A 72,089-nucleotide genomic window follows, 5' to 3' on the forward strand; every position below is an offset into this window, starting at 1 on the left:
GTCTCTATAGTTGTGTTTCTAGTTGTATTTCTAGTTGTATTTCTAGTTGTATCTATAGTTGTATTTCTAGTTGTATCTATAGTTGTGTTTCTAGTTGTATCTATAGTTGTGTTTCTAGTTGTATTTCTAGTTGTATTTCTAGTTGTATCTATAGTTGTATTTCTAGTTGTATTTCTAATTGTATCACTAGTTGTATCTCTAGTTGTATCTCTAGTTGTATCTATAGTTGTATTTCTAGTTGTATTTCTAGTTGTATTTCTAGTTGTATCACTAGTTGTATCTCTAGTTGTATTTCTAGTTGTATTTCTAGTTGTATCTATAGTTGTATTTCTAGTTGTATTTCTAGTTGTATTTCTAGTTGTATTTCTAGTTGTATTTCTAGTTGTATTTCTAGTTGTCTCTATAGTTGTGTTTCTAGTTGTATTTCTAGTTGTATTTCTAGTTGTATCTATAGTTGTATTTCTAGTTGTATCTATAGTTGTGTTTCTAGTTGTATCTATAGTTGTGTTTCTAGTTGTATTTCTAGTTGTATTTCTAGTTGTATCTATAGTTGTATTTCTAGTTGTATTTCTAATTGTATCACTAGTTGTATCTCTAGTTGTATCTCTAGTTGTATCTATAGTTGTATTTCTAGTTGTATTTCTAGTTGTATCTATAGTTGTATTTCTAGTTGTATCACTAGTTGTATCTCTAGTTGTATTTCTAGTTGTATTTCTAGTTGTATCTATAGTTATATTTCTAGTTGTATTTCTAGTTGTATCTATAGTTGTATTTCTAGTTGTATCTATAGTTGTGTTTCTAGTTGTATCTATAGTTGTATTTCTAGTTGTATTTCTAGTTGTATTTCTAGTTGTATTTCTAGTTGTCTCTATAGTTGTGTTTCTAGTTGTATTTCTAGTTGTATCTATAGTTGTATTTCTAGTTGTATCTATAGTTGTGTTTCTAGTTGTATCTATAGTTGTGTTTCTAGTTGTATTTCTAGTTGTATTTCTAGTTGTATCTATAGTTGTATTTCTAGTTGTATCTATAGGTGTATTTCTAGTTGTATTTCTAATTGTATCTCTAATTTTATTTCTAGTTGTATCTATAGTTGTATTTCTAGTTGTATTTCTAGTTGTATCTATAGTTATATTTCTAGTTGTATTTCTAGTTGTATCTATAGTTGTGTTTCTAGTTGTATTTCTAGTTGTATTTCTAGTTGTATCTATAGTTGTGTTTCTAGTTGTATTTCTAGTTGTATCAATAGTTGTATTTCTAGTTGTATTTCTAGTTGTATCTATAGTTGTATTTATAGTTGTATTTATAGTTGTATTTCTAGTTGTATCTATAGTTGTATTTCTAGTTGTATCTATAGGTGTATTTCTAGTTGTATTTCTAATTGTATCTCTAATTTTATTTCTAGTTGTATTTCTAGTTGTATCTATAGTTGTATTTATAGTTGTATTTCTAGTTGTATCTATAGTTATATTTCTAGTTGTATTTCTAGTTGTATCTATAGTTGTGTTTCTAGTTGTATTTCTAGTTGTATTTCTAGTTGTATCTATAGTTGTGTTTCTAGTTGTATTTCTAGTTGCATCTATAGTTGTATTTCTAGTTGTATCTATAGTTGTGTTTCTAGTTGTATTTCTAGTTGTATCTATAGTTGTATCTTTTGTTGTATTTCTAGTTGTGTTTCTAGTTGTATCTCTAGTTGTATTTCTAGTTGTATTTCTAATTGTATCTCTAATTTTATTTCTAGTTGTATTTCTAGTTGTATCTATAGTTGTGTTTCTAGTTGTATTTCTAGTTGTATCTATAGTTGTATTTCTAGTTGTATTTCTAGTTGTCTCTATAGTTGTGTTTCTAGTTGTATTTCTAGTTGTATTTCTAGTTGTATCTATAGTTGTATTTCTAGTTGTATCTATAGTTGTGTTTCTAGTTGTATCTATAGTTGTGTTTCTAGTTGTATTTCTAGTTGTATTTCTAGTTGTATCTATAGTTATATTTCTAGTTGTATCTATAGGTGTATTTCTAGTTGTATTTCTAATTGTATCTCTAATTTTATTTCTAGTTGTATTTCTAGTTGTATCTATAGTTGTATTTCTAGTTGTATTTCTAGTTGTATCTATAGTTATATTTCTAGTTGTATTTCTAGTTGTATCTATAGTTGTGTTTCTAGTTGTATTTCTAGTTGTATTTCTAGTTGTATCTATAGTTGTGTTTCTAGTTGTATTTCTAGTTGTATCTATAGTTGTATTTCTAGTTGTATCTATAGTTGTGTTTCTAGTTGTATTTCTAGTTGTATTTCTAGTTGTATCTCTATAGTTGTGTTTCTAGTTGTATCTATAGTTGTATTTCTAGTTGTATTTCTAGTTGTATCTATAGTTGTGTTTCTAGTTGTATTTCTAGTTGTATTTCTAGTTGTATCTATAGTTGTATTTCTAGTTGTATCTATAGTTGTGTTTCTAGTTGTATCTATAGTTGTGTTTCTAGTTGTATTTCTAGTTGTATCTATAGTTGTATTTCTAGTTGTATCTATAGTTGTGTTTCTAGTTGTATCTATAGTTGTGTTTCTAGTTGTATTTCTAGTTGTATTTCTAGTTGTATCTATAGTTGTATTTCTAGTTGTATCTATAGGTGTATTTCTAGTTGTATTTCTAATTGTATCTCTAATTTTATTTCTAGTTGTATTTCTAGTTGTATCTATAGTTGTATTTCTAGTTGTATTTCTAGTTGTATCTATAGTTATATTTCTAGTTGTATTTCTAGTTGTATCTATAGTTGTGTTTCTAGTTGTATTTCTAGTTGTATTTCTAGTTGTATCTATAGTTGTGTTTCTAGTTGTATTTCTAGTTGTATCTATAGTTGTATTTCTAGTTGTATCTATAGTTGTGTTTCTAGTTGTATTTCTAGTTGTATTTCTAGTTGTATCTCTATAGTTGTGTTTCTAGTTGTATCTATAGTTGTATTTCTAGTTGTATTTCTAGTTGTATCTATAGTTGTGTTTCTAGTTGTATTTCTAGTTGTATTTCTAGTTGTATCTATAGTTGTATTTCTAGTTGTATCTATAGTTGTGTTTCTAGTTGTATCTATAGTTGTGTTTCTAGTTGTATTTCTAGTTGTATCTATAGTTGTTTCTATAGTTGTATTTCTAGTTGTATTTCTAGTTGTATTTCTAGTTGTATCTATAGTTGTATTTCTAGTTGTATCTTTTTTATAACTTGCAAGTTTATTGTGAAACAGCAAGAGTCAAAATGTACAGACTGAGAGTGTATAAGCAGGTTGACATTGCATATGACACAGGCAACGAGTACCATCGTAAGCAAGTTACACAATGAACAAGCAGAGTAAGAGAAAATAACAGAAAAAAAAACATAGTAGAATATCAGAAAATAAATCTAGTTGTATCTTTTGTTGTATTTCTAGTTGTGTTTCTAGTTGTATCTCTAGTTGTATTTCTAGTTGTATTTCTAATTGTATCTCTAATTTTATTTCTAGTTGTATTTCTAGTTGTATCTATAGTTGTGTTTCTAGTTGTATTCCTAGTTGTATTTCTAGTTGTATCTATAGTTGTATTTCTAGTTGTATTTCTAGTTGTCTCTATAGTTGTGTTTCTAGTTGTATTTCTAGTTGTATTTCTAGTTGTATCTATAGTTGTATTTCTAGTTGTATCTATAGTTGTGTTTCTAGTTGTATCTATAGTTGTGTTTCTAGTTGTATTTCTAGTTGTATTTCTAGTTGTTTCTATAGTTGTATTTCTAGATGTATTTCTAGTTGTATCTATAGTTGTATTTCTAGTTGTATCTTTTGTTGTATTTCTAGTTGTATTTCTAGTTGTATCTCTAGTTGTATTTCTAGTTGTATTTCTAATTGTATCTCTAATTTTATTTCTAGTTGTATTTCTAGTTGTATCACTAGTTGTATTTGTAGTTGTTAGTAAAAGGGGACAGAAAATAATAAATACCACCAGTTGTTGAACTATAACTTTCTGCCGCTGTAACTTGAAACTCACCTTGATATCAATTCCGGGGCCACAGATATGGGGGCCGTGGATTACGCTCCTGGCTTCCTTCGTTATGCGCTTGTCCCAGACCTTAATGAGAGAGAGCGGAGCAGCCCAATTAATAGTGATTGTGGAATCTGACAGCAGCCCCCCTGCATTAGTCCAACATTGCCAGTCCAAACCTCCTATTGGACCAGTGGGGCCCTACTGCAGTGCACCCCCCGATACAGACTGTAAAGTAAGTGCAGTGCAACTGTCGGCTCAATGTGAGGGGCTCCCCTAGATATTGTGGCACAGTCTATACGTCCAACTGCTCCTCTCAACTGATCTGCCCCATAAGAACTGAGAGCTGAGTAACCCTGGGTACTTGGGGAGCTCATAGTTACACTTCTCACCTTCACAGAATTGTCCCACCCGCCCGTCACAAACGTGTGATGTTCCTCAGGGTGAAACCTCAGCGCGAAGATCCGACGAGTGTGAGCTCTTGTGAGAGAAACGTCATCATCATTCAGCGAGTCCAGAGCTTCCACTGTGTCTAGAACCTGCCAGAAGCAACTGTTAGTTTGGTATTGTGACCCCCCATGTGCCCATTCTGCCCCCCAAGATCCCATTCTGCCCCCCATGTGCCCATTCTGCCCCCCATGATCTCATTCTGCCCCCCATGATCCCATTCTGCCCCCCATGATCCCATTCTGCCCCCAATGTGCCCATTCTGCCCCCATGATCCCATTCTACCCCCCATGTGCCCATTCTGCCCCCCATGATCCCATTCTGCCCCCAGCAGTAAGAGTGGGCACCTGGTTGGTGTGACTGTCGTACAAGCGGATGTTTCTGTCCTTCCCGGCTGTGCCATATAAACTCCCGTCCATTGAGAAATCCATTGTATTAATTTCATTTCCTTGTTCTGTGATTGGGAACATTTAATATTAATGAATCCTGTTCCACTGTAACCAGCAACCGCCCCAACATCTCACATCAATCAACTTCACATACTTTATTCCCTCCTACACAAAGTCATGGCCAAACAAATATATCATTTCTCCCTTCCCCTTGGTGAATTCAATTGCCCCTTGTTGTACCAGTGAGTGAGAAGACGTTTAGTTGAGACTGAATATCATACACGGAAATTATTCCATCCGCTCCGGCCGCCACCAGCAGGTTCTGACTCTTGGGATGATAACTCAGAGCTGTCACTGCTTGTCCGGAGCGCTGCCCGGAATAGAGTGTCAGCTCAGCACGGCCACTTTCCACATTTATTGTCTGAAACACAGGAGTGGCACATGTCATATTAAACACTGGGACATGCTTATTATGTACCATGTCTTATTTGGGCTATAAAGGTTGCCACATCTTGCCCTACTGTCTCCAACTTGTCCTACTAATTCCATCATGCCCCACTGTCTCCATCTTGTCCTACTGTCTCCATCTTGTCGTACTGTCTCCATCTTGTCCTACTGGCTCCATCTTGTCGTACTGTCTCCATCTTGTCGTACTGTCTCCATCTTGTCCTACTGTCTCCATCTTGTCCTACTGTCTCCATCTTGTCCTACTGTCTCCAACTTGCCCTACTGTCTCCATCTTGTCCTACTGTCTCCATCTTGCCCTACTGTCTCCATCTTGTCCTACTGTCTCCCACTTGTCCTACTAATCCCATGTTACCTACTGTCTTGGTCATTTCTTGAACCACTGTCTCCATCTTGCCCTGCTATCAGCATCTTGCCCTCCCTACTGTCTCCATCGTGTCCTACTGTCTCCATCCTAGTTACTGTCTTCATCTTGCCCTATTGTCTCTATCTTATCATACTGTTTCCGTCTTGTTCTACTGTTTCCATCTTTCCCCACTGTCTCTGTCTTTTCCTACTGTCACAACCTTGCTCTTCTGTCTACTATCGTGTCCTTCTGTCTCCATCTTGCCCCACTGTCTCTATCTTATCCTACTGCCCGACCATGTCTAGCTTGCCCTACTGTTGCCATTGTCTCTATATTTTTCTTGTGTTAATGAGCTTTCTCACTTTCTTCCTACTCATCAATGTGGTTCTAAGGGACCCCACTATGTGCAGCACCGAAAGCTGTATGTACCATCTGAAGAGAACATGAAAAGCACCCCTGTAGGTAATGGGGGCATCTCACTAACTGGCACAGCAAATTAATGTTCTCCAGACCTAATTTACCAATATATATTGAAATAGTTCATAAATGAAGGCTCTGCTTATTACCTGGATGGCTCCATTCCCAAACCCTGCAGCCAGTTGCTTTCCATTGGGGGAGAATCTCAGGCTATAAATTCCATGGGTGTCCTTGGCCAGAGGAATGTGATGTCTCACGAACAGATCCGAGTAGGTTTCCACCACCTCATCTTCTGACCCCTCATCCACACTCTCCCCACAGCTTCCCAACACCTTGGACTTCAGGATGGCCTCCTCTAAACGCCGACGGGACATGCTGGGCAGATTCTGAGCTTCACAAGAGAATTGTAGCACTTTTGGGTTTATTGGTTGGTCTGTTCCACAAGCCTCGTAGGACCCTCCCTAGACCAGATGGACCGATCCGTTCTTTCCTCCATTCATACTTTGTATGTTTCTATCATGGATTGTCAATAACAAACAGCTCTAGCGCCCCCTGTGTGTGAGTATGGAAAATAGATTTCATCCTGGGTAAATGTCCCACCCCTAGTTACCAGCAAAGGGCAAGTAGTACCCCAGTAATGGGTTTATGCATCAACAACCTGGCATTTTCCTGGGCATTGCTGGGCATTTATCTCACTGGGCTAATTAAATCACTTACCTCGTTCCCTGAGCAATTCCTTAAATCCCATTCGTCGATCCCCCCGGCAGCTGTCAATCATATTTCCATTTCATAGGCAGCAATGGGACGTTTGGGCCAATAGGAACCCAGAATCAGTGCAAGGACTGATAGAGAATGATCATAATGTCCATGATAGTCAATGGCAGGAGGCGTGAGCAGGGAGTGGAGCAGGGAGTTGTGTTAGAGCCGTAGCCCAGGCAACGGAGATGCCACACTGATTAACAAGTGAAAGGGGTTGGAGCACAAAGGCAAATAGTAACTGCTCTGTGGCTACTTGTAGCCTCTCCCCATTCACTGCTAACTATTGTTATAGCAACCGCCTGGGGGTTTATGGGATGGAATCAAGTTACACTGATCCAAGTCCTCTCAGTACTGATCATAGGCAAATCTACCTGCATTAGGGCAAATCTCCCATGCAAATAAATAAGGGTAAATGATTCTAATATTTGGGAAAAGTATTACTGATTTCAGTGCAAGCCTTCAGCCAGCAAATATTAAAGGGAAAGTTCACATTTTAATTAACTGTCAGTGCAGATATTGATATTCTGATACAATTAGCAGTTGGTCTTCGTTTTTTTTTATTTATTTTTTGGTAGCTTTTTGTTCAGCAGCTCTCCAACAGCTATCTGGTTGCTAGGGTCTAATTCACCTTAGCAACCAGGCAGTGGTGCAAGCGAGACACAGGAATACGAAAGGGAGAGGGGCTGGATAGATAAGCACTGCGTATCTTGACAGCGCTATATAAATAAATGATGATGATAGATAAGATAAGTAATAAAAGGAACAATTCAAACATGATGAAAAAAATAATACTTACCAATAGCAAAGTTGCCAAGACAAAGACATTTTATAAAGAACCCTAAAAGTAAAGGTAAACTGATCCTTTAAGGGGAGAAGTAAAATGTAATTAAAGTGATTCTGCCATTTAGGGGTAAAGAGAGCCAGGCACCCAATATGAAATCATTTCTATACTGCAAGGTGGGTTCTGTGTGTTCCCCAATACTAAAATTCTAAAGCCCAAATGTGTTCTGGAGCCCCAAGAATTGAGACTAATGAACACAAGCATACGTTTCCTACCTGACTTGCTGCTGGAAACTGTTTAAAACTGTCACTCCCCTACTGCAGGGAAATATTGGTACAGTCTCATGGAAAGGGATCACCCACATTAAGAGCAAATGGAGAAGACCATGGTCTCAGTCTGTATGTTGGGGTGGTCCTGCCTTTAGTGCAAGGGGCTCTGTTAAATAGAATTATCTAGAACATTTATTATTCAGAAGGTGTTTGCAGTACCTCTCCTCACCTGTGCCCACTACTGGCAGCTTTTCCATAGAGCTAGAACAGAACAGCGCCAGATACTTGATCCAGGGTGCTCTGAAATTTCAGCAGACCCATATTAGGGCTTCTACCCCTTGGATTCATAGGACTGCAAACCTGAATGGACTTCAAAGACCAGTGAGTCTACTAATGAACATAGAGTTGACATCCAGTATAAAATTGGATGATTGTGCTGCCAAATCACATCCAAAGAAACTGGAGGCGTGTGAGGCTGTTCCATCTCCTGCAGTCTGTGTCCATGTTCCATTTCCCATTCCACTAGGTGTCACCATATACAAGGGAATGAGTGGGACAAACAACTTGGTGACCTGAGTATTCCTTTCTTGTGTCCCTGGCCATAATTAGTTATAATTGAATCAGCATGCTGGGAGTGTGGGGTCAGAGGAGGTATCAGCATGCTGGGAGTGTGGGGTCAGAGGAAGCATCAACATGCTGGGAGTGTGGGGTCAGAGGAAGCATGAACATGCTGGGAGTGTGGGGTCAGAGGAGGCATCAACATGCTGGGAGTGTGGGGTCAGAGGAGGTATCAGCATGATGGGAGTGTGGGGTCAGAGAAGGTATCAGCATGCTGGGAGTGTGGGGTCAGAGAAGGTATCAGCATGCTGGGAGTGTGGGGTCAGAGAAGGTATCAGCATGCTGGGAGTGTGGGGTCAGAGGAGGCATCAGCATGATGGGAGTGTGGGGTCAGAGGAGGTATCAGCATGTTGGGAGTGTGAGATCTGAGGAGGTATCAGCATTTTGGGAGTGTGGGATCAGAGGAGCTATCAGCATGCTGGGAGTGTGGGGTCAGAGAAGGCATCAGCATGCTGGGAGTGTGGGGTCAGAGAATGTAGGTTTAGCCTCCTAGTGAGGTTGGAGGTAAACCCCCAGTTAAGGAAGAGAGCTGCTGTGAGCAGAAGACCTAGCATGACTGGGATGGGCTGCAGGAAATGATATCTAAGACGGAATACTAGAAGTCACATCACTGATTAAGGGACTGTGGTTGGAGATGTAGATAATTGTCTCCTTTGGTACTGGAGCTTTAGGCCTAGTTTCTTAATGTCTTAATGTAATGGGGCAGTGTCTGTTTAGTAGAGAGTATTGTAGAGGCTGAGGAACCAGGACCAGGTAAGAGGAAAGGGTCAGTCAGCTATGGCAGAGCCAATGAGCTGGTGGCAGATTAACTTCAGTGGCGCATCAATATATGAGCTGTCTATAGCCCAAAATATGTGGGAATAAGGGCAGGGTTACTCTTACGCCAATACTCTCCTTCTATCCAATATGGAATAACATTACAGTGCAGGTCATATCATCATCTTTCCAGTCTCTAACCAAATAATAATACGGTCTAAACTGAGCCCAAGACCGATAAGTCTGCAGGAAAGCCAAGGAACTCCTGTCTTGTTGATAGCTCAGCATCAAACACACATACTATGGCTTCTTGTAGAGACCTACTTAGAGTTGTAGTTAGCTTGGTTTAACTACCTGGTGCTTCCAGCGAGCTATTGCAAGAGCAAAGGCCAATTCTCATTTTCTTTACATTTCTGGTAAGAAGATACCAATTTGAAAGGCAATGACTTCTTGAGGGATTGAGAAGAGTGATGGAAATCTATTCAAACTTGGTGTTGGTTGTCCTATTAGAAAGCCAGATAATTGAAGCTTTAATTGAGAAGTTCAGCGAATCTTGAGTAAGACTTGGGTGAAGCAGGATAGGAACCCCACCAATTTATTGAGGCTGTAGTAAAGTCATGTCCTTGAGGGAACCAGTATTGGGAACACATGGGATTGAAGATGTGTCTCTGGACATCTCTGCAGCTACTATCCCCACTGTCAGCACTTATTCATACGCATTAGGCTTGTTAAAGTCCTACTGCAATGACGTTTAAAGGAGAACCAAACCTACTGTTGCCTCATCCAACTCTGATTAAGATGAAGCCTGCAGGAAAGTCTTGGACCTCAAGGATCCAAAAAGTAAAGTCAGTAATGGTCGGTATGGAAGACCAACCAGCTTAGGAAAACATTGTGTCTGCTTCATAAATGAAACATATTCTACAGGGCTAATTATTTCATTGTAGAATATTCATTGAAATGAGCGTGTCATTAAATCCATCGTGTTTACCTCTTTTGTTCTCATTTTAACAAATAACCGTCCCCATTTTACCCTCTCTGGATTATTACTCGCTCAGATTTCAGACGATCTTGTGCCCCTGGGTTCTATGTGAAAAAGACCAATAAAAACACGGTTTTGGGTTTCCTTGCCCGGCACTAACTTGGCTGAGCTGTAGAAATGTAATACAGCCGAGTCCCATTTGCCCTTTCTCAGGACTAAAGGCTTAATTGCATATTCAGTGTGTCTCTTGTCTGGCGGAAATTCTACTCTTCCTCTTTGTTACTGTGAGCCCAGTGTGTTTGTGTCTCCTCTCATCTCTCACACGATGCCAAGGGCTCTAATGTATCTATTGCTCTTGATGAGCCAGCAGTCCCAGCCTTGCTGCATTGCATCATTGACCTTCATTTCGGACCAAAAGGGCTCAACGTGATTGGATGCTTGATTTTCGCCCCCACCTTGACCAACCATTGATCCAATAAATTGGAGCACACGACACCATTGATTAATTTTTCCGATCATTAACATTGGGGGGCTGAAATGAATGTACCATGTGACCAACTGGAAATTTGGGCATTGAATATGTTAGGTGACCCATTGGGCCATATGATGTCAGGACTTGCCAGGTGGCCAATCAGGCAAATATGGATATGCCCTCCCCCATGGAACTCTGTGTACACACTCTTCCTCTCAACATCTCCCCCACCTTCATCCTGGAACCTTCTCCTCTATCTACAGGAAGTTTGACCACAGCACAGCAAGGGCCCCACATTTCTATTCACAATATTACAGGTATTTATTTGTCTGGATCCTACAAAAATAAAAAAGCAGCACAATGCAGTAACAGTAGTAACGTAACACAACATTAAGAGAATCAGGTTCTGGCTTCAGGAGGTAGCAGAGGCATCAATATACTTTGTCTATTGCTTGGGAGAGTTGCCATATGGGTTGCAGTCCTGTTCTAAGGAAGTTGCGCAAAGAAGGAGCCGACAGTTTGTGCCGAAGCAAATCCCAATGGTGTCAGCTCAGGCAGCCTCACTGCAAGGAGAAGGGGTCAACATTAAGTTTCCTTTCCACATAAGGCCAGGGTATAAATGAGAGACAACAGTTGGACAGTCCATCCCATTAATTATTACTGTCATCAGTCATTTAACTGGCGTATCTGTGCCTCTAACCTGAGGAGTTTGATAGAACATTAGCCCTCCACTTCCTCTAATTGTTGCCCCTGTCTCAGGCTTACAGATAAGTATTGACCAAGACTTACACAACCTCCGTTTTGAACTTCTTGAGGGCTTCCTCAGCCACCAGCTCCCCAAACATTGGATCATCCATAGAGATGTATCCGGGCAACGTGAAGGTAATTGGGTCAGAGTCAAATACGTTGACAGTCACTTTGGTGTCCGAAGGAGACTCCCCCTCTTTGGAATAGATCTAATAAACACAGAGACACAAGGAACGAGTTGAAAGGACCAGCAGGCTGCATTTGGCCAGAAACATATTCAAGTGTAGGCTTTATAAAGGTATCTGTAGATGAAGAAGTAGGGCACAAAGAAAGCTTTAAACCCCAACTAATGCTAGGACCTCTAGTTCAGTGGACCTGAGAGAGAACTTTAAAACTGTGGCATAAAACTGCTAATGTCTCTTAAACAACTAAAGATAGAAGCTTAGAAGATAGATAGCTTAGAAGAGTTACAACCAGTCAAGGAATAGTATGATGTTCCACTCACCGTGGAAACTTGGAAGATCCCATTCTTTCCGCTCTGGGTCATGTTGGCGAACTTAGAAAGCCACCCGAACTGTTTGTTCAGCTGCTCCAATATACCCGTGGTGTTGAACATCTTCTCCCGAAATTGTTCCAGTAAGTCATCGTATTGCCTGGTGAACTTCTCAGCAAGGCGCAGGGAGTCTTGAAACACCTCCTGCAGGTGCTCCTGCACGGGATCCTTCCCAGTACAATCTAACAACATAATAAGCCCCTCATGATCAATCTTTTAATAATTTTATTTAAATAGAGAAATGTGAATGAGAAATTTTTTGGGCCCAGCTGTAGCCCTCCGAGAGATATTTATGGACCCCAGAGTGCCCATGATATAGGTGAAACAGTGGAGGACGTGGTATCTCCATGAACCATGAACTACGTGACCCTCTTACCTACTGCTAAAATCTCCTTGCACTTCTCACACTTTTCCTGCATCTTTAAGCAGCTGGCTGAATTGCGACGGAGTTCCTTACAGACCAACTTATCATCCGAATCATTGCCATTTCCTAAACAGGAAACAAAATGCTCATTATATAGTTAAAGGGGAATCGCTGCATAGATTGTAGGCTCTTTGGTACAGTGACTTTCCTCCTCCTGAATGCATATACCCTTGAACACATATATGAGATATTATTGCAAGGTTATGGGATTCCCTACCATGAGACAGGGAATGAATGATTGGTAAGAGAGGAAAGGAGATTTCACCATCAGCATAGAAAAGGTTTCTTTGATGTAAGAATGGCAGTCAGATTGTGGGATTCCCTACCAAGGCAGGGGGACTATGATATTAGGGATGGGGCCCAGATTAAAATGCTGAAGATCTCACCCCTAATGGAGCCCAGTCCATCCAACCTTGGGACAAAGTGGTGACTTCTTTCCATCATTTTTTGTGCTGCTTCTATTAGCGACTCAAAGTTCCCAGAGAAGTAGGGGTTGAATGTGGGAGATCTTGCCTGGCGAGACTCAGAAAAGGGGAACCCGACTCGCTGGAAGGGAAATGGGTTCCACTGAGACTCAAAGAATCCATTATGGAAGGAATTGCTGAAGAACGGCTTCATTTGCCCAAAGGCCTTGATGCTCTCCCTGAAGAGCTCATCGACACTGTCTTCCACCAGGCTGTATCCACCCTCAAGGTCATCCAAGGTCATGTGCTGCTGTTCCCCCTCCTGTGTCAGCGAGTTGATCTTCTCTCCGTTGATGAAAATGGAGAATGGAGAAGATCGGTTCAGGAATTCTTCAAACTGCAACGTGAAACATGAAATTGTTGGCTTTTCTGGGAGGTCCCTTATGGGCCAGAGAGGTCTTTAGCAAGATCTGTGGTCTACCATCTGATTTTAAAACTTCTAGAGTCTCCATAGTCTCATATCAGGAGACCGGGAGATATGCTGGTGGTTTAGACTTTAGTAAGCTGTCTTCTCCAAACAGCCAGCTGTACTAACTTACCTCCCAGCACCATGACTTTATAGCTTTACTGGAGGCCACTACAATAGTTTCATTTCTGGCCTCATCACAATGCAGTGTATTCAAGCCAATCATAGATCTGTATGCTGCATTCCAGTAACACTGTGGCATGCTTCTGCCAAATCCCCCCATCATAAACCCAACTAACGCCATATGGCCTCCCTATAAGATGAACATTAGACCCAATGGAACGTTCTAAATACAGTATTGCTTTTGAGGACCCTGAATACTCCTTATGGTGGCTCCATTCATGACAGTCCAGGAGAATATTAGGGAGGAAACAATACAAAATAAAGTTATAACAAAAGAAGTGTTATAGGGACTACATAGGGAACCCTGTGCCTAAGGTGCCCTGGTGCCCCACCTCCCAATACCAACCCTGTTCATTTCCCCACAGACAGAGACAGGTGGCAGGCTTACCTGGCGCCCTACAAGGCCAGAGCCGCTCCTGCAGGTTTTGGAGTAGAACCTCACACAGGTCTGTTTCAGGCAGGGCTTGCACTCCTCCCAGAGAGCCAACATGGTCTCATTGCACACTTCCTTCTTCTCCTCAAGCTCCTGCTCTGTGTCTAAGGCTCTCTTTAGGGCTTCCTAGAGGAACCAACAACAATATCTTTGGTTGGGGTCATACAGTAACAATCTCTCCCAAAATGGCAAATGTTTGTATCTTAGTTATTCTAGGGCTTGAATAGTTCTATGGACTGATAATTCTATCTATCAGATTAGTTTAGGGATTAGATGATTACATGCATTGGATAATTCTAGGGATTAGATAATTCTATGGATTGAACGATTTAATGGATTGGATGATGCAAGGGATTGGATGATTCTAGAGACTGGATGATTATATGGTCTGGATGATGCCAGGGATTGGATGATTCAATAGTTTGGATGATTCTAGAGACTGGATGATTCTAGGCATTGGATGATTATTTGGTTTGGATGATGCTAGGGATTGGATGATTCTATGAATTAGATGATTCTACTATTTGGATGATTCTATGGATTAGATCAGGGGACCCCAACATTTTTAAACCATGAGCCACATTCAAATGTAAAAAGAGTTGATGAGCAACACAAGCATGAAAGAAGTCCCTGGGAATGCCAAATAATTGCTGTGATTGGATATTTGGCAGCCCCTTTATGGACTGACAGGAGGTTCTTTTTGGCAGTACACCTGTCTTTTATGCAACCAAAAAATTGCCTCCTAGCTAGGAATACAAAAATAAGCATCTGAATCTGAGTCCACTGGAAGCAACATGGGGTTGGTGGGCAACATGTTGCTCAAGAGCAAATGGTTGGGGATCACTGAATTAGATGATTCTACAGTTTGGATAATTCTATGGATTGGAGGATTTTATGGATTAGATGATTCTACGGTTTGGAAAACTCTATGGATTAGATGTTTCTAAGATTTGGATAATTCTATGGATTGGATGATTCTATGGATTAGATGATTCTACGGATTAGATGATTCTACGGTTTGGATAATTCTATGGATTAGATGATTCTATGGATTAGATGTTTCTACGATTTGGATAATTCTATGGATTGGATGATTCTATAGATTAGATAATTCTACAGTTTGGATGATTCTATTCATTAGATAATTCTGTGGATTGGATGATTCTATGGATTGGATGATTCTATGGATTAGATGTTTCAACGATTTGGATAATTCTATGGATTTGAGGATTCTATTGATTAGATAATTCTACAGTTTGGATGATTCTATTGATTAGATGATTCTAGGGTTTGGATAATTCTATGGATTGGATGATTTTATGGATCAGATGATTCTACAGTTTGCAAAATTCTATGGATTAGATGATTCTACGGTTTGTATAATTCTATGGATTGGATGATTCTATGGATTGGACAATTCTACAATTTGGATAATTCTATGGATTGGATGATTCTATGGATTGAATGATTCTATGGATTAGATGATTCTAAGGTTTGGATAATTCTATGGATTGTATGATTCTATGGATTAGATGATTCTATGGTGTGGATGATTCTATGGATTAGATGATTCTACGGTTTGGATGATTCTATGGATTAGATGATTCTACGGTTTGGATGATTCTATGGATTAGATGATTCTACAGTTTGGATAATTCTATGGATTGGATGATTCTATGGAGTAGATGATTCTACGGTTTGGATGATTTTATGGATTAGATGATTCTACAGTTTAGATAATTCTATGGATTGTATGATTCTATTGATTCTATGATTCTACTGTTTGGATGATTCTATGGAGTAGATGATTCTACGGTTTGGATGATTCTATAGATTAGATGATTCTACAGTTTGGATAATTCTATGGATTGGATGATTCTATGGATTGGATAGTTCTATGGATTGAATGATTCTATGGATTAGATGATTCTACAGTTTGGATAATTCTATGGATTGTATGATTCTATTGATTAGATGATTCTACTGTTTGGATGATTTTTTTGATTAGATGATTCTACTGTTTGGATGATTCTATTGATTAGATGATTCTACGGTTTGGATGATTTTTGTGATTAGATGATTCTACGGTTTGGAAAATTCTATGGATTAGATGATTTCTACGGTTTGGATAATTCTATGGATTGGATGATTCTATGGATTAGATAATTCTACAATTTGGATAGTTCTATGGATTCGATGATTCTATGGATTGGATGATTCTATGGATTGGATAATTCTATGGATTGAATGATTCTATGGATTCGATGATTCTATGTTTTAGATAATTCTATGGATTGGACGATTCTATGTTTTGGATAATTCTATGGATTAGATGATTCTATGGTTTGGATAATTCTATGAATTAGATGATTCTATGGTTTGGATAATTCTATGGATTAGATGATTCTGCAGTTTGGATGATTCTACAGTTTGGATAATTCTATGGATTGGATGATTCTATGGATTAGATGATTCCACAGTTTGGAAAATTCTATGAATTAGATGATTCTATAGTTTGGATGATTCTATGGATTGGATAATTCTTTGGATTGGATAATTCTAAGGATGTTCATCACCTCTTTATTCTTTTTGGTCTCCTCCAGGTTGCGCATGATTTCCTGATGTTCTTTCCCAGTTTGGTCCATGATCGATTTCATCTTTTTTACTCCATTTACCGCATTCTCCACCTGTTCTGTGATGTAGCGACTCCCCTCTATGGAAATCTCTGGGAAGGGCAGAGGGGTGACCTTCATTCTCTGGCGCAGTGTATCAGGTAACAACCAATATACCCCAAATATAGATCATTTACTGGAACTTGTGTTTATCTATTGACTATAACAAAGTGCCCTGTTGGGAGTCAGGTTCCCTGTGCAGCTATAAAATGTACTGAGTCACTTTGCTTCTTGCTGCGCACTCCCTGTATAGAGAATATAGAAATATACTGCATTCTGCCTCCTGCCAAGGGTTTCTATTCCCTGGATAATATGAGGGAATGTTTATTGTGCACAGAGAACATATATATATGTATTTATACACATGGGTAGGAGCTGCCACACTGCATCCATTGTTCACGCTTGCCCCCAAAAACACAGATATTTCATGCTATTCAGAATCATTGCTTTTAAGACTAATGACATTATGTGGCACTTGTTTCACTGGTGCAAAGTCACACTTACGGTTCAGGTTTTCGGGTGGTAGAACTGCAGCGCTGAGACCCACAAGGAGACCCACAAGGAGGAAAGGAAACTTGTACATGTTCATGGCAGGTTAGACTTTTGTCCTACTAACAAACCAAAGAGATTCTCAGCATAGGTATTCCCTGTACTAAGCACAATTCAGCAGGAACAGTCCCTAAGTTTGCTCATAGTCTGTACAGAGAGATCCCATAAAACTATGGCAGCATAGGTATTCCCTGTACTAAGCACAATTCAGCAGGAACAGTCCCCTAAGTTTGCTCATAGTCTGTACAGAGATATCCCATAAAACTATGGCACATAGGTATTCCCTGTACTAAGCACAATTCAGCAGGAACAGCCCCCTAAGTTTGCTCATAGTCTGTACAGAGAGATCACATAAAACTATGGCAGCATAGGTATTCCCCTGTACTAAGCACAATTCAGCAGGAACAGCCCCCTAAGTTTGCTCATAGTCTGTACAGAGAGATCCCATAAAACTATGGCAGCATAGGTATTCCCCTGTACTAAGCACAATTCAGCAGGAACAGTCCCCTAAGTTTGCTCATAGTCTGTTGTCTGTTGTTATTATTATTATTATTATAATTAATACTAATGCTGTGGGGGCAGCAGGGGGCACATGATTGCCAGTGACACAATGTTTCCCGGGGGCACTTACATAACTCCCCCGCTTTATTGGCACATGGTCACTGCCCGGCACAGGGAAAACATCCGGCTGTTCCTAATATTAATGAGAAACCTGCCGAGTCAGAACATTCCATTTATTATCCCAGCCGGGGGGGGATAACAGGCCCTTTGTGTTCCCTTTCCCACAATCCACTCTGCTGGGCTCAGCCGGTGACTGAGGGACTCGGTGACCCTCCCTTGTTTATCATGAGTCGCTATTGGCCACGAATGGACCGGACAAATATTTGTTGTAGTCACATGGCAGATAATGGGTTAATAACTGTCCTGCCCCTGGGGGAATTAGGAAGGAATTGTGCTGGAGGGGCAGTTACTGACGTTTATACCCCAGAGTCAAACCCCCCGGGACTTTACTGCCTCATATGTCTATAGAATCCTGGATTAAAGGGGAACTTCACCCATCTGAGCAACTTCCCAATATCCATTGATTCCTCATTATCCCGGGGTCTATAGCAGTGTCTGTCTGTCCCTCTCTGTCCTCTGGATCCGGCTGATTCGGGCACCTCCCACAGACACATTGATACTTTGTACCACTATTTATTATCAGCACAAAGAATGTACATTGGGCCGGAAGCTCAGCAATTGTAACACTTGTATCAATGAATGGACTGATCCACTGAGTCATTACTGGACAAGTTCTGATGTAGGTGTGGGGGCGGGGCAGTATAGAAATGTAATTGTCAGCTCTAATGGCCAGGGATCCTCCTCTTATATCAAATATATCAATGGCTTCTTATTGGCCAGCTGTAATATAGAGCTTTCTAAATAATAATAATAATAATAATAATAAAACAGGGTGTCACAGTCTAATACTCCCAGTTACTTTATTTACACCTAATCCCTGCAGCAGTGGATACAAAGTAAAATTAAAGGGGAACTCCACCCAAAATGTTTTTATGCCTAATGAAAGAAATAATTATTCTCTGCAACTTCCCAATATCCATTCATTCCTCATTCTCACTGGGTTTATAGTTCTGTGTAACTGTCATTGTGTCTGTCCCTTTCTCTGCACTGCTGCTTCTGACTCCTGATACAACTTCCCAATATCCATTCATTCCTCATTCTCACTGGGTTTATAGTTCTGTGTAACTGTCATTGTGTCTGTCCCTTTCTCTGCACTGCTGCTTCTGACTCCTGATACAACTTCCCAATATCCATTCATTCCTCATTCTCACTGGGTTTATAGTTCTGTGTAACTGTCATTGTGTCTGTCCCTTTCTCTTCTCTGCACTGCTGCTTCTGACTCCTGATACAACTTCCCAATATCCATTCATTCCTCATTCTCACTGGGTTTATAGTTCTGTGTAACTGTCATTGTGTCTGTCCCTTTCTCTTCTTCTGCACTGCTGCTTCTGACTCCTGATTACAACTTCCCAATATCCATTCATTCCTCATTCTCACTGGGTTTATAGTTCTGTGTAACTGTCATTGTGTCTGTCCCTTTCGCTGCACTGCTGCCTCTGACTCCTGATACAACTTCCCAATATCCATTCATTCCTCATTCTCACTGGGTTTATAGTTCTGTGTAACTGTCATTGTGTCTGTCCCTTTCTCTTCTCTGCACTGCTGCTTCTGACTCCTGATACAACTTCCCAATATCCATTCATTCCTCATTCTCACTGGGTTTATAGTTCTGTGTAACTGTCATTGTGTCTGTCCCTTTCTCTTCTCTGCACTGCTGCTTCTGACTCCTGATACAACTTCCCAATATCCATTCATTCCTCATTCTCACTGGGTTTATAGTTCTGTGTAACTGTCATTGTGTCTGTCCCTTTCTCGTCTCTGCACTGCTGCTTCTGACTCCTGATACAACTTCCCAATATCCATTCATTCCTCATTCTCACTGGGTTTATAGTTCTGTGTAACTGTCATTGTGTCTGTCCCTTTCTCTTCTCTGCACTGTTGCTTCTGATTTGTTTTTCTGGATAAAGGGTCACTGTGAAGCCGGGGGTCCCAGCTCTTTTTGTCTGCCCTAAGCTCAAGCTGTGAGTGAAGTCAATACTAGGCTTCCCTGTCCTCTGAATCTTGGCTCCCAGGGTGTCCCTGGACTACAACTCCCAGCATGCACTCAGCCGGAGTTAAAAGTTGAATGATGCTGTGAGTAGCAATTTCTGGGATTGAAGATTAGGACACAGAGGTTACGGGAATAAAGTGACAGCTGTATATCACAAGGGGTTAATGGTATCCTATTCATTGGAGGGTCCCAGTAGCATTGGCTGGTGCAGCCCAAATAGTTCTCAGGGCGCTGGTTCTGTCTCTTGTATCATGTGACCATTAAATGCACAGAAATGGTTAATGAATATACAGTATATAATATAGTAACCCCCTCAATGCCATCCTGTGCCACTCAGTCTGGGCTTAGGTACCTCATATAAGAATATCATATTAGAGTGTAAGCTCTATGGAGCAGAAGCAGTTGCTGCTGTATAAATAAACAAGAATGTGGTCCTTACCTGGGAGAGACAGAGCTGACGGACGAGTCTGACAGACACCAGCACTGACACTAATGGGGCTGAGATGCTGCCGGGATTTATATACCCCCCCCCCAATGACTCAGCAGCTCGGAATCCACTGGCGGAGGCTTCTGGAATAGTCTGATTGGGAAGCAGAGTCCCAGGATTCCCAGCAGGGGGGGCACTTGCACTGTATCTTGTTCATTCTAATTGGAACCCCCCTGTAACTGCCCTGTCACCCCTCTATCTGCCCTGTCACCCCTCTAACTGCCCTGTCAGCACTCTAACTGCCCTGTCACCCCTCTAACTGCCCTGTCACCCCTGTAACTGCCGTGTCACCCCTCTAACTGCCCTGTCACCCCTGTAACGGCCCTGTCAGCCCTGTAACTACCCTGTCACCCCTCTAACTGCCCTGTCAACACTGTAACTGCCCTGTCACCCCTCTAACTGCCCTGTCACCCTTGTAACTGCCGTGTCACCCCTCTAACTGCCCTGTCACCCCTCTAACTGCCCTGTCACCCCTCTAACTGCCCTGTCACCACTCTAACTGCCCTGTCACCCCTCTAACTGCCCTGTCACCCCTGTAACTGCCCTGTCACCCCTGTAACTGCCCTGTCACCCCTCTAACTGCCCTGTCACCCCTCTAACTGCCCTGTCACCCCTCTAACTGCCCTGTCAGCACTCTAACTGCCCTGTCACCACTCTAACTGCCCTGTCACCCCTGTAACTAGCCTGTCACCCCTGTAACTGCCCTGTCACCCCTGTAACTGCCCTGTCACCCCTCTAACTGCCCTGTCACCCCTCTAACTGCCCTGTCACCACTCTAACTGCCCTGTCACCCCTCTAACTGCCCTGTCACCCCTGTAACTGCCCTGTCACCCCTCTAACTGCCCTGTCACCCCTCTAACTGCCCTGTCAGCACTCTAACTGCCCTGTCACCACTCTAACTGCCCTGTCACCCCTGTAACTGCCCTGTCACCCCTGTAACTGCCCTGTCACCCCTGTAACTAGCCTGTCACCCCTGTTACTGCCCTGTCACCTCTGTAACTGCCGTGTCACCCCTCTAACTGCCCTGTCACCCTTCTAACTGCCCTGTCAGCACTCTAACTGCCCTGTCACCCCTGTAACTGCCGTGTCACCCCTCTAACTGCCCTGTCACCCCTCTAACTGCCCTGTCACCCCTGTAACGGCCCTGTCACCCCTCTAACTGCCCTGTCACCCCTGTAACTGCCGTGTCACCCCTCTAACTGCCCTGTCACCCTTCTAACTGCCCTGTCAGCACTCTAACTGCCCTGTCACCCCTCTAACTGCCCTGTCAGCACTCTAACTGCCCTGTCACCCCTGTAAATGCCCTCTCACCCCTGTAACTGCCGTGTCACCCCTCTAACTGCCCTGTCACCCCTCTAACTGCCCTGTCACCACTCTAACTGCCGTGTCACCCCTCTAACTGCCCTGTCACCCCTGTAACGGCCCTGTCACCCCTGTAACTACCCTGTCACGCCTATAACTGCCCTGTCACCCCTCTAACTGCCCTGTCACCCCTGTAACTGCCCTGTCACCCCTGTAACTGCCCTGTCACCCCTGTAACTGCCGTGTCACCCCTCTATCTGCCCTGTCACCCCTGTAACTGCCCTGTCACCCCTCTAACTGCCCTGTCACCCCTCTAACTGCCCTGTCACCCCTCTAACTGCCCTGTCACCCCTGTAACTGCCGTGTCACCCCTCTAACTGCCCTGTCACCCCTGTAACGGCCCTGTCACCCCTGTAACTACCCTGTCACCCCTATAACTGCCCTGTCACCCCTTTAACTGCCCTGTCACCCCTGTAACTGCCCTGTCACCCCTCTAACTGCCCTGTCACCACTATTTTTTTAAAGCATTTGATTACAGTCATATGAAAAAGTTTGGGAACCCCTCTCAGCCTGCAGAATAATTTACTCCACTTTCAACAAAAAAGTAGTATGTCTTTCATTTCCCAGGAACATCTGAGTACTGGGGGGTTTTCTGAACAAAGAAACTGTATTCAGTTATCAAATCATATGTGAAAAACTGGTTGTGCAAAAATTTGGTACCCTTGTAATTTTGCAATTTGAATGAATGTTACTACTCAATACTGATTACTGGCAACACCAAATTGGTTGGATTAGCTGATTAAAGTTGGCCATAGACGCAATGATCTGATCGTACGAATCGAGGATTCGTACGATTTTCGAACCGTGTGTGGAGAGTCCCGACATTTTTCGTCCGGCGGAGATCGGTCGTTTGGACGATCGGACAGGTTAGAAAATTTCTGTCGGCTGCTGATAATATCTCTGCGTGTATCGCCGATCGTACGATTTTCAGTGGGAGACTGTCACCAACTTTGGTTGGACATAGATATCGTACGATTACTGTCAGGGGCAGAACATTGCTGATCTGTTCTTTAACTAATCTGACTGGTAAGACTTTGATCTGAATGGTTAGTGGCGGGTCGGGAGATGGGAAAGTCCGACCGTACGATGATTCATACAATCTGATCTTTGCATCTATGGCCAGCTTTAGCCTTGAACTTCATAGGCAGGTGGGTCCAATCATGAGAAAAGGTATTTAAGGAGACCAATTGCAAGTTGTGCTTCTGTTTGACTCTCCTCTGAAGAGTGACAGCATGGGATCCTCAAAGCAACTCTCAAAAGATCTGAAAACAAAGATTGTTCAGTATCAGGGTTTAGGGGAAGGCTACAAAAAGCATCTCAGAGGTTTATTAAACTGTCAGTTCCAACTGTAAGGAATGGAATGAGGAAATGGAAGGCCACAGGCACAGTTGCTGTAAAACCCAGGTCTGACAGGCCAAGAAAAATCCAGGAGCGACATATGCGGAGGATTGTGAGAATGTTCCAGACAAGCCAAAGATCATCTCCAAAGACCTGCAAGAAGATCTTGCTGCAGATGCAGGTGTATCTGTACATCGTTCTACAATTCAGCACAATTTGCACAAAGAACATGTGTATGGCAGGGGGATGAGAAGCCCTTTCTGCACTCACACAAACACACTCACTTGTTCTATGGAAAAGATCATTTACACAAGACTTTGGAACAAAGAGCTTTGGACTGAGGAGACAAAAATTGAGTTATTTGCTCATAACAAAAAACGCTTTACATGGCGGATATATGTCTGTTGGGGTTCCCAAATGTATGCACCTGTCTCATTTTGTTATGATGCATATTTTCTGTTAATCCAATAACTGCTGAAATACTACTGTTTTCATAAGGCAAGTTATTTATTAAAAGGAAGTTGCTACTTTGAAAGCTCAGCCAATGATAAACAAAACTCCAAAGAATAAAGAGGGGTTCCCAAACTTTTTCATTTGACTGTATTTGGGTTCTTCTTCTGCTTGTTCAAGCTTTCTTCACTGACTCCATCTAACAAAATTTTTTTTTTATGCATCTTTCTATTCAGGCCTCTCCTATTCATATCCCAGTCTCTTATTAAAATCAGTGCATGGTTGCTAGGGGAATTTGGACCCTAGCAACCAGATGGCTGAAATTACAAACTGGAGAGCTGCTGAATAAAAAGCTCAAAAAGTCAAAAACCACAAATAATAAAAAATGAAAACCAATTGCAAATTGTCTCAGAATATCCCTCTCTACGTTATACTTACAAATGACACAGTAGGACACAGATACCTGCAATGAGAATCAGAGCAACAAGTGGAGAAGGGGTTAAGGAATTGCCCAATTTCTTTCCAGAACAACAAGTGCCGGCCAGTTACTTCCCATCAGCAGGAAAACATCTGCCTGTGCCGAGTCTTGTGACATCCCATAATAATAATAATAACAACAGGCTGAGATTCCCACATCTGAAATCAGGGGATCCGGGAAACTGCACCCAAGGGATCTCCTTACAGTAATGTCGGCTCCAATGGACCCAGCTCTGAGCCAGGGGTCACGGGGGGGAAGCGGACGATTCACAGCAGGACAATAGTAAATAGTGAACCCAATAAAGGCTACGAGGGACTGGTCTGCCCCTACTTATTATTGTAAAAGTGCTGACATGTGCATTGCATGGCTACTTATAGAATAGTGCAGCCTGCAGCGGGCAGTAATGCCGATTTGTGTGTAGGTCACTGCTGAGCTTTCATTGGTGGGAAAATACCGAAACACAGGAGCTTGTTAACTAAACATCACATGGGAAATTTCATTCTGATTGGTCCAGAAGAACTGGAGTATCCTGAGTAACAAATCAGATTGGGTTGAGTTTCATCTTCATAATTAACAGATAAAAAAACTGTCAGAGAAAATGATCAGTTCCTCTTCTGCTCAGCTTGTTAATGTACCCCCTACTGTAAATGATAAGGATATTAGAAGTCACTGAGGGGTTGTTCTGTGACCATATAAAGGCACAAGGCTGCAGGCTGAGTTATACAGGGAACTCTGAGTATCACTCATGTATTATAAGGGATAATGTACCCCCTACTGTAAATGATAAGGATATTAGAAGTCACTGAGGGGTTGTTCTGTGACCATATAAAGACACAAGGCTGCAGGCTGAGTTATACAGGGAACTCTGAGTATCACTCATGTATTATATGGGATAATGTACCCCCTACTGTAAATGATAAGGATATTAGAAGTCACTGAGGGGTTGTTCTGTGACCATATAAAGGCACAAGGCTGCAGGCTGAGTTATACAGGGAACTCTGAGTATCACTCATGTATTATAAGGGATAATGTACCCCCTACTGTAAATGATAAGGATATTAGAAGTCACTGAGGGGTTGTTCTGTGACCATATAAAGGCACAAGGCTGCAGGCTGAGTTATACAGGAACTCTGAGTATCACTCATGTATTATAAGGGATAATGTACCCCCCTACTGTAAATGATAAGGATATTAGAAGTCACTGAGGGTTGTTCTGTGACCATATAAAGGCACAAGGCTGCAGGCTGAGTTATACAGGGAACTCTGAGTATCACTCATGTATTATAAGGGATAATGTACCCCCTACTGTAAATGATAAGGATATTAGAAGTCACTGAGGGGTTGTTCTGTGACCATATAAAGGCACAAGGCTGCATGCTGAGTTATACAGGGAACTCTGAGTATCACTCATGTATTATAAGGGATAATGTACCCCCTACTGTAAATGATAAGGATATTAGAAGTCACTGAGGGGTTGTTCTGTGACCATATAAAGACACAAGGCTGCAGGCTGAGTTATACAGGGAACTCTGAGTATCACTCATGTATTATAAGGGATAATGTACCCCCTACTGTAAATGATAAGGATATTAGAAGTCACTGAGGGGTTGTTCTGTGACCATATAAAGGCACAAGGCTGCAGGCTGAGTTATACAGGGAACTCTGAGTATCACTCATGTATTATAAGGGATAATGTACCCCCTACTGTAAATGATAAGGATATTAGAAGTCACTGAGGGGTTGTTCTGTTACAATATAAAGATACAGATGTTTCGGTGCAAATACAGAGATAGAAAACATCACGTCATTTCATTACATATATTTATCAAGCTGGTTGGGCCTGTGCCCAGGAGAAAGAGGGGGAGAAAGTCGGGGTGCAGATTCTCAGTTGTTCAGGAATCAGTTTGGGGGGAAAGGTTTATAAAATATATATAAAATAACAAAGGACAGTGTATGAGAGTGAGACACTAGGGGGCGCCATTGCTCTGCTGGACTCATACAGAACCAGATGTTTATTGAGCAGCTGTTTAAGTTTAAGGCAACTGGGACCATTTAGGAAGCCTCACTCTGTGCCCCATGATCCTCTTCATAATGTCACTGTTTTGTCCTTTCCCCCATAATTCCATGCTTTTAGTCTGTCTCTACTATTGGCCTCTACTAATTATTCTTTATCTGATTAGTTTAATCAGCTTCTTACAAAGCTTAATCTTATCAGCCCCTGAAATAACAACACTAGGGGTCCCCCTTCCCGATCCTCAGGGCCACATTTAGAGGAGCGGGGTCCCTGGCAATGCTGTGAGTCTAGGGGCACCTATGTGAGAATATTAGTTATTGCTGAACCACAACTCCCAGCATCCCCCTACAGCCTGGATGTATAGAATAAAATATTGACCAATTACACAAGATAATTAAGGCCACTCCCCCACATACAGGGTCAACCCCAGCTATACCCCATCCACTATATTCCCCAAACCTATACAGGTGCAGGATTTGTCACTGTCCTCAGTAATCGTGGCCCACGGGGAGTTAAACTCTGTATTGGTGGGACTCCCGGGAAAAGCTCTTCTGCCCCACCCAGCGTTGCCCCTGCCCAAATATAAATATATATAAGATAGAACTAGATTTGCATTTATTATACACTTGTGTCTGATAGAGGGGTTCATTTAAAAACAAATGTTCTACTTTTTATCTTCTTACAATGGGCCAGAGAATAATAAACAATAAATACAGGAACAAATGATTGTCTCACACAAATTTATTGCTACGTTCCATTAACTGCAGCAGCTGAATAAAGTCAATTCAATTTTCCCCCAGCAAGAAAGTGTAGAGAAGCGGAATGTATCTACTGTACAATTATAGTTGTACCCCCTCCTACTCTTTATATATTGCCCTACTGTCTCTATATTGCTCCATCCTGATCTACTTTCTATATCTTGACATATTGTCTCCATCTTCTCCTTCTGTCTCCATCTTGCCCTACTGTCTCCATCTTGCCCTACTGTCTCCATCTTGTCCTACTGTCTCCATCTTGTCCTACTGGCTTCATCTTGTCCTACTGTCTCCATCTTGTCCTACTGTCTCCATCTTGCCCTACTGTCTCCATCTTGCCCTACTGTCTCCATCTTGTCCTACTGTCTCCATCTTGTCCTACTGGCTTCATCTTGTCCTACTGTCTCCATCTTGTCCTACTGTCTCCATCTTGTCCTACTGTCTCCATCTTGTCCTACTGTCTCTATCTTGTCCTACTGTCTCCATCTTGTCCTACTGTCTCCATCTTCAGAGCTGGGCCCAGCCAGCCAGCCGCCCTAGGCAACCTGGCTGGCCGCAGAGCCAACTTGGTGCACGCATGCGCAAACAGACGTGTGGATGCGTGTGGACGCTGGCGCGCATGCGCCAATGGACGCGCAAGCCGACGCTACAGAAGAGAGGGGAACGGATTAGGGGTAGGCAGGCAGCATGCAAGGTACGTGCCTGGCGCCCCTCGAGCTTTGCGGCCTAGGCACGTGCCTACTCTGCCTACCCCTAGTTCGAGCCCTGTCCATCTTGTCCTAATCTCTCCATCTTGTCCTTCTGCCTTCATCTTGCCCTACTGTCCCTATCTTGTCCTACTGTTTCCATCTTCACCTACTGTCTCCATCTTGTCCTACTGTCTTCATCTTGCCCTACTGTCTCCATCTTGTCCTACTGTCTCCATCTTGTCCTACTGTCTCCATCTTGTCCTTCTGTCTCCATCTTGTCCTTCTGTCTCCATCTTGTCCTTCTTTCTCCATCTTGACCTACTGTCTCCATCTTGTCCTACTGTCTCCATCTTGTCCTACTGTCTCCATCTTGTCCTACTGTCTCCATCTTGTCCTTCTTTCTCCATCTTGACCTACTGTCTCCATCTTGTCCTACTGTCTCCATCTTGTCCTACTGTCTCCATCTTGCCCTACTGTCCCTATCTTGTCCTTCTGTCTCCATCTTACCTTGCTGTCTCCATCTTGTACTACTGTCTTTATCTTTCTCTGCTGTCCCCTTCTTGCCTGCAATCTCAGGATTGCCATTATGTTGATTGCTGGTAAGTAGCCTAACTGACTGGTCACTTTTCATTGACACTTTAATATAGTGCTGTGAGCATTGGAGAGCTGCTGGGAGTTACAGTGCCGTGCTGGTGTTCCCCTTTGTATTAACCTACTGGAATTATTAGAAGTTAAATCCTGAATGTGCAATAATGATTTGATATTATAATCTTTATTCAGCTTTTTTAAAGGTACCCCTGTAAGCCACTGCAGAACATTCATATATTTGTTCTGCAACAGACGATTGAGTGGTGCTCATAGAGCAGCTTTACACATGTTCTGAGATTTAGTACCCTGAACTCTCACTGGTTCCATAGGGACACAAGGATTTTTCTACACTGCATTGGAGTTTTAATACTAAGATTCAAACCTACTATTCAAGTTCCACTTGGATGATTTCTTGGACAAGCAGAATATCTAAGGTTATAGTGATACTAAAATCTACCATAGTATAAATATTGATATATATATCGTTTCAGTGGGTGTGTGTAGGTATATGCGCTGGGATTCATTTTGAGAAATTTAACTTGATGGCCTTTGGTCTTTTTCAACCCAACTTAACTATGTAACAATGTAACTCTATCACTACTACCATCAGAACCATATGGACTGCCCAACCCTATATAATTCCACTACTGCAGCTATTACAAGAACCCAAAGGACTCTCTTCAACTAAACATGGCTATATTCCATCAGCCAACCAACCATAGCCATACTTCCTCAGCCAACCAATCATTGTCATGCTTTCTCAACCAGCCAACCTTGGCCATACTCTCTCAACCAACTAACAATGGTCATACTCCATCAACAAATCAATCATGGCCATACTTTTTCAACCAATTAACCATGGCCATATTCCCTAAACCAGCCAACCATGGCCATACTTACTCAACCAGCCAACCATGGTCATACTCCCTTACCAACCAACCATAGAAGAAACCATAGACTAAACATAGTAACATACAGCAACCCCAATCACTAACCAAGCTACTCAGACCAACGATATACCTAATTCTGAACCAAAAACACCTTCTTCTGGACTAATACTTTATACTTAATGATGCTTCTTACTAGTCAGAGAGCAAATGACATAGCTAGTAGTCAGGCAGCACTTCACATCACATATGTTCCAGACATCTAATTAACTATTGTTGGAAGTGGTTTCCAAACTCTTGGGCTGTTACCCAAAAGGTTAGGGGCCAATCCTGATGGCCAGTAAGGGAAATATCTGATGAAACTTCTTTTCCTAGTTATTCCTCAGCATAAGGGCCAGTTATGGTTACATGTGGGGTAAATGCTGAACGATGCTATATTAGTTAGTCTTGGAACTATAGCAGGATGACCATTATGACAATGTTGTTTGGCTGGCTTTGTGTATGGGGGGTTTTATGGTGCTGAAGCAGGAAAGAACCTTCCCCAAACTCTTCCATGAATTAGGAAGCAGGGAATTGTCAGGAATGTCATTGTACCCTGTAGCATTAAGATTTGCTTTCAATGGAATAAGGGGCCCAAATTCATACCATGAAAACCACCAACTGACCACAGACATTCAGGCAGGTTGAGTTCTCCTGGTATCGGTCAAACTCACACTTGTGCTAAGCCCAGAGAATTCATTAGCACTGCAGCAGGGTCCAATGGCAATGCCCTTTAGCCCTCTCCATCAATGCTCATCACATGTTGATGCAAGGATAAAAACCCCATGTTCCCCACCAATGAGATTTGTCCAGTTGTCTGGATTGACCATATCGATTATTACAGTCTCTCTCAGTAGAAGTCTCAGTAACTAACAGCTAGAGGACCACTAACATAAATATGCTGAGAACTTGATACATCCTCGCACAGAAAATGTTGAGAAAATCTTCTGCCCTGTTGCTGGACCACAATTCCCAGAATGCCTTGCTCAGCCTCTAGAGTTCTAGCCTGGCAAAACAGCTATGAGTTAAGCCATTGGGTTTTAAGCCTCTACAAGATTAATTGCCATCTAATGAAGTTGGGCTTTTATTGACTCCTTCACTTCTACAATAAATATTCCTTTTTCTTCAACTCACATCCGACTCCTTTCACAAATACACCTCCCTCTCTGCAGTAAAATCCTAAACTCTCAATCGACTCTGGGCTCTGACATTTGTTTGCTATTAATGTTGACTGGATGGGAGGGGAGGGAGGTCTCACAAGCGCACACTAAACTGTGTCATATTTCTCCTCTGGCTGCAGTGGAACATGTCCAAAGCCTATTGAGCAGCCGGAGAGGCTTGAGCAGACACACTCCTCTATCATGTAGAAGTGTAGAATACACAGTCGCTGTTCTGGTGTCCAACAGAACCACCAAACTTCTTCTATTTCTAGGATCAACACCCTCCATAATTATCTTAGGGGATGCAATTGTATTACCTGAAGCCAAACACCAAACAAAGAGCCTGGAGGTGCCCATGAGGAGGAGATGTCTTCTTCTGATGGACAAGTCACTGTAGCCATCCCAACGCTGTATAACTAGCTCTCTGTCTCACTCCTCTCACCTTACCAAACTAAAGAAACAAAATCACATCCAGAGAATGTAAGGAATTCCCTTTCACCCACAACACCAAGAGTCCAGGATTTTAACATCAATATTCTAAGTGCTTTTTCTACATCAGCTTGGAACTTCAGCTGTCTCCAGCCTCAACTCAAGTCAACCATGAAAGGTAGGTCATTATCACTTACTCTCTGCATGTTATCCCTATTGAAGTTTTGGACAGAGTGTAAGCTCTTTAGACTGGGGGCTTCCTTCTTCTTTTCTCTATAGTTGTTTCCCATTGTTTATATATGTTGGTATAATAGTTTCATCTCTAGTCTATATTATAAATGTATAGTACGGAGGGTCAGCACTGGTGGCACAATACAGAAATATTCCTAGAAACATGTGCACCTAGTGGTATAAGCGTTATCCTTCCAGTGTTCCATTCATCCCACTCAACAGGCACCTTATTCTGCACTTCACAAAACATCACAGAGACTAGAAGTGCTACACCCCACCCCACTGACAGTATGTCACTTCCCAGTGTCCCCCAAACTTTATTTCTGATGTAGAGCCCAATCACAAGCTCATCATTTTCTTACCTTGCTCTTGAGTCTGTGCAATCTGAGTACCAATGGGAGTACAGAGAAAGGCAATTAAGTTAATAAAGGTGATGTAAGGCCTCAGTTATGGGGAAAGTCTGACCATGTTGGTATTGGTTACACTGGAGAAGAGACAGTCAAGGGGGATTTGATCAATATATATAAATATATAAGGGGGATTTGATCAATATATATAAATATATAAGGGGATATGATCACTATATATAAATATATAAGGGGGATATGATCACTATATATAAAAATATAAGGGGGATATGATCACTATATATAAATATATAAGGAGGATATGATCACTATATATAAATATATAAGGGGATATGATCACTATATATAAATATATAAGGGGATATGATCACTATATATAAATATATAAGGGGATATGATTACTATATATAAATATAAGTGGGATATGATCACTATATATAAATATATAAGGGGATATGATCACTATATATAAATATATAAGTGGATATGATCACTATATATAAATATATAAGGGGGATATGATCACTATATATAAATATATAAGGGGGGTATGATCACTATATATAAATATATAAGGGGATATGATCACTATATATAAATATATAATGGGGATATGATCACTATATATAAATATATAAGGGGGATATGATCACTGTATATAAATATATAAGGGGGACATGATCATATATATAAATATATAAGGGGATATGATCACTATATATAAATATATAAGGGGGATATGATCACTATAAATAAATATATAAGGGGGATATGATCACTATATATAAATATATGAGGGCATATGATCACTATATATAAATATATAAGGGGATATGCTCACTATATATAAATATATAAGGGGGATATGATCACTATATATAAATATATGAGGGGGATATGATCACTATAAATAAATATATAAGGGGATATGATCACTATATATAAATATATTAGGTGATATGATCACTATATATAAATATATAAGGGGGATATGATCACTATATATAAATATATAAGGGGGATATGATCACTATATATAAATATATAAGGGGGATATGATCACTGTATATAAATATATAAGGGGGATATGATCACTATAAATAAATATATAAGGGGATATGATCACTATATATAAATATATAAGGGGATATGATCACTATATATAAATATATAAGGGGGATATGATCACTATATATAAATATATAAGGGGATATGATCACTATATATAAATATATAAGGGGGATATGATCACTATATATAAATATATAAGAGGATATGATCACTATATATAAATATATAAGGGGATATGATCACTATATATAAATATATAAGGGGGATATGATCACTATATATAAATATATAAGGGGATATGATCACTATATATAAATATATAAGGGGGATATGATCACTATATATAAATATATAAGGGGATATGATCACTATATATAAATATATAAGGGGATATGATCACTATATATAAATATATAAGGGGATATGATCACTATATATAAATATATAAGGGGGATATGATCACTATATATAAATATATAAGGGGATATGATCACTATATATACATATATAAGGGGGATATGATCACTATATATAAATATATAAGGGGATATGATCACTATATATGAATATATAAGAGAGATATGATCACTATATATAAATATATAAGGGGGGATATGATCACCATATATAAATATATAAGGGGGATATGATCACTATATATAAATATATAAGGGGCAGTAATGAAATATATTAAACTCTCTGCTGTTTGAGGTGTTTGGGTAAAGAGATATATATTCTGTCTCTGAACAAGCTTGAATGACAGATACAGTAGACCATTTCAAGGAAGGGCTGGATGCCTTTTATAGGTAAGGTTACTGAACAAAGTTGATCAGGGACTGGCCCCATTGCCTTCAAGAATTTAGGAAGTGTCTTTTTTACTCCTTCTAAGAACAAAAACATGGAAAGGTTTGAGGGTAGGGCTGTATCTGCTAAATGTGAGTCTTTGGAGCCGAAATAACAATAAGATTGTGTTCATGGCCATGAAATGTTAAAATGTGAAAATACTAAATAATAATTAAAATTGAGTTTATTGGTGAAGGTTTCTGTCCAAATTCTAGGTGTATTTGCCCTTTAAATGAACTTGCTTCTTTCTTTGTCTGAAAGAATATAAACTGTGTGGCCTGACTTCCCCTTGATTCCATTATTTCTGTTGCTTCTATACAAGCTGCCCTGCTCAAATTACAAGCCCCCGTCATAGGGAGAATATTCATCTCCTGGACTTTCATAAATTACACTGCCCATGTGGGACTCAGCGGTTGTGTCTTGCTTTATGGCAGTGTTTTTTTTTATACGAGGCTCAATAAAAACACTTGCACCTGGCCAGTAACCCATAGCAGCCAATCAGTGATGAGCTTTATTAACTAGCTGTTAGAAAAATGAAAACAAACGTCTGATTGGTTGCCATGCCCAGATGCTAATTTGCCCTGTGTTTATAAATAACCAGTTATATTTACATTTTCAACAAACATCTCCTGCTTTTTGGGGTGGGCACCCCTGATAAAAAAAAACGAAAAGAAGTTGATTTTACCCCCCTGCAAGCCAATTGCTGCTTTTTTCTTATAAAAACCCTCTGATTTGTGGCACAATGAGAATCCAGCGAATAAAAAGAACATGTGAGATTCCGAAAATAAGTTCCACACTATTTGTCTTGGCCCAGACACCGTCCTGGTCTCACTGCGCTACTCCCAGTTCTAGGAACGTTGTTATGGAGAGACTCCCGGAGACTCCGGACAACGGGTTACAGGGAACAAGTTGGGGGTCACAATATATTTACAACAAACTATAGGTGTTTTTTTGGGGAAACAGTGAATTCTGTGGCCTGGGGGATCCCAGACTGTGGTTCTATCTGACCCAGACAATTTGCAGCCCCTTCAGGGTAACACAACGCACCTTTCTCTCTGGCACTGGTCCCAGTGTTAAATAATCCGAGGAACAATCCGCCCCTTTGGAATTATATTCGCTGCAAGTGCAGAATGTGCGACTGGAAAACTCAGCAATGTTCCTGTTTGTTGGATGTTCCTGTTTGCCCTGAGCATGAAAGGCTTGAGGTTCCGCACGTCGCTGTCCAGGGAAAACAGAGTTTCTGACCAAAGGAAAAAGTCACTTCATTAGATTCCCGAGGAGCCGAGAACAAACAGGGGGCTGTTCCTGCAGTGGAGGCCAACATGGGAGAGGCCAATCATTCCGGCCCTTGTTTATTTCTCGGCAAAATCTTTTCACTTGGAAAATATTCTCTGTTTCATTATAAAATAACATGTTTTTAAGCTCAAAATAACCTTTTCTCTGTGTAATTCATTGTGTGGAGGCCTCTTTATCAAACTTCAAAGTCCTGCAATTGTGAGGGCCTCCAAGCAAAAGCCTCTTAGAGGGTCCCCGAGTGTCAGCTTGGATGTGGCATTCTGAGTGCTCTCCTTGGACCTCTTACGTTGAGGCTGAATATCAGCAGCAACCAATCAGGGCTTCAGTAGAACTGGGCAAGACATGGTCAAATTCTCCTAAAATAATTAGTATAAAATATATAGCCTGTGACATTAACTATAAATATACTACATGCAAGCCCCTCCCCCGCTAGGGATGTAGCGAACGGCGGAAAAAATGTTCGCGAACATATTCGCGAACTTTCGTCCAAAAATGCGAACGGTTCGCAAACGTCGCGAACCCCATAGACTTCAATGGGAAGGCGAATTTTAAAAGCTAGAAAAGACATTTCTGGCCAGAAAAATGATTTTAAAGTTGTTTAAAGGGTGCAACGACCTGGACAGTGGCATGCCAGAGGGGGATCAAGGGCAAAAATGTATCTGAAAAATCCATTGTTGACACAGCGCTGCGTTTTGTGCTGTAAAGGGCAGAAATCACACTACATCACTCAGGTGATGTTTCTGGACACGGAATGTGAAAAAGCTCACACAGCTAGGTGGCACTTGGTTAAAGACTGGGCAAACAATGCCTGCAAGGTCAACGTATACAGTAGTGGATACGGAATATATTATTGCTGCTGTAAAAACATCACTCAGGTGATGTTTACGGACACGGAATTATTATTGTTATTTAGACAGAATGTGAAAAAGCTCACACAGCTAGGTGGCAGTTGCATACCTCCCAACTGTCCCTCTTTTGACCACTCAACCCCCTGTCCCTCTTTTGTACTGGAAAGTCCCTCTTTTCTCTGCACTGAACAGCCAGAAAAAAAACAGTTTCTAACTTAATTGGCTTTTGGCAGAGAGCTCAGAACAGCTAACAGGTGCAAATAAGATACTTTGTAACAATTTTGACTCTGGTTGGTGCTGGTAGTGGTGAACTACTAGGAGGAGGAGCACACCAGTCCCACTCCCCAACACAGCTAGACTAATAGCACTGGGCTCTTATAGTAGCAAAGTAAAAAAACAAAAAAGAAAATAAAAGCAGTCCTTACAAGGACTATTGGGTTATTACAGCAGTCAGCAGATGAGAGATCAGCAGCAGTGCCCACAGCAGCTACATACAGAGCACTGCAGTAGAAGGTAGATTACTAGCCAGCAAAGCTAACTAACCTAAAATGTCTCTCAAATCCCTGCAGACTTCTGTCCCTCCAATACAGAGCAGTATCAAGTAGATTACTAGCCAGCAAACTTACTATCAACTGTCCCTCAAATCACTAACAGCTCTCTCCCTACACTAGCTCTTCCAAGCACACACAGGCAGAATGAAAAAACGCTGCAGGGCTTCAGTTTATATATGGAAGGGGAGTGGTCCAGGGGGTGTGGGGGTGGTCCAGGAGGGAGAGCTTCCTGATTGGCTGCCATGTATCTGCTGGTCTGGGGTGAGAGGTCAAAAATAAGCGCCAGCTAAGGCGAACCCAAATTGGCGAACGTCGCGCGACGTTCGCGAACATTCGGCGGACGCGAACGGCCGATGTTCGCGCGAATTAGTTCGCGGGCAAACAGTCCGCGACATCCCTATCCCCCGCTTCATTTTATCCATATAGTGCCGGAGCAGCAGGTCACACCTACATATACTGTGTAATTCAGGTTCCACCTCATCCTGCCCCAGAAAATGATCTTCTACAACTAAACAACCTGCTCACAGCCAAGGTCAAGAACTTGTTATACTTTGGATCAATGATGCACCTCATTCATGGACTCCACATTGCCTTGATCTCAGAGACATCATCCTGCCCTGGTTTCTTACTACTTTTCCAACTTTAGTGTCTCCAACAATTTATCCTATTCATTTGGCCAAATTTCTGTAGTGGTATCTCAAGGTTCTCTCTTTGACCACCAATTCAACGTTCACACCTTCTATTACTGATGAGTCTCATATTGTCTCTCCTTTCCTCGGCACTAACAGCTTATCTGCTAACTTCAGCTGGAAGGAGAAGTGATTCCTGAACTGTAACCCAGATAGAGTGCTGGTCAAGAGTGAATTAGACCTAAAGCAGAAACAAAATGGCAAAATAGCATTTTCATTGATTGTTTGACACAACATGACATTATTTGTTGTGTATTGCTAACAAAGAATTCGAAATATTTTGGAGACCAGCAATGGATCACTTATTACCCCTCTCTTGATAGAGAATCTCACAACTTCACTGTCCTTAAAATAGATAAACTCTCCCTAAACCAATAGGGAAATGTCATTTTGCCTAAGTCACTAGTAGCCATCACCTTACAGTATATGCCACCTAAAAGTCTGTCTGAAAGTCCATTCTCTTAATGGAACAAAAAAAAAAACATCTTGACTGAGGTTCAGAGGTTATAAGTCAAATGGGTATTACTAGGAATAGTGCATAGGGCTAACACTACAGAGCATCTTACCATGTCAACTCTGGGTATGTTACATTGAGATTCCTGCAGTGATAAGACAACTGTTCCTTTATGAAATCACAGACAGACCAACTGGTTTGGCATCTGAATGGGTCTCTATGTATTCACCAAAGTCTATATGGGTTATCTTATCTGCTCTGTTGAACAGAGATGGTGTCACTTGGGTACTTGACCTCTCCTACTTCTACTAAAACCATTATTCTTCAAGACTACCTTTGAAAGCTACAGTCTTGTGGTGGTACATGGTCCCTCATCTTCCAACTTATGGCCTTGCTTGTCCTTCTAAAAATCAGGGTATTTAAAATTGTTTTCCATGTAGCTGTACTGTACCTCAATGAGCAAATATTTGATGATCCATAATCAATCAGAGCCAGATATATTCTTCAGGCTTGAGTCTTCTCTATTGGCTCACACACATACACACACAACTTATTCATTCTATAAAACAAGTCCTACAGCACTGTAAGACGGACCAACAACTACACATTTTACTGCCTCAAATACAGCAAAAGCTCGTGGGAGTCTCCAAGAAACCCTCCATGGCCTCCCTCCCAACACATACAGTATAGCAACCAATGAAGAAATGGAGAACATCCCTGAAAATTGAACTTGGGGTTCTCCCAAATTAATTATTGTTGCATGTAGACTCTCTGGCATCACAGTGGGTGTCTGAGTGCATCTTTAATACATTTGGAAGCACCCAAACTGCAACTAGGTGTTACCTCCAGATCTCGTGAGGATAATTTCCCTTCCATTGGGCCTTTTGCTGTCCAAGGAAGCTAAAAATATTGAGCAGGTTCCATAAACCAAAGTGAATTGTCACTTTCCCAGTCATGAGCTTCATAAAGATCTGGGCCGACTCCAGTTTTTGCCTCTACTGACCTTATTCAGTGGTTGGTTTCATGAGCCACCCAGCGAGTTCCTTTCTGGCTTATCCCAATCTGTTTTGGGAGATGTAAACTGTGGTAACTATGAGGAGAATGTGGAAATGCAGTGTTCTGTGTAACAAGCCTAGAAGTAATAGGTATTTAATGTGTTGTTTATAGGGGTTACAACAAGCCAGAAAATGCATCGGGGAGAATACATCTTCCATGAGCTGGAATTACATGCTGTTTTCTCATTGGGAAACATAAAAACCATGGAGTGTGTTGTATGAAAGGGCAATACTCCCCGAGTGCTGGCATTCAGGCATTACAATGAGGCTTTGGCCTGGAAAACACACATGATTTATGAGCCCTGTGGGCGTTTATTACTCAAGCTCCAGGGCTTGTCATAGAATTGCCAGAATGCTGGAGAGCATTTCCCTTTGATATTATGTTCATACACACGTACAGTCATTTCTTGTTCCTATACAATGAACATGGAAAATAGACAGACTGTACTCAATGAGACTACCTCCTCATACCCAATGCCCTAAACTCCAAAATGGTGGACCCCCCAGGAAGCCAATATTCAGCAAGGCCAGTTTTATTATATGGTGCACCATTAAGCAGAGGAATGTTCCACTAGTGGGCACCCCCAGCACACACCATATTTATTTTCATTAAATGCCCTATTGTTGCATCTCTTTGTGTTGTGTCCCTGTAACTCTGTAACTTTATGCCATAAAAAAAGGCAGATTTCTTTTGTCTTTCAGACGAGGAGCTTCTCCCAGAGGACGATGAGATGCCATCTTTCAGCCAGAGACAAAATGGTAAGAGCACTGGAAACATGGCATTACAAACTGGCGTTGGATGGTGCCAGCAGAACAAAATGCACCTGACTTTAATGGATCTTCCTGACATTGTCCTGTTGTGTTGGTGCCACAGTTTGGCACAAATTCTAGTGTAGAATAAGCTCCATCATGGTCCATCCTGCTAAAACAAAACAAGGTGCACACTGGGTAAAACATGGAACATCCCACTGAAATATATCATTATCAAACCCCCAACTCAAGCCTTACTTATGTTGAATATTGGTGCTTGATGGTCGTTTAACAAAAAAAATCATATGTAGTTACCCACCTGAAGGTCCTCTAGCCTTCAAAAATATTAGTTGGCATGACTGCCTAATTTACCCTTTACTTTTTGGGCTTGTCTCCTGGTTTACACCTCTTCCTCTATCATTGCTCTGCCCTAGTGAACTTGAGAAGGTTCCACATGCAAGGAAAGCTCATCTGAGCAGGGGAACAGAAAGCAGGTAACCCACCAACCCAAGAAGTACAGTACTGCTTCTTCTGTCTAGAGCTGGTGTATATGAGGATCTCAGAGTGTAAGCATTTATTAACAAAGGCTTTTGATGCCCTTTAACTTCTGGAGATGAGCATGTTAACTGCTATGTAGTCAGGATTGATTAACAGTGATTAAGTCTTTTTGATGGACCCCATTGCCGTCCCCCCTTCAACATGTGCTTCTTATCTCTCTCTCTCTCTCTCTCTCTCTCTCTCTCTCTCTCTCTCTCTCTCTCTCTCTCGGTTTAATGGCAGCACCACATGAGCAGCAATAACACCAAATAAATGCCTTTCCTTTCCCAAAATGTCAGGCCGAATGCGGACGAATTGTTCCAGATGTCAGAGGAATCTGTCCCTGCAGACTTCAGTGAAAGTTTTATATGTTTTCGTTGTAGTTCTCATCATCGCTGTTGTGATTCTTGCAACATTAGGTAAGTGGCCATAAAAGCACCACCTGTTTGTATTTCCCTGTAACCGGGAGAGGAAAACAGCATAAATTTATTACTTTATTCATGTTATTCCTGTTTAGACAGATGAATATCCCTCAAGCAATATACTGACATTGCCTAATGATACAACCATGGGATAATATATATAAAAGAACTGTCTGATACTTGTTGGTATCTGACCAAATAGCTCACAGGCCATAATGTTCAGTACAAGGGGTCACCTATATATCTCAGGCAGATGAAAAACCTTGATACATTGAATATTGCAAGTTGGCCCCACACCGCTGATATCGTTGTAGAGCTTGTTTAGCCAGACAATCAGATCTGACTCTACAGACATATTCATTATAATTATCTGTAATTACTGGAAACAACGTAACTCAGGAGCCTGAACTTGCGGTGCAGAACAGAGATATCTGAGCTGGAACATAATACTTTGTGGGCTTCTGACCCTCCTATGAACTAGTGGGTCTTCCAGACGTGTCACAGGCTAAACAATAAATGTGCTGAGTGTCCTGGCACCGGTGCCATAAAGTCTATATTCTCATGCCCACCCAGTAACAAGGTCATTTATTAACTGCTTATTGCACATACACTCACACAAACACCATACTTGGGGTTGAATGGAAATCCATGATACCTGCCCTATCCCCCTCAATTTTATACTCCCTTCCTTAGTGTTGTGGGAACTCCTGGAAGATATATTCCAAAACATTTCTTTCCGACGAGTCACTAAATATCATATTCATATCTGTAGTTCTGATGCCAATCTGTGTGTGTGCCCACAGTGTTCAGGAGAGTGGATAATTTGTACGATAACCTTGCCACGTCCCAGTCCTACTACGAGAAGAAGATGGTGTCGGTTCAGGCAAATCTTCAAGATCTTGGTAAGTGCCAATGGTACCAGCCCCTGATTAAAGGGCATGTTTTGGAGGAAAAGAGTCATTTGGGTATGGACTACTCCATTCTGTACATAGGGGAGAGAATGAAAAACATTCACACACTTTTAGAATAAGCTTCTGTAGGAGCTGGTCATCACATTCTTGATAGTGATTTTCTACTACCGTGACCTCCTACTCCAAGATCTTCAGCACCATCCATCCTATCAAGGAAGTGTCGTCCCCTTCCTTTTATGGGCTAGGGAACGCACCTTAAAAATGGTAAAATGCTCCTCCCTCCAGTTAGTGAAGGCGTAACCATACATTGCCACCTATGACAATGTGTGAGGTGTCTCTGACTTGATAGGGTGAAGGAACACTGAACCAACACAGAGATGACTTTTTTGGACTTTTTGTTATTAGCAAAGCAATGGAAGGTTTACAATTTCCTCTTTCCTTGTCAAGGTGCGACCAACTTTAAAATCAGTAGGACTAAAACCAACCTGCAGCCACTCACTAAATTATAATGTACATGGGACTACACCACTGTCAATAGAACATCTACATTTCAACTGACTAAGTCTGACTAATACATGAATCCCTTTTCTCTTTTCAGACATTAAATCAGTGGGCAATTGTTCCTTCTGCCATGATGCCAGCCAGCTGGGGGAAGAAATCAGTAAGCTCCGCATGGAACTGGAGGGGATCCAGAAGATGTTGTTGCAGCAGGAATTGGTTTTGGACCAGACATCTCAAAGCCACCAAATGCTCTTGTCTGCTAATGGTGACCTTGACAATCAAATCATGAGGAGCAATTTCACCCTGAGGCAAATTAATCAAACACTGGGGCTTTTCCTGGCCCAGGTGAAAGGGTGGCAGACTTCAGCGGGAGAGCTGGATACCTCTGTCAAAAATCTGGTCCAGGAACGGTACGATATTAGTTCTGCTGTCCAACAAATTAACTTTACTGTGAGACAAACTTCAGAGTGGGCTCAGATCATACAGAGAAAGACAGACGAGGAGACCCTCACTTTGCAGAAGATTGTATCTGACTGGCAGAACTACAGTAAGGTTTTCGGTGCATTCAAGGCAACATCAGCCAAAACAATCGACCTGGTCAGAAACATCCAGAGCAGCATTGGCACAACGGTGCAGCGCATCAGCCTCAACACAGAAGTCATGCACGATCTTGTTCTACAAGTCATGGGGCTTCAGCTGCAGCTGGACAACATCACTTCCATCTTGGATGACCATGATGAGAATATGCAGGACCTCCAGTATCACGCCAAGTACACCCAGAACCGAACGGCTGAACGTTTTGAGAGCCTGGAGGGTCGAATGTTTTCCCATGAAACAGAAATCAGCACCATCTTTAACAATATCAACGCTACAGATAACCACGTTCACAGCATGTTAAAGTACCTGGATGACGTTCGACTGTCCTGTACCCATGGCTTTAACTCTCACGCCGAGGAATTATATTACTTAAACAAGTCAATGACACTCATGCAGGGCACTACTGATTTGCTGAGGGAGAGGTTTGGCTTGATGAACGCACAGTTAGAGTTCGACATGCGAAACTTATCCATGATTATGGAGGAGATGAAAGTGGTGGACGTTAAACATGAAGAAATTCTGCAGAAGGTCACCATTGTGCAAGGTAAGAGTGCTACTCAATATCTACATAATGTGCAAACATATTCCATGGGGATGTACAATATGGAGAAAGGCACAAAGGTGGAAAGGGCTTGGTCTTCTCAGGTTGACCAAGGGATCACAGTGAGTGTGAGTTGTTGTGAGATATTTCAGAAACACCATAACAAGGGGTAGGGCCACGGGGTCGCCACACTCTTGTTTCATCAATTACATTTTACAGGAAAATAACATTTACTTGCAACTCAAAGTTAAATAAATATTACAATATTCCCACATGTTGGCAGCCTCCAAAAAGACTCTTTCTGTCTCGCTCCCATGGGCAGGAATACAGGAAGGAATACCGTACATCTCAAGTGGGATTAGTAGTACTTTGTTCAAGAAATGAAATCCATCTGACCTGAAATATATGTAAAATTAAACCTAATGTGCAAATAACATATAAATTGAAACCATACGGAGGGACGGATCGATCCCACATGAAAGCTCCATGACTGGAACGCAGAGAGCGGATCTGCTCCTGTCACATGAGGAAACATCTGTTTATTAAACTACTTGAATTCTATTGCTTCTCCACACCTTTCTTTAGAGATGCATTGCCCAGCCAGAAGCATCTCCCACATAGCTCTGAATCCCCCTTAGCAATCATGTACCTCTAGTAGAGCACCTTTTTACTGGGCAAAATGCTTGGACTGTAAGGTGGGCAGATGTAAGTAGTAGTTAGTTGGCAGCAGCAGCCATGAAATAGGGGAGATACTTCTGGCTGGACAATGCATCTCTACAGAAAGGTGTGGGAAAGCATTAGAATTTATCTAGTTTAATAAATAGATGTTTCATCATGTGACGTGAGCTGTCCGACAGATCCGCTCTCTGCTTTCCAGTCATCGAGCTTTCATGTGGGATCCATCTGTCCCTCTGTATGGTTCCAATTTATATGTTATTTGCACATAAGGTTTAATTTTACATAAAAACCCTGAAAGCCTGAGGTAGGGGCTATCAAGGATCAGACAATGGAGTTAAGGTTGGGGGAATTGGACCAAAAAGCAAGAGTAAAGAAGTTCAGAAGGGCTAAAGGTCATGACTATAGAAAATAAGAGCATGAAATGGGCAGAACCAAGAGCAATATATATATGGGGAATGAGATTGGGCAGGGAGCAATACACCTCTTGTATATTAGGTATATTAGTTGCAGAGTCATTAAAATATAAGACAAGTCAAAGGGGTTTATGGAGTACTCCTCAGCTCTATGGTATTGGAGACCATATTTCTAGGACAGGGCTACCCTGGCTCAATTGCAAGAGGGTAAGAGAATACCCATTGATCCCAAAATCCAAAGATTGTATGCTGGGCTTGGGGAAAGCCTTGCTCCCCCAAAGTGAATGTCCTGTTCTCACAAAGTCAAGGGATGCAGGTATTAGCACTGGCCTATCCACACGCCAGTGGTGAATCCAGAAACACAAAGGTATTGGTAATGTCCTGTTCTGTCAGGCTTCATTGTACAGTTGCTGGGCCGGCGCAAGCAGTTGACCTTGTAAGTTTTGCAATAAACAGACATGTCCGTATAGTCATGTGAGAAACATTAATGGGCAACAGCTTTCTATTCTCCAAAGCCAAGTAAATTCTTTTAGCAGAACGAGTCAGGGGCTTCAATAACAAGAGTTTGGGATGAAATCGTGCCAAGATCCCTTTCTGTACTTATACGGGAGCACATGGCAAGAATTAAACACACGCCTTGTCCTACATTCCACATGGCTCCGTGCAACAGCTCTGAAGGAATGAACGTTGCCCTCAGTGCCCTTATAGGAAGATTCCGTTAAGGTTGACCCTCTTTGACTGAGCCGGGGATTGGGAAAAACAGCCATTATTTATATGAGGGACTGACAAAAACATGATATAGGATTCTCAGCCTTCCCCCAAATAACCTTTTGTCTGTGAGTGTTGGGACTTGTGCATCAACATCAGCTTGACATATCTAGAGGAAAAACCCTCAGCAAGGGTAAGGGAGAGAATGGCAGGTGAGGATGGGCCACTTGCCCAATATATTACCCACCATGGGTAGAGAGCCCTCAATGAACCTAAAAGAGGTGTCGATAGTTGGGGCACATTTGGTGGAAAGATGTCCAACTTGGGGATGTATCACCAGGACCAATGACTGAGGGTCTGGAGAAGTCTCAGAAAAAGATATAGTGTGCAGTCATTTTGGATAAAAAATCTGCCACAAGGTGCAAAGTGCAAGGCTGTCAGCGGCCCTATGGCAAGTGTTAAGCCCCATGTGCATCATAAATAGGGATGCACGGAATCCATTATTTTGGATTCGTCCTTCGCGAAAGATTCGGCCGAATACTGAACCAAATCCGAATCCTAATTTGCATATGTAAATTAGGGGTGGGAAGGGGAAAACATTTCTTAATGCCTTGTTTTTTGACAAAAAGTCATGCGATTTCCCTCCCTGCCCCTAATTTGCGTATGCAAATTAGGATTCAGATTCGGTTCAGCCAGGCAGAAGGATTCAGCCGAATCTGAATCCTGCTGAAAAAGGCCGAATCCTGAACTGAATCCCAAACCGAATCCTGTATTCGGTGCATCCCTAATCAGAAATAAAACTGTGCCATATGCAGGGATGCAGAATCGATGCCACGGGGCACACTGTGTTGCTTTTCTCCATAGAGATCTCCATTCCTGCAGTAAAGCAGAACTGATCCCTGTGCCTATTGACTCAAAGCACTTGCACATTTATTTTGCTTTATCACATTTTGCTGATTTTACCTTTTCATGGAATTTCAACCAATTTGTCTGGTCCCTAAAACACATACAGTGTGGGTTGTAGTTCTCAGCTGAGCTCTGCAAAACAAGCGGGCACAGGAGCAGTTCTGAAGCCGGGAGTGGGTTGGATTCCTTGGAGAGGTTGTGGTCAGGTTCAGCACATAAACCCCTGATTTTCCCTATAACAGCACTTTTGCATGGGAGGGGATACAAAGAACACAGACAGCTCTGCTGAGCAGGGGAAACCAGTCACTATGGTCAGATGAATCATCCTGTTCTTAATAAGTGCCCAGTTGCTGGAAGTCTAGTTGAGCCATGTACGGCCAAATGGGCCACTCTTTCCTGGGTTTATTGCTGTTCAGAATCACATTGATTCAACCTTGATATCCATTCCCATGGGTACTGCCCCATTAGGAAACAGGATATCGATCTACTGGTGCATTGCTGTAAGGTTTGCCATGCAACGTGGTTACTTTGCTGTGAGCCACTGCGTCTTGGCATGGAATATCCACCAGGTTAGTCCAACCTGTAGCCAATCAGAACATTAGAACAGCTACTGGGCTAGACCAATCTGTGTCCAATCAAATTAATGTAATATCCACATGACTAGACAAACCTGTAGACCACTGATCCCCAACCAGAGGCTCATGAGTCACACGTTGCTCACCAACTCCTTGGATGTTGCTGTCAGAGGCCTCAAAGAGGTGTTTCAAAAAATTCCTGGTTTGGAGGCAAGTGTACAGCCAAATTCCTGTAGGCTGCCAGTCCACATACGGTCTACCAAATAGCCAATCACAGCATTTATTTGGAACCCCAGGATTTGATTTTTTACATTTGATGGTGACTTACAGGTTAAAAAGGTTAGGGACCCCTGCTGTAGACTAGGCCAACCTGTAACCAACCAGAGTATTAAAACATTAACAGGGTTGGAACAGCTTGTAGCCAATCAGAGCATTAGAACATTAACAGGGTTGGACCAGCCTGAAGCCAACCAGAGCATTAGAACATTAACAGGTTTGGACCAGCCTGTAGCCAATCAGAACATTAGAACATTAACAGGGTTGGACCAGCCTGTAGCCAATCAGAGCATTAGAACATTCACAACAAGTGCAAAATAAGAGACAACTGATATGTTGTCTCCATAGCCCAATGTTTTAGACAGAGCTGCCCAAGCTTTTAGCCCAACTCATTTTAGGAGGGGTGGAAGTCAGGCTGATGTACCACCAAAACATGCTTTTGTAAAGAAAAATAAAATGCCCCCTGGACATTGGAACCTAGAAATATCAGTATACATGCCTCCTGCATGTGTTGTGAGAAGGTCCAACACTGATGTCATAGATGGAAGGACAAGGCTTGGAGAAACACTTGGCCCAGAGACATAATGTGCTTCACAGTTTGTTTGTAAGCAAAGCCCAATGGAGAGGATTGCTAATGAATCCCACAGAGGGGATGAATGGGACACTATGATCCTCAAGCCCTGGAAACCTCAGTCACATTGGGATGGAGCTACTGGTGGGACATGTTCCCTGAAAACATGACATCATTAGAAGACAGAGAGACAACAAGAAATTAACTTAGAATCTTTTTGCCAAATCCCATCTGAACATGTTTTTTCATTTAGAGGCAAGAGGCTGAGATGTGTTTGGGAGGAAATGATTTTTGGGTGATCCCATTAACTTCCCTGTGTTTGTTCCAACAGAAAATACAATTTCAATCTATTTAGAGCGAAGAGTGAAATATTATTTTCCCAGAATATTCATTTTAGCAACAGGGAGGGATGTGGGTTAGGAAACAGTGGCCTCAAATTCCTGGGGTGTAGGAAGGGCTAACTCATGCCCAGTTGTTGTGACATCACCTGTTTTAATGATGTCACTGCAGTTGTGGCATGTGCTCAGCTGACTTACCTGTATCTACCCAGTTATGGAATGGACAAAAGGTGCCAAACCCTTCATATCCATGAAGTACAATCAAGTAAACAACTGGACTATGCCCCCTGTGCCACCCATCAGAGTAGCACAAACAGTGCAACATTCTGACTGGGATCCCCCACCCAAAGGGCTTTACTCTTCTATCACATGTACAAGCTGAAATTACTAGTAATGAAGCCAAAAAGATTATTATCATTATTCAGTCATATCCGTTTCACTTTGTAGACCCAATGTAGACCCAATGCCACACACATAGGTCTTAGACAAGTCATTCATTCAATTGTTTTGTTTTTATTTATCTCATAGGTGCTCCTGGGCTTCCTGGGCCAAGAGGAATTAAAGGAGACACAGGAACCAAAGGGCCCTTAGGTCCCAGAGGGGCAAAAGGAGATTCAGGGGAACTAGGACCTCAAGGGCCACAAGGACAAAGAGGAATAGCTGGTGATATTGGACCACAAGGAGAAAAAGGACCGTTTGGAATAAAGGGAGCATCCGGTACTAAAGGTGAAAAGGGCAGCATGGGCCCACCGGGTCCTAAAGGTCAGAAAGGAACTAAAGGTGATGTTGGGCCTACAGGACCTGGTGGACCTCCAGGTGCAATTGGACCCCCAGGGCTTCAGGGAAAACCTGGACTCCAAGGATTGAATGGCTTTTCAGGTGAAGATGGGCCAAGGGGTGCCAATGGAGAAACTGGTTTCCCAGGGCCTCCAGGCTTACCTGGTCCACGTGGATTACCTGGACCACAAATCTTCTGAAACTGAATGTAACTAGTCACGTACCAGTTCTCAGCCTTGGGAAAACAATGTTGGATAACTGGTTTGAATGTATCAATTCTCCATCCCGCAAACGTTAAAAATGATGCACAGAATTTTAAGCACCAAGTAAAGCACCAATGAGTTGGCCTGGAAAACTGCACTTACTTACTCAGCATCCATTCCAAACCTCTGCACATATGTCTTTCCATACCTGGTAACTCATAACTTTATGCTTTATGTCGTCTTTACTGAAAAACAGTCAATACAAACATCAAAGAACAGTTCCTGACCTAGTGGTGCCCTTCCCTCAACAGCATGGCTTGGACATTTTCTCAGTGCCTGTGTTTACGTGCCTATGTAGTCAATTATGGTCAACTGGCCAAGGAAAGCATCCAATCACAGACTTAAGATGCATTGCTGTTCTTACTAGGGATGCACCGAATCATTGGATTCGGCCGAACCCCCGAATCTTGCAAATATGCAAATTAGGATTCGGATTGGCAGAATTATTCAGCCTAATCCGAATCCTGCTGAAAAAGGCGAATCCTGGCCGACTCCAGAACCAAATCCTGGATTCGATGCGTCCCTAGTTCTTACTCAGCATCCAGCCAGTAGACGCCACATGGGTGTGCCTTTTTTTTTCCCACCCTTTTTTCATAGCAGTTTAGGAGATAGACAACAATACTACGAAGAGACATTTAAGACCAGTAATGCCCCAACTAAAGTTCTCTAACTTGTTGGTCTTCCTCACAAGGGATAAAAATCAGCTGGTAATCAATATAAATACTATGTAATGTTTATCTTTAGTTTGGAGGCTTTAGCAAAAACCCTCTAACCCTTGCTCCAAAACAAGCCCTGCTCCATCTATTTGTCATTTATTTCAACTCTCATTATGCTTCAACTCTTTCCTTTCTCATGTTTTTTTCTATCTCACCCCTGGATCATTGTCTCACCTAGTGCCATATACTGGTTTGTGTTTGACGTTTATGTTACTTGCCCACAATGCAACTTGCACCTATATATAGTTGAGATATTTGAACACACATTCCATTAAATAAAATAAAACAAAAGCTTTCCCCTTGCGAGGAGCTAGACTTTCCATAGCTCAAATCAAAGAGGAAATATGTATTTGATGAGATGGGACTGGAGGAACTGGATAATAATGCAAATAATGCAGAGAATGTAGAAGTTACAACTGGTGGTCTTTCTGTAAATATTTATAAATTGTGGAATTCTAATATCAACATGGCTGATACATACACTGGCTTGTGCATTATAGGGAAGGGGAAGAGTATTTGTTGCCATGGAACAATAGGGGAGATTATAACATATGGTTTCTGTTGTGTCTCCCCAACATTAAAACCATAACATGCAATTACCGTGCACAGAGACATCACCCTATTCCATATTCAGCTTTAGAATCGGAATGTATTCTGGTTTTAGCTGGATTTTGTTTGGAAAAAGACATACAGCAACACATGTTCCACAGTGGTCTACAGAACTACTTGCTGTAAAATATAGAAGGACACAGAGGGCACTGTTATTGGCTAGTTTGGTCATTTAGGTTTGATATTGGTCTGTCTGGGTGTGTGGGTCTAAAACTAGTGATTTTAAAACTGAAACCTGTTGATTGGCTTTTTTTTCAGAAATTGCTGGAATTGGTGGAAAATGTGGAATCTTAAAGGGTGTAGAGAGTGGTACTTCAACAACATGGGCTGCTGTTTGGGCAACACTTAAACTATTACGATCTTGCCCGGCTGTCACTCCCTTGCACTACTTATGTCCTACTGTCTCAATCTATGTCCTACCGTCACCATCTTGAACTACTATCTTCATCTTGTCCTACAGTCTCAATCTTGTCCTACTGTCTCCATCTTGTTCTACTGTCTCTAGCTTGCCCTTCTGTCCCCATCTTGCCCTACTGTCTCCCCTCTTGTCCTTCTGTCTCCATCTTGTCCTACTGTCTCCATCTTGTCCTACTGTCTCCATCTTGTCCTACTGTCTCCGTCTTGCCCTACTGTCTTTGTCTTGTTCTACTGTCACCATACTTCTTGCCCTACTGTCTCAGTATCAACATACTGTCTCCATTGTGTCCTCCTGTTTTTCGCCATACAGTCTCCTCCTTGTCCACTGTCACTATTGTCTCCTATTGTCTTCATATTGTCCTGCTGTCACAATTGTAACATACTGTCTACATCATGAATAACTGTCTCCATCTTGTCCAATTGTCTACACCTTGTCCACTGTCACATTCTCTCCTACTGTCTTTATCTTGCTCTACTGTCTCCATTTTGTTCTACTGACTCCATCTTGCACCACTGTCTTTGTCCATCTTCCTACTGTCTTCATCTTGCCCTGCTCTCTCCATCTTGTCCTATTGTCAACATCATGTCCACTGTCTCCATCTTTTCCTACTGTCTCCATCTTGTCCTACTGTCTCCATCTTGTCCTACTGTTTCCATCTAACCCACCTGTCTCAATCTCCTACTGTCATCATCTTGCCCTACTGTCTCAATGCTATACTTCTCCTACCTATAAAATCTGCTCTGTGGGGCCACATTATGTAAAGAGACCAGAGTATTTGCCACTACTGAACCCCCTAAAGACGGGTCTACCTTTGGCCAGATATCTCACCAAGTTCAGTTCTTCCTTTATGGTTACCTTTGCAAACTGAATGTGCTGCTGGGATGGCTGAACTTTGTACATAGAATGTTGGCACTTGCAGGTAAAGTGCCGTCAAACTACTAACACAATGATTATCCATGTTAATACTTTATACTCTCACTTTATATATGCTTTCTGGTTCTCATCATTCACCAAACGTATGTACTTACAAGACAGGGAATTATTGTCCCATCACACCGAACCTTTTCCTCATGTTCCTCCCAGCTGTTATACAGATCAGCTCCTTTGGCCAAAATTGCTCCTTCTCAAGGAATTTATAAGAATATTTTCTGTTGGATAGTTTATAAAATGCAAAAATTTGTCTGAAATTTTTTTTGTTTTATTTGGAAATTTTGAGGTCACTGTCATTAAAAGGCTGGCAATGAAACCCACAATGTGGCATATAACGACTGTGTGACTATATAAGAACATCCAGTGGTCATGATCAGGAGGTGCCATAGTTTATAAGGGTTTAGGTACGTTGATATTCTGTAGTACACCTGCTGCCCTAGAAGCAACACCAAGAGGGGGTCCAGCTCTGCCCATCAGAATCACAGGAGAGTGGAGAGTTCTCATGGTCAGAGATACCCATTGGTAATGACTGGGGAAGACAATGAAGCCAAAACAGTACAATGTACAGTAAGTATAGGCAGCAAGTAGGCAAAGTCAAGAAGAGGCAGACAATAAGCTATACCCTCATACTGTACTGTCTAAGGGAATCAATATGGCACCTCCTCCTCCCATATGTATAAATACAAATATACAGAGAAGGAATGTTCTGGGCACACAATAAGCTATACCCCTCATACTGTACTGTCTAAGGGAGATCAATATGGCACCTCCTCCTCCCATATGTATAAATACAAATATACAGAGAAGGAATTGTTCTGGGCGACACAATAAGCTATACCCCTCATACTGTACTGTCTAAGGGAATCAATATGCACCTCCTTCTCCCATATGTATAAATACAAATATACAGAGAAGGAATGTTCTGGGCACACAATAACTATACCCCTCATACTGTACTGTCTAAGGGAATCAATATGCACCTCCTCCTCCCATATGTATAAATACAAATATACAGAGAAGAATTGTCTGGGCACACAATAAGCTATACCCTCATACTGTACTGGTCTAAGGGAATCAATATGGCACCTCCTCCTCCCATATGTATAAATAACAAATATACAGGTAGAAGGAATTTCTGGGCACACAATAAGCTATACCCTCATACTGTACTGTCTAAGGGAATCAATATGGCACCTCCCTCCTCCCATATGTATAAATACAAATATACAGAGAAGGAAGTGTTCTGGGCACACAATAAGCTATAACCCTCATACGTACTGTCTAAGGGAATCAATTGGGCACCTCCCTCCTCCCATATGTATAAATACAATATACAGAGAAGGAATGTTCTGGGCACACAATAAGCTATACCCTCATACTGTACTGTCTAAGAGAATCAATATGGCACTTCCCTCCTCCCATATGTATAAATACAAGAAATGCTCCGGGCACACAATAAGCTATATTGATATACTGTAGAAAATAAACTAAACATATACATCAGGTAGATTTCTGTGTAGCACAGTACCATACAAGCCTTTCAAGTGTCGCCTTTAAGGAATGCTTCCTACTTTCTTGTTGTGTGAGTGTAGTAGTGCAACTGGTTTGCACACACAATTTACTGTTTGTTGACGTAGGTTCCAATTTGTTGCTCTGATATCTCCATGTACCATCGACTGTACTCACAGGAACATAAATAAACAGTGACTAGCTAAAAGGCTGCCTGCTGTGAGTGTTGTTTAACGTGGGAACTACGTGGAGGGATCAAAGCTAAATCAACAAATGATGAGACATTCCCTTGTGGGGTGCCGAGACATGAGATGTCCTATCTTCTCATGACCTGATCTCCATTCCCTTTCAGCTCAAGCTCTGACTTTCATATATATTAGTGTTTTATTGTCTATAAAACATTCATCATTTCACCAAAATGTCTGGGGACAGACTGGTTAGATGTTGTTAGATCATATTACTCACAAGCTGTTCTTATTGTGCTACAAATAAAGGTGGCTGCCATGGGGTCCTCATTTGACAGGCCCCATAGTTAAAGGTATAAAGAGTAGGAATAACATGTATTGTAGGGCAACATGGCTACAGCGCTACTAGCTGACAAAATTAGGAGACAGTAGGGCAAGATGGAGACAGTATGGCAAGAGGGAAACAGTAGGGTAAGGGGAGACAGTAGGACAAGATGGAGACAGTAGGACAAGATGGAGACAGTAGGATAAGATGGAGACAGTAGGATAAGATGGAGACAGTATGGCAAGAGGGAAACAGTAGGGTAAGGGGAGACAGTAGGACAAGATGGAGACAGTAGGACAAGATGGAGACAGTAGGATAAGATGGAGACAGTAGGATAAGATGGAGACAGTAGGGCAAGATGGAGATAGAAGGAAAAGATGAAGACAGTAGAGCAAGATGGAAACAGTAGGGCAAGACAGAGGCAGTAGGAGAAGATGAAGACAGTAGGACAAGATGGTGACATTAGGGCAAAATGGAGACAGTAGGGCAAGATGGAGACGTAGGAAAAGATGGAGACAGTAGGTCAAGATGTAGAAACCAAGAAATTAGAGTTCACAAGAATCCACCAAAATGCAGGGTTAACTGCTCGAACTTTTGTGTTTATTGTTGACACAAAAGTTTAAGCAGTTAACCCTGCATTTTGGTTGATTCTTGTGAACTCTACTCTCTTGGATAATACTGCAGCACACACGGAAGAGGTGCAACACATAGAATCCGGCTAACTATTGCTATGATAATGGTTTGAAGGTGAAAGCATTATATTTTCTTTGGACAAGATGTAGAAAGTAGGGTAAGTGGAAATAGTAGGGCAAGATGGAAACGGTAGTAGGAAAGTAGTAGGAAAAGATGGAGACAGTAGGACAAGATGGAGACATATGAAAAGATGGAGGAATAGGGCAAGATGGAGATAGTAGGGTAAGGTGGAGACAGTAAGAAAACGTGGAGAGGGTAGGGTAAGATGGAAACAGTAGGGCAAGACAGAGGCAGTAGGAGAAGATGGAGACAGTAGGACAAGATGGAGACAGTAGGGTAAGATGGAGACAGTAGGGCAAGATGGAGACAGTAGGGTAAGATGGAGACAGTAGAGCAAGATGGAGACAGTAGGACAAGATGGAGACAGTAGGGCAAGATGGAAACGGTAGGGCAAGACAGGGGTAGTAGGAAAAGATGGAGACAGTAGGACAAGATGGAGACAGTAGGACAAGATGGAGACATAGGAAAAGATGGAGGAATAGGGCAAGATGGAGATAGTAGGGTAAGGTGGAGACAGTAGGGTAAGATGGAAACAATAGTGCAAAACAGAGGCAGTAGAAGAAGAGGGAGACAGTAGGACAAGATGGAGATGTAGGAAAAAATGGAGACAGTAGGGCAAGGTCAGACAGAAGGGCAAGGTGGAGACGGTAGGGCAAGGTGAAGACATTATGGCACAATGGAGACAGTAGGACAAGATGGAGACAGTTGGACAAGATGGAGACAGTAGGGCAAGATGGAGAAGGTAGGCCAAAAAAGAGATAGTATGACGATACAGAAAAAGTAGAACAAGATGGAAGCAGTGCTAATTTACACAGCATTGCTGGAAGTCCAGCCCGAAGGTCATTTAGGTAAGATTTTGTGTTCTCTTACAGGCTACAGAACTAGAGAAAGGGATGGATAATAATAACAATATATTCACAATCACTATACTTATTGTAAGGTAAAGATATTTCAGATCATATGTTGGATTTTTACTTATCATCACAGAAACATTCTACTGCTAGTGTTTTTGGAATTTTTGAAATTATCACCACCGATGCAAGCAGCATGTGGGATTTACAGGCATTTCTTCCATCTTGCTCCAATGTTTATTACATTATCTGAACAACGGGAAAATAATCCGCAGGTGGATAAAACATTGCAAATAAGAATTCAGGGAAAAGGGATGTTGGTCTGTCCAGCTGGTATCCTTGTGTCCTACAGAGAAAGGGCTATCCCTGGTACATTTTATCTTTTGCACCCGAGATATTATTATCAGGATAACCAACAGGTGCCAGGTACCAACCATCCAGATTTATGTGGAGATTACAACCCAACACAGCAAGCACATCTGCTGATTGACCAACCACAAGACTGACTCTTCTATTCGATAAGCTCAACAAGACAATCCTTTGTAGGGTTTCTAAGGAGGATCCGAATCCTGAGATCCTATAGATCAGTCAGAAATGGCAGCATCTTTGGACAGGAGAGAATGAGTGATCCATTGGTGGGAAAGAAAGGAGATATCACCATCAGCGTAGGAAGGTTGCGTTATGGAATTCCATAATAAGCTTTTATTGAGTGGTTCAGATGTTAAATATTAGCAGATCTAATGCCTTTCAGTCATGCATTGACATATAGAATTATGTTTATGATACAGAGTAGAAGAAATTCTCCTTTATTTGGCAGCAATTTATTTGCCTCTAAATCACCAGAAAGAGGATTTTAGAAAAGTTGAGTTGATGAACTTCTCTTTTCCCCCTCACTATATAAATATCCATGACTGTGAATTTACCAGAATATGTTTTCTTACAGAGTTTTCATTTACGAAGTCCTTGAGTTAATTCCCGGCCTGGGGTGATGTAATGTCTCCCATAGCAGAGCCTTCGCTCATACGTCAATATTGTTCAGTTCAGACCCTGCAGCCTTTGCTTGGAAAGGTTCCCTGTGATGTCTGGAATGATGGGCTTTGCCGTGTAATTGGCAAATCAAGATTCCATGATTCTGTTGGTGATATCTTATTTGGTTCATTGTGGAAACATCTCATTTTCTAGGGGGCACAAGTCACACTAACCTATTATATTTTCCACTGGTCCGGTCAGTCATTAACATCTGAAACTTAATATGTCTGTTGTTGCTCAGCAAAATGGTAGATGGGACTTTCTCCGGCTCAAAGACATAACCTATGGTAGATCTTTCCAAACATTACAGATGATGTGAAAAGCTTGAAAATGATCAGAGAAGATCAGATGCTTGGACATTTGTTTTGGTCAATCATGGCTGACCCTGCCTTATGTAAGGGCAACCCTCCTCATCCTCAGTGCCTGAGCATTGGCCTACTTGAGTAATGTGGCTTGAACCTAGCTCAGGATTTCCCGCTCGAGCCTTTAACCTTCATTACCTTACCTTGTCTTGCCATTTATCTTGTACAATACCTTGCTCCTTGCCTTATATTTTTCCTTTTCCTGCCTGAATCTTGTCTGCCTCGCCTGATCCTTACCTTGCCTCACCTAGCCTGAACCTTGCTTTTTACCTTGCTCTGAATCTTGCTCTGCCTTGCCCTTCCGTTCCTGCTCCAGTCCTCCTGCTCTAGACCTTCCTGCTCCAGTCTTCCTGCTCCAGTCTTCCTGCTTCAGACCTCCTGCTCCGGTCCTTCCTGCACCAGTCTTCCTGCTCCAGTCCTTCCTGCTCCAGTCCTTCCTGCTCCAGTCCTTCCTGCTCCAGTCCTCCTGATCATCCCCATACTGATCTGATTCTTCACCCTGTGACTCTGGAGATCTATTCCCGCTCCATCCTGTCCTGTCCTAATCTATGTACGCTCCGTCCTGTCCTGATCTACATCTGCTCCGTCCTGTCCTGATCTACACCTGCTCCATCCTGTCCTTTCCTGATCCACGTCCACTCTGTCCTGTTCCACTCTGCACCCTGACAGACACTATGCCCTCATGACCCTGTTCCTGCCCTTTCTGTGTCCTGTGCCTGAAGGACTCACCTGTCTACCTCCACAGCGCCCCCTAACTTCACCCTTGACATGGATGTCCCCTTTTAATATTGGGTAGGGTATTTGATTAAAAGGATAACTTAAAGAGCCTACAGACCTGAGCGCCAACAGGGGAAGCATCTGTAATCGTCTGAGAAGCAAAATCCTTAAGCCCCAACAGATGTCTCCAGTTTTGGTTTGAGGATCCTGAAGTCAGTATTTTCTAGTCCAGAACAAGTTTACTTCTCCCTGGGCAAATACTGTCAGGAGATCTCAATAGGGTCAGCTTGGAAGTTGTGGAAACATGAGGTGGCTAGAGACAATTTGATAGATTGGAGCAGAGTCCCATGTAAGGTGAAGGTGCTGCTCTCCAGGGTGAACCCAAGTCTCCAACCGTCATCAATAAACTCAAGTTTACCCAAACTCTACTAAAGACTATCAGACACTATTGGGTTGGAAATTCTGGCCCACTGGATTCTCACAACTTTAAAAACTTCCAGAAGTTTTAAATGCATCTTCCAAAAGGAGAGTTGAGAAGGAAGGGGTGCAGATGTCAGGAGCATGACAATTCCAGCTGAGAAAACTAGTTGTTTTTGACTATGAAATTGTTGTTTTTTAAATTTATTCTGTAAATAAAAGACTGTGGTCTTATATTTACACCGGAGTCGATTTCATGTCTCCAAACATCCCAACAAAACATTATTTGAGCTTTTCCCAAACGGCCGCAAATGAGAGGCTGAGCGAATGTTTTAACATCTCCGGGGGCCCGTCCCACAGCTGCTATTGAAGAGACACAGATCAAGTTCTCTCTTTCTTCTTTTTGGATTAGGACAATCGTGGCCATGGTAACGAGGAGATTGTATAAGGAGTTGTGCACTGGGAATGGGATTGATTGTGTTCTCGGTGATTAACCACAACAACAAGGTTAGAAATTCTGCACCTTATGTTCTGGGGTTCTGCACCAGCCCTTTAGCAGGGAATATTGTCAATGGACATTATTAATATACAGTTAATACATGAGACGAATTATTCCAGTTCCCGATATCCATCTTATTCCTCTCTGGCCATTGGACCCCCTCCCTGGCATTATACACATTCATGTAGCACATGTTCCAGGTATCATGAAGTGAAGGAACTTGGCTCATGAGATCCTATCAGCATTGTAAGTCTAATCTTAATTAACATAAAGAATGGAATTAACTCTCAAGAACTGGGACTGACTGTACTTTGGGCAGTGTTGGTGGAAACTGAATGTGCCCGAGCCAACCTGCCAGTGAAATGGGGCAGCCGGCCCTATGGTATGATGAGAAGGAGAAAGCCATGTGACCACACAAACTGTCACCCAAATATTTAACACAGGGACATGAGACACTAGGGTTGTGCCAGCCAAGGAATAGATTGGCTATTATCATTCATTGATATACAATGACAATAAATAATATAATATAATATAATGAGCCATTAATCAGCAGGCGGCTTCCCCTGACCCTGAATATGGAGCAATGTAACTTGAGGAACCTCATCTGGTCAATATGTAGAACATCCAAGTGCCCAGTCCATGACCAGTCGGGCACCTAATGACTACACTGCCTCTACTGTGTCCCCTGAAATCTTTTGCCAGTGCAGTGTCCCTGGGACTTGGGCCTAAATCTCAGGCCAGTTTGGACTAAATCAAGGAAGGTTAAGGTGCCCATGGGTCTGTAGACTTGCAGAGATGACTTCTATTCCCTGAATAGGTGGACAATTGCCCCAGCGTGGGGATGAAAGCAGCCTCCTTTACTGAGGGATTTTTTCATTTGACCCATTAGAACCTGGTAGCATGTGAGATTATTTAAGGATTGTAAGGAACGTGGCCCGTGGTTTCTTGGTTTCCTGTGTGGTCCAGCATGGCTAAGGGCATCAGTTGGCCAATTGCATGAAAAACGCCTAACAGGGCAAATATCTATGTGGGTCTGGGAGCTCATACTTATTAATGTTTGTAAGACCCAGGAATCCATAATTGAGGCAGACTGGACTGCAATTTGCTTTCTGTGCTGATCGAAGAAGAAATGATGCAGGAATGAGAGAGTTGTTGAGAAATGCAGCAGTAGGGAGCATGATGGGTGGGAGAGATAGAGAGAAAATATGGAGCCTTTACGGGTCATTCCTGAGACATCTCTTTATGTGTTCTGTTTGTAAGACCCAGTCCAACAATAAAACAGAACCTGCATAGACAAGGACAACTCTATGCTATGAGCAAACTTAGGGACTGTTCCTGCTGAATTGTGCTTAGTACAGGGAATACCTATGCTGCCATAGTTTTATGGGATCTCTCTGTACAGACTATGAGCAAACTTAGGGACTGTTCCTGCTGAATTGTGCTTAGTACAGGGAATAGCTACGCTGCCATAGTTTTATGGGATCTCTCTGTACAGACTATGAGCAAACTTAGGGGACTGTTCCTGCTGAATTGTGCTTAGTACAGGGAATACCTATGCTGCCATAGTTTTATGGGATCTCTCTGTACAGACTATGAGCAAACTTAGGGACTGTTCCTGCTGAATTGTGCTTAGTACAGGGAATACCTATGCTGCCATAGTTTTATGGGATCTCTCTGTACAGACTATGAGCAAACTTAGGGACTGTTCCTGCTGAATTGTGCTTAGTACAGGGAATACCTATGCTGCCATAGTTTTATGGGATCTCTCTGTACAGACTATGAGCAAACTTAGGGGACTGTTCCTGCTGAATTGTGCTTAGTACAGGGAATACCTATGTACCATAGTTTTATGGGATCTCTCTGTACAGACTATGAGCAAACTTAGGGGCTGTTCCTGCTGAATTGTGCTTAGTACAGGGAATACCTATGCTGTCATAGTTTTATGGGATCTCTCTGTACAGACTATGAGCAAACTTAGGGACTGTTCCTGCTGAATTGTGCTTAGTACAGGGAATACCTATGCTGCCATAGTTTTATGGGATCTCTCTGTACAGACTATGAGCAAACTTAGGGGACTGTTCCTGCTGAATTGTGCTTAGTACAGGGAATACCTATGCTGCCATAGTTTTATGGGATCTCTCTGTACAGACTATGAGCAAACTTAGGGGACTGTTCCTGGTGAATTGTGCTTAGTACAGGGAATACCTATGTACCATAGTTTTATGGGATCTCTCTGTACAGACTATGAGCAAATTTAGGGGACTGTTCCTGCTGAATTGTGCTTAGTACAGGGAATACCTATGCTGTCATAGTTTTATGGGATCTCTCTGTACAGACTATGAGCAAACTTAGGGACTGTTCCTGCTGAATTGTGCTTAGTACAGGGAATACCTATGCTGCCATAGTTTTATGGGATCTCTCTGTACAGACTATGAGCAAATTTAGGGACTGTTCCTGCTGAATTGTGCTTAGTACAGGGAATACCTATGCTGTCATAGTTTTATGGGATCTCTCTGTACAGACTATGAGCAAATTTAGGGGACTGTTCCTGCTGAATTGTGCTTAGTACAGGGAATACCTATGTACCATAGTTTTATGGGATCTCTCTGTACAGACTATGAGCAAATTTAGGGGACTGTTCCTGCTGAATTGTGCTTAGTACAGGGAATACCTATGCTGTCATAGTTTTATGGGATCTCTCTGTACAGACTATGAGCAAACTTAGGGACTGTTCCTGCTGAATTGTGCTTAGTACAGGGAATACCTATGCTGTCATAGTTTTATGGGATCTCTCTGTACAGACTATGAGCAAACTTAGGGACTGTTCCTGCTGAATTGTGCTTAGTACAGGGAATACCTATGCTGCCATAGTTTTATGGGATCTCTCTGTACAGACTATGAGCAAACTTAGGGGACTGTTCCTGCTGAATTGTGCTTAGTACAGGGAATACCTATGCTGCCATAGTTTTATGGGATCTCTCTGTACAGACTATGAGCAAACTTAGGGGACTGTTCCTGGTGAATTGTGCTTAGTACAGGGAATACCTATGTACCATAGTTTTATGGGATCTCTCTGTACAGACTATGAGCAAATTTAGGGGACTGTTCCTGCTGAATTGTGCTTAGTACAGGGAATACCTATGCTGTCATAGTTTTATGGGATCTCTCTGTACAGACTATGAGCAAACTTAGGGACTGTTCCTGCTGAATTGTGCTTAGTACAGGGAATACCTATGCTGCCATAGTTTTATGGGATCTCTCTGTACAGACTATGAGCAAATTTAGGGGACTGTTCCTGCTGAATTGTGCTTAGTACAGGGAATACCTATGCTGTCATAGTTTTATGGGATCTCTCTGTACAGACTATGAGCAAATTTAGGGGACTGTTCCTGCTGAATTGTGCTTAGTACAGGGAATACCTATGTACCATAGTTTTATGGGATCTCTCTGTACAGACTATGAGCAAATTTAGGGGACTGTTCCTGCTGAATTGTGCTTAGTACAGGGAATACCTATGCTGTCATAGTTTTATGGGATCTCTCTGTACAGACTATGAGCAAACTTAGGGACTGTTCCTGCTGAATTGTGCTTAGTACAGGGAATACCTATGCTGCCATAGTTTTATGGGATCTCTCTGTACAGACTATGAGCAAACTTAGGGGACTGTTCCTGGTGAATTGTGCTTAGTACAGGGAATACCTATGTACCATAGTTTTATGGGATCTCTCTGTACAGACTATGAGCAAATTTAGGGGACTGTTCCTGCTGAATTGTGCTTAGTACAGGGAATACCTATGCTGTCATAGTTTTATGGGATCTCTCTGTACAGACTATGAGCAAACTTAGGGACTGTTCCTGCTGAATTGTGCTTAGTACAGGGAATACCTATGCTGCCATAGTTTTATGGGATCTCTCTGTACAGACTATGAGCAAATTTAGGGGACTGTTCCTGCTGAATTGTGCTTAGTACAGGGAATACCTATGCTGTCATAGTTTTATGGGATCTCTCTGTACAGACTATGAGCAAATTTAGGGGACTGTTCCTGCTGAATTGTGCTTAGTACAGGGAATACCTATGTACCATAGTTTTATGGGATCTCTCTGTACAGACTATGAGCAAATTTAGGGGACTGTTCCTGCTGAATTGTGCTTAGTACAGGGAATACCTATGCTGTCATAGTTTTATGGGATCTCTCTGTACAGACTATGAGCAAACTTAGGGACTGTTCCTGCTGAATTGTGCTTAGTACAGGGAATACCTATGCTGCCATAGTTTTATGGGATCTCTCTGTACAGACTATGAGCAAACTTAGGGGACTGTTTAGCAGAATTATTTAGCAGAAATGGGCTCCAGCAAAGCACAGATTTAAATCTACTTTACTGTCAACATTCAGTCCCAATTGACTCGCATCATATTTAGCTGCAGAGATTACATTATCGGGTGAGACATTCCCCCATTGCTCCAGTTATAATGAGATGTTATTACATAAAATTTTAAGCTATTTATTTGTACCAAACACCCTAAATAGCCCATTTTACAAGTGATGCAAAAAGGAACCAGAGCTGAGTCTAAGCACTGCCAGATGTCTCCTCACTTGTTTTTATACAACTGACCCTGGAAATGACTCTTTATGGGCAGATTATTAGGGTTTTATGTGCTACATGCGGAGACGCGACTCCTGAAGCCTCAACATTGTAACTTCAGTGTGTGGCCTCTACTCTTATTGCTTATTCTGCCTTCCCTTGTCCACCTGAAAATTAGCTCTCAAATAGGATTGGCCTCTTATAGATGAATTATGTACCCCCTACTGTAAATGATAAGGATATTAGAAGTCACTGAGGGGTTGTTCTGTGACCATATAAAGACACAAGGCTGCAGGCTGAGTTATACAGGGAACTCTGAGTATCACTCATGTATTATAAGGGATAATGTACCCCCTACTGTAAATGATAAGGATATTAGAAGTCACTGAGGGGTTGTTCTGTGACCATATAAAGACACAAGGCTGCAGGCTGAGTTATACAGGGAACTCTGAGTATCACTCATGTGTTATAAGGGATAATGTACCCCCTACTGTAAATGATAAGGATATTAGAAGTCACTGAGGGGTTGTTCTGTGACCATATAAAGACACAAGGCTGCAGGCTGAGTTATACAGGGAACTGTGAGTATCACTCATGTATTATAAGGGATAATGTACCCCCTACTGTAAATGATAAGGATATTAGAAGTCACTGAGGGGTTGTTCTGTGACCATATAAAGACACAAGGTTGCAGGCTGAGTTATACAGGGAACTGTGAGTGTAGATGAGAAATCTGTGGCTCAGGGGAGGGGAGACACATGGATTTCATTAGACTTGTTTAGTAAGTTGATGACTGCAGTGGTCACAGCTCTGCGCTCCCAGATGTTTCCGTTTAGCACACGTGGGCCCAGCACAAGAACCTTCCCACAAGCCTAAACGGCACCAAGAGACACATCTAAATACTGTATGTAGTTCTACTTGTAGTTATTGATCTACTCAGTCTTGTTCAGATATGAGCAGCCTGAAATGGGGGGGGGTCACACGTGCACCTCAAGACATACCGTAGAACTACAATTCCCAACCTCCTGAGGAAGCCAGACAGTGTCAGGGAATGGTAGAATTCTATTGGACACCAATAAACAATAATATGTAGCAGCATCTGGAAATGTTAATTAAATGCTCAGTATCACTGGGTGTCACCGTATTAAACCCACTATGTACAAAAAGCAAAAGTATGAACATAAAACATAGAACTTATCTGAGTGTTGGAAGGGTTACTGTCTGCTCTCTCTCATTTCCCTACAGAAATAGGGATTGGTAACACTAGATAGGTACCTAATATATAGAGACAAGAGGAAAGTGTTGGAAGGGTTACTGTCTGCTCTCTCTCATTTCCCTACAGAAATAGGGATTGGTAGCACTAGATAGGTACGTAATATATAGAGACAAGAGGAAAGTGTTGGAAGGGTTACTGTCTGCTCTCTCTCTCATTTCCCTACAGAAATAGGGATTGGTAGCACTAGATAGGTACCTAATATATAGAGACAAGAGGAAAGTGTTGGAAGGGTTACTATCTGCTCTCTCTCATTTCCCTACAGAAATAGGGATTGGTAGCACTAGATAGGTACCTAATATATAGAGACAAGAGGAAAGTGTTGGAAGTGTTACTGTCTGCTCTCTCTCATTTCCCTACAGAAATAGGGATTGGTAGCACTAGATAGGTACCTAATATATAGAGACAAGAGGAAAGTGTTGGAAGGGTTACTGTCTGCTCTCTCTCATTTCCCTACAGAAATAGGGATTGGTAACACTAGATAGGTACCTAATATATAGAGACAAGAGGAAAGTGTTGGAAGGGTTACTGTCTGCTCTCTCTCATTTCCCTACAGAAATAGGGATTGGTAACACTAGATAGGTACCTAATATATAGAGACAAGAGGAAAGTGTTGGAAGGGTTACTGTCTGCTCTGCTGTTTGTGTGATGCTGAAGGACCAGCCATAAACCAGAGGAAAGGGGGAGCAGGTGTTTGAGGGGGGCACAGTGTTTTCTATGGCAGTAACAGTAAATCTCTGAGCTGCAGAGGTTGCAGTTTTGATTTCCATTGCCGGGGGTTGTACGGAGGTAAGTCTGATCTGGAATTTCCCAGGGTGCAATGAACGGACCCCCGTAATGTTTTATACAGGGGCTTGTGATCTATAGAGAGGAGGGGTTCCTGCAGGTGTTTGTGGTGGGAGACATTGGCGGGGCCCCGACTGCTAAAGAACATCCAGACACTCACAGATGTCCCCCCCCCCTCCGGCCAGACCATGTGCAAATGAGCAGCAGTGGGTGGATTTGCTTTGGCTCCACTTTACAGATTTAGGAAAACACAGTGACGCCCTCACTCTCCCAACTCCCAGCACTCGGCACGTTCACTTGCGTTGATGTTTTATTATTCCTCCGGCTGCATCACATGATCCACACAAACATAATAAACACCCGGATTTATACCCAAAAGGGGAATTGTACCCAAATATATAAATAGTAATACTTATGTGCAATTGCATGTGTCCTACCACCTCCACTGCTGGTTCTGACCAATAGAACAATGTAGCAGCGGCTGGCTCTCCTCTTCTTTTTGAAGGTTCTGTGGAAGAGCCTGGGAATGCCCAAATGGATTTGGCTATGGGACCTGTGAGTCCCAAAGGGTCAACGCCCCCCTACTACTCAGGAAATCTTGGGTCTCTAACTTGTCATAAGGGGGGGGGACATGGTTCATCCTTTATTTGGTCTGGTTATAGTAACTGGGGTGATTGTAGTGGGAGCCTGGAGCCCAAGTCTGAGAGCAGGGACTCTATGGACATCATAAAAAGCAGTGGATTTGGGATTCTCTGGTTCTTTCTCTGCTACCCGTTGATTTATTCAGTTGTCCACATTCAAAGTTCCATGAGAAGCTATGAAATTCTCTACAATTTGGGGAATTTCTAGGGCAAGACCCTCAGTGTTGTGGATTAAGGATAAATGCAGCAAACATCAATGTTGGATGAGGCCAGGGCTGCGGTTTAGCTTAGAGAAGATCTTAGTGAAGTCTGGCCTGAGCCTAAGGCCTTAGAAATGGTCCTAGAGATGGTCACCATGGATCTACCGCAGCAAGGCAAGATGTCTACCTCATGTGATCCCTCTGGCAAAAGCTCAACCATCTCCAAGTGGGATCCCTTATGGTCAGGAATACACGTTCCCAAAATGATGACCTACTGGCAGACATTTCTCAGTTCATTACATTAGTAGACAACTGAAAGGTATAGAAAGTGATAGGGAAAAGTGCTGGAATTGTTTTTAAGCAGAATCAGTAGGTTCAGACTTTATTCTCTGCCTCATACACCTGATAACATGGTACCAGATTTAGCAGGAGAATGGAGTGATTTTGGGGTGCCTCTCTCTCTGCATTAAGGACATACAGCTTCATACACCTCTCATTGTCGAACTCTTAAACTTATTTACATTTATGGAGAAGTTCATGGGCGGGGGCAGAAACTTTTGCCTCCCCTGTAAGAAGACGGTGATGAGGTTGTGGTTAATACAGAGAGTCGGGTTGTGTTGCACTTGGCTCACTGACACACACTTGCAATAACACAGCCCAGAAATTCAGCAACGCAGAGTAAAAGTGAACTGAAAATAAATGAGACGACACGAGCAACAAAGATCTCAGTCAGGTGAGAGATTAAAGGGGAAGCTGACGCAGAACAAACACATGGGCAGTAGTGAGAAACAGGGAAACACTGACACTGCAGGGGGAGAGAACATGACATTGTGCCCCACTCACCCCCCACACCCACTCAGATCATTTACTGCTCCACCAATGGGATTAGTCTCAATCAGAAAAACACTCAGCAAAATGCCTATTAGGTGCTAAATCCATTCACCTGACCTGATATCAGAGCTGAGGGCCCAATAGGGCCAATTGTCTGTACATAGAGGGGCCTCGCGGGGCAGCAGCTGCAGAAAGGGAGACTATAAGAGAGAGCTGATGTACTATATGAGACAGTAAGATGGACGTGACAGTAGGGAAAATAGAAAGGGTTAGAAGTATGACTGTATGACAAGATGGAAACACTAGGAAAAGTAATATGGAGACAGTAGGGCAAGATGGAGACAGTAGAGAAAGATGGAGACAGTAGGGAAAGATGGAGACAGTAGGTCAAGATGGAGACCGTAGGACAAGATGGAGACAGTACAACAAGATGGAGACAGTAGGATAAGATGGAGACAGTAGGGAAAAATGGAGACAGTAGGACAAGATGGAGACAGTAGGACAAGATGGAGGCAGTAGGACAAGATGGAGACAGTAGAACAAGATGGAGACCAAATGACAAGATGGAGACAGTAGGAATTTATGGAGATGGTAGGAAATGATGGAGACCATAGGACAAGATAGAGACAAGATGAAGGTAGTAGGGCAAGATGGAGACACTAGGAAAGTATTGATAATGAAGGACAAGATGGAGACGGTAGGGGAAGATGGAGATGATAGGGAAAATTAACACAGCAGGACAAGATAGAGACAGTAGGAAAAGATAGAGACAGTAGGAAAGGATCAACGCAGTAGGACAACATGGAGACAATAGGCAGGCCAGAATTGGTGGAAAGGCCACCAAGGCCCGGGCCTAGGGCTGCAGGATTTTAGGAGTCGGCATGCTGCCCAACACTGTGGATGTGCAGGAGATAAAATAGTTTTTTAGATTTCCAATGCACCAATCCCCATTGCTCGGGACCAGATAATGAATATCTGTGCAAATCAAAGGTAGGGTATGGGTCGAAGAACATCAGCAGGCCTAGGGGCGCCTTCTATGTAAATCTGGTCCTGACAATAGGACAAGATGGAGACAGTAGGGCAAGATGGAGACAGTAGGACAAGATGGAGACAGTAGGGCAAGATGGAGACAGTAGGACAAGATGGAGACAGTAGGACAAGATGGAGACAGTAGGGCAAGATGGAGACAGTAGGACAAGATGGAGACAGTAGGACAAGATGGAGTAGAAAAGGATGGAGACAGTGGGATAAGGAGAGACAGAGGAAAGACAGAGACTGTAGGACAAGATCGAGACAGTAGGGGAACGTGTAGATACTAGGAAAGATAGAGATTGTAGGACAAAATGGTGACAGTAGGGGAAGTAGAGACAGTAGGACAAGATGTGACAGTAGGACAAATTAGAGAGTAAAAAATCAGTGGGAAATGATGGAGAGACAAGCTGGAAAGAGGAGATCAATATAGAGACAGTAGGACAAGATAAAGACAGAAGATGAAGACAATAAGCAAGATGTGTACAGCGAAGACAATAAAATTAATCGGCCACTTTAGATGTTTTTCCTTAAAATTCTGTCCTTAACTTCACCCTGGGAGAAAACCATTATTCTTTATGAGAGACTGAAGTTGTTTCGGGACGGTGTTAGTGCTAAAAACATTTAAATGGCATAAACCAAAGGATTCTGTAACATTTCCCTCTGTTGACATCATTTCCATGTCAATCTTGACTATTATTTTACTTCTTGTTGATACTGAAGGAGGAACCGGCTCTGTTTCTGCCAAAAATACAGAACTGATTAACGAAGAGCCAAGCTTCATCTTAATGGTTTATATCAATCAGGCGCCTCTTTTCCCAAGATTTAGCAAAGTTATTTTAGTTTGTTAGAAAAATGTCATCACGGAACCTAAAATTACCATTGTTTCTCTTCCACATCTGGAACGAATGAGATGAAAATGTGATTGAATTTCACATATTGAACCGTGACGGTTTCCACAGCTCATAGTACTGTGTGATGCACAAAATATATCACCCATGGCTTTCACTCAACAGTCACGGCTTTGCCTTTAATATAAACTATGTTTTACAGGCTCCACCTATTTACCCATCATTCTATTGGCATGTGGTCTCCCACTGGCTTACCACTATGCTTTTTCTTCACACCCTTTTTCTCCACTTCAGAAGCTGCCTTGGGACACTAAGATATTCCCAGATAAGAACTGTGTGAGTGTTCATCTGATGTCTTTTTTGTTGGGAAAATACTCATCCAGCTAGGTTCCTCAAGCCCTCAACAATTAAGGGACACATACTGCCTATTTTCTATCCATTTTACCATATCTATGTTGTCATAATTACTTAACAAGACGTCAACACTAACCATTTTGTGATACCTCATCCAATAAAAATCTAAGAAATTATCAGAAGGTGGCATCAATAAGAGTCCACCAATACATTCACAGCTAGGTTGCTCATGCCCTCAACAATTAAGGGGCACATACTGCCTATTTTCTATCCATTTTATCATATCTATGTTGTCATAATTACCTAATGAGACGTCAACACTCACAATTTTGTGACACCTCATCCAATAACAATCTAAGAAATGATCAGAAGGTGGCATCAAGCAGAGTCCACCAATACATTCACAGCTACTGTAGGTTATGTTGCGTTACACAAAAAAACGTATAGTTGAGATACAGAGCATGAAGGATAGATGATTATGAAACAACTATTGGTACAGAAAACACCTATAAAGTAAAAAAAAAACACAAAGTGATTCAAAGGAATTGACAATAACGTACCAGGGACACTGCTACAAAATTCTTCTCAGACAGAGAAGACATGAGCATCAACTCAACATCACAGTCCATTATTTAATTTAGAGGTTGGGGAATCATTTGTAGTTGCACATGCCCAACAGCATGTAGATACTGGCCAATCATGATCATCCCATGAAGGCCCCTACCCACCTCTTCTCCATCTAGTTGGAATTGTCAAAAGTTTAGCAACACATTCCCTACAGTTCCCAGAATGCTGTATCCATAACAGTCTAAAGCAAATGGACCTCTGGCATAATCTGGAAAACCACAATTGTCTTCTCCAGTTCAACAGGGTGGTTGGCAATTGAAATATTTTTAATATGACTCAGCAAGTCCAGTTGCTTCAGAATTATCACTATTAGAACACCCATAGCCCTAATTGTGCTCTCCTACTGGAGACAGTAAACATTTATATCCACAAGCTTGACTGCTGGTTGGCCAGACCAGAACTACCTTGAGGGATCTGCTTGGTTGGCCAGAGGATTGTAGGAGTTAGTATATGGCAGACATGTTCTTAGACTTCAACTGTTTCAGATCCTTTACTCTGTCATCCCTGGGTCAAACAGATTGATACAGCTCAGCCTGAGATTCTCTTTATTGCTCATATTATTCTAAAAGGTCCTGGAAGAACAAGCAACAAATGAAAAACATGTTTTTTTCATCCCATAAGGGAAGTGACCTATTATTGCTGTTTCTTCCCAGAGCCTTTTTATGATACTGGCAACATCTCCTCCTGTTTTGGAATCTTCTCCGGATCTTGGCAGGTGGAAACTCTGCAGAGGAAACACGGAGATGAAGTGGGATTCATTGATGATTCTGATGCTGAGAGCCGCACCCGTCTCCCATTGAATTAAAGGTTCTGCTATGTTCACTATGAGCCCCAGATGCATCAATAAAAGTCTACTCCATCTGCAAAGAGATAGTGAGAGGCCACGCCAAGATCAGTGGCCACAGCATCAGCCTTTTAAGTGTTTGATTAATTGGACTAAGGGTGGATTTTGCTACTTCCCCCAAATGTAAGGGCTTCTGACAGCAGAGTGGAGTTGTTTAGGAGTCGATGGTCTTGCTGCTAATATCTGCCCCAGGGATACAGCAAACGGCATAAGATTTGCCAAACTGAGGTTTAGCTGAGGCAATGGCAGCTGAGGGGAGGCTGAAACTGCAGCAAAACAAGAGAGAAATGATGTTCAGTCCATGTGCAGGTTGGGTTGGGAGAGTTCAGGGCTGGCTGCTCCCTCATTGCTGCCCACACCAGAAATTCAATTGTGCAGATTGTGTTACATTATGTTCTCTGATGGTTATTCTTTTTAACAAGCAGGAAACTTGTTTCAAATACTGCAGATTCCACTGAGTCTGTAACAATAAGAGCACTTGTACCAGAGAGAGATACTCAAGATGGGCAAGATCTGGCAGTGCCACTCTACTTGCCCTTACATATATAAACTTAGGGTTCCTTACTCAGGCCTCTCTTTAGGAAAATGTAAAGGGGCTGCCCTGAAAAATAGCAGGAGAAAAAGGCACAAGAGTCTTGTAGTAGGAAGACTCAAGAATAATAGGTAGAGAAAGGCAAGATGGAGTCAGTAGGCCAAGAAAAAGGTAGGGCAAGATGGAGGCAGCAGGGCAAAACAGTAGTTAGTATATGATAGAGACAGTAGAACAAGATGGAGACAGAAGGACAATATAGAGACAGTAGGAAGATAAAGAGAGTAGGACAAGATGGAGACATTAGGACAAGATGTAGACAGTAGAGCAAGATGGAGACAGTAGGGCAAGATGGAAACAGTAGGGCAAGATGGAGACAGTAGGACAAGATGGAGACAGTAGGACAAGATGGAGACAGTAGGACAAGATGGAGATAGTAGGACAAGATGGAGACAGTAGGACAAGATGGAGACAGTAAGACAAGATGAAGACAGTAGGACAAGATGGAGACAGTAGGGCAAGATGGAAACTGTAGGGCAAGATGGAGACAGTAGGACAAGATGGAGACAGTAGGACAAGATGGAGACAGTAGGGCAAGATGGAGACAGTAGGACAAGATGGAGACAGTAGGACAAGATGGAGACGATAGGACAAGATGGAGACAGTAGGGCAAGATGGAAACAGTAGGGCAAGATGGAGACAGTAGGACAAGATGGAGACAGTAGGACAAGATGGAGACAGTAGGACAAGATGGAGACAGTAGGGCAAGATGGAGACAGTAGGGCAAGATGGAGACAGTAGGACAAGATGGAGACAGTAGGACAAGATGGAGACAATAGGACAAAATGGAGACAGTAGGACAAGATAGAGACAGCAGAAGAAGATGGAGACAGTAGGACAAGATGGAAACAGTAGGGCAAGATGGAGACAGTAGGACAAGATAGAGACAGCAGAAGAAGATGGAGACAGTAGGACAAGATGGAGACAGTAGGACAAGATGGAGACAGTAGGGAAAGATGGAGACAGTAGGACAAGATGGAGACAGTAGGGAAAGATGGAGACAGTAGGACAAGATGGAGACAGTAGGGAAAGATGGAGACAGTAGGACAAGATGGAGACAGTCAGGCAAGTTGGTTTCTGAATCGGATCTGGGCTTGGCTGTTTGGTTGCTAGGGATCGTAGACGATAGCAACCCGGCAGTGTTTCTGAACAACGAGAGATGAAGAAGCAGAAACAGTTAATAATAATATATAAATAATAATAACTATAGTTATCTGCTGTCTCATTACTGGGGAGACACACTATGTCACATGATTGGATGATGAGAATGCTGGGGCTGCAGGGGCTGCTGGGAGTTGGAGTCCACTGAGCTATAGCAGGTAGTGTTTTTTATAAACATTTCCATTCCCACCCCCCCCCACAGAATGACATCACACTGCACTCATGGACCCTCCGCGGGGGAGGGGCATTATTTACAGGGGTTGTTCACCTTTAAATTAACTGTTAGTATGATGATGACGTCTCACAAATTATATTCATTTAATGGCACTGGAAAAGTGACCAACCAAATCAGATTCAAATCTATTGGTCAGTTCCAGGAGGAGCAACAATTCTGCTGCAGCAGTTGAGCCATAAAGTGAGGCCACAATGATGTACTTGCCCACGGGCTGACAGAGGAGAGAGATGGATTAGAAATCATTGTCAATTACAGTCTGTGTCGCTCTAGAGTCATCATTGGACAGGAGTGCTCAGCAGTCGAGAGGTTAAAACAGGCAGAACAGCAAAACTTGGGGCTGGTTTTAAAGTGTCCCAGAAGCAGAGGGGTTAAAGGGGTTGTTCAGCTTTAAATGAACTGTTAGTATGATGTAGAGATGGATATTCTGAGACAATTTGCAATTGGTTTTCATTTTTTACTATTTGTGGTTTTTGAGTTATTTAGCTTTTTATTCAGCAGCTCTCCAGTTTGAAATTTCAGCCATCTGGTTGCTAGGATCTAAATTACCCTAGCAACCATTCACTGATTTGAATAAGAGACAGGAATATAAATAGGAGAGGCCTGAATAGAAAGATGAGGAATAAAAAGTGACAATAACAATACATTTGTAGCCTTACAGAGCATTTGTTTTTTAGATGGGGTCAGTGACCCTCATTTGAAAGCTGGAAAGAGTCAGAAGAAGAAGAAGGCAAATAACTGAAAAACTATATAAAAAAAAAATAATGAAGACCGATTGAAAAGTTGCTTAGAAGCGACCATTCTTTATCATACTAATAGTTAATTTAAAGATGACCCACCCCTTTATGGAATTAAATATAATGTCATTACAATTTATAGGCCTGGGGTGTTCTGGGAAATTCAAGTCTAATTCCCACAACTCCACAGATACTCGTATCATACACACGGCACAGGGTTCCCCTTATATTAGTCCCGAGCTCCCCCCAGACCTGTGTCTTGTATGAGAAATACAATGTCACTTTAGTCTGCCCTGCTTGTGGCCTTGTACCCCACCCCCTGTCCTTGTCTCATGTAATAAATATAATGGGCACAGCTGCCTCTCACTCTGTTGCACTTTCCCTGGTTTTACTGTT

At 42.1% G+C, this 72,089-nt stretch overlaps 3 protein-coding genes across 7 annotated transcripts in view; 1 reads left to right on the plus strand and 2 right to left on the minus strand.

Annotated features, from left to right (window-relative positions):
- LOC108717276 (uncharacterized WD repeat-containing protein alr3466) overlaps positions 1-6,968 on the minus strand; it is a 9,744-nt gene extending 2,776 nt beyond the window's left edge. The window contains exons 1-6 of the mRNA XM_018264160.2: positions 6,767-6,968; positions 6,199-6,601; positions 5,062-5,242; positions 4,780-4,886; positions 4,378-4,524; positions 3,992-4,072 (exon numbers count right to left, since the gene is read on the minus strand). Of these exons, the coding sequence (XP_018119649.1) occupies positions 3,992-4,072; positions 4,378-4,524; positions 4,780-4,886; positions 5,062-5,242; positions 6,199-6,423 (741 nt within the window). The 5' untranslated portion in view covers positions 6,424-6,601; positions 6,767-6,968. The remainder of the gene's footprint in view (positions 1-3,991; positions 4,073-4,377; positions 4,525-4,779; positions 4,887-5,061; positions 5,243-6,198; positions 6,602-6,766) is intronic.
- Positions 6,969-10,979: 4,011 nt separating this feature from the next.
- On the minus strand, positions 10,980-34,211 carry clu.L (clusterin L homeolog). 3 transcript variants are annotated; one of them, XM_041562088.1, is made up of 9 exons: positions 34,022-34,211; positions 17,070-17,173; positions 16,470-16,618; positions 13,849-14,019; positions 12,794-13,208; positions 12,360-12,473; positions 11,936-12,165; positions 11,473-11,639; positions 10,980-11,246 (listed from the first exon to the last, which is right to left on the minus strand). In XM_041562088.1, the coding sequence occupies exons 2-9, from the start codon at positions 17,152-17,154 to the stop codon at positions 11,234-11,236; spliced, it is 1,344 nt and encodes a 447-aa protein (XP_041418022.1). In that variant the 5' UTR covers positions 17,155-17,173; positions 34,022-34,211; the 3' UTR covers positions 10,980-11,233.
- Positions 30,147-48,642, plus strand: scara3.L (scavenger receptor class A member 3 L homeolog). 3 transcript variants are annotated; one of them, XM_041563649.1, is made up of 6 exons: positions 30,147-30,639; positions 38,552-38,626; positions 39,454-39,573; positions 40,380-40,478; positions 41,086-42,129; positions 47,120-48,642. In XM_041563649.1, the coding sequence occupies exons 1-6, from the start codon at positions 30,633-30,635 to the stop codon at positions 47,566-47,568; spliced, it is 1,794 nt and encodes a 597-aa protein (XP_041419583.1). In that variant the 5' UTR covers positions 30,147-30,632; the 3' UTR covers positions 47,569-48,642. The 3 variants fall into 3 exon arrangements, with proteins under 3 accessions (XP_041419583.1, XP_041419584.1, XP_041419585.1); XM_041563650.1 differs by having other exon boundaries at positions 38,570-38,626; XM_041563651.1 differs by lacking the exon at positions 30,147-30,639 and having other exon boundaries at positions 38,554-38,626; positions 39,398-39,573.
- Positions 48,643-72,089: the final 23,447 nt, after the last annotated feature.

The sequence above is a fragment of the Xenopus laevis genome, chromosome 5L, assembly GCF_017654675.1.
Source record: "Xenopus laevis strain J_2021 chromosome 5L, Xenopus_laevis_v10.1, whole genome shotgun sequence".
In the NCBI taxonomy this organism is placed as follows: Eukaryota; Metazoa; Chordata; class Amphibia; order Anura; family Pipidae; genus Xenopus; species Xenopus laevis.

Coding starts and splice junctions, on each gene's coding strand:
- clu.L (XM_041562088.1), bottom strand. CDS start 17,154: ATGAACATGTACAAGTTTCCTTTCCTCCTTGTGGGTCTCCTTGTGGGT. Junction 16,619..17,069: donor ACCACCCGAAAACCTGAACC/GTAAGTGTGACT, acceptor TGCCCTTCCCAG/AGATTTCCATAGAGGGGAGT. Junction 11,640..11,935: donor GGATCTTCCAAGTTTCCACG/GTGAGTGGAACA, acceptor TGTGTTTATTAG/ATCTATTCCAAAGAGGGGGA.
- scara3.L (XM_041563649.1), top strand. Junction 40,479..41,085: donor GGCAAATCTTCAAGATCTTG/GTAAGTGCCAAT, acceptor TTCTCTTTTCAG/ACATTAAATCAGTGGGCAAT. Junction 42,130..47,119: donor GAAGGTCACCATTGTGCAAG/GTAAGAGTGCTA, acceptor TTTATCTCATAG/GTGCTCCTGGGCTTCCTGGG.